Source organism: Hyaena hyaena, unplaced genomic scaffold, assembly GCF_003009895.1.
Source record: "Hyaena hyaena isolate Hyena2069 unplaced genomic scaffold, ASM300989v1 scaffold_100, whole genome shotgun sequence".
NCBI lineage: Eukaryota > Metazoa > Chordata > Mammalia > Carnivora > Hyaenidae > Hyaena > Hyaena hyaena.
This window is the reverse complement of record NW_024080732.1, coordinates 3,298,075-3,370,163: the sequence shown is the minus strand read 5'-3', so window position 1 is coordinate 3,370,163 and position 72,089 is coordinate 3,298,075. Positions and strand designations below refer to the sequence as shown.

The 72,089-nt window shown below is 38.3% G+C and overlaps 2 protein-coding genes across 4 annotated transcripts in view; one reads left to right on the top strand and one right to left on the bottom strand.

Annotated features, from left to right (window-relative positions):
* Positions 1–13,408: 13,408 nt before the first annotated feature.
* ATP6V1B2 (ATPase H+ transporting V1 subunit B2) lies at positions 13,409–39,287 on the bottom strand. The gene is made up of 14 exons (XM_039235609.1): positions 39,119–39,287; positions 32,171–32,226; positions 26,844–26,942; positions 26,001–26,094; positions 25,794–25,871; positions 25,202–25,341; positions 24,552–24,653; positions 24,103–24,200; positions 23,370–23,493; positions 21,650–21,800; positions 19,690–19,772; positions 18,323–18,427; positions 16,886–17,015; positions 13,409–14,425 (listed from the first exon to the last, which is right to left on the bottom strand). The coding sequence occupies exons 1-14, from the start codon at positions 39,252–39,254 to the stop codon at positions 14,286–14,288; spliced, it is 1,536 nt and encodes a 511-aa protein (XP_039091540.1). The 5' UTR covers positions 39,255–39,287; the 3' UTR covers positions 13,409–14,285.
* A 23,913-nt stretch (positions 39,288–63,200) lies between these two features.
* Positions 63,201–72,089, top strand: part of SLC18A1 (solute carrier family 18 member A1) — a 21,282-nt gene continuing 12,393 nt past the window's right edge. For all 3 annotated transcript variants that reach the window (XM_039235649.1, XM_039235650.1, XM_039235648.1), the window contains exons 1-7: positions 63,201–63,324; positions 63,981–64,344; positions 64,957–65,015; positions 67,626–67,709; positions 68,814–68,906; positions 70,728–70,817; positions 71,059–71,102. In XM_039235649.1, the coding sequence (XP_039091580.1) occupies positions 63,201–63,324; positions 63,981–64,344; positions 64,957–65,015; positions 67,626–67,709; positions 68,814–68,906; positions 70,728–70,817; positions 71,059–71,102 (858 nt within the window). The remainder of the gene's footprint in view (positions 63,325–63,980; positions 64,345–64,956; positions 65,016–67,625; positions 67,710–68,813; positions 68,907–70,727; positions 70,818–71,058; positions 71,103–72,089) is intronic.

Here is a 72,089-nt window from a genome sequence, read left to right as displayed (position 1 = left end):
TTAATACCGTGTTCCCTCCTTTCTCTTCTCCCCCTTCTCCCCGTACCCTTATTATTGCCCCTCACCCCACAACACTGCACCACCAACAAAAGCATTATAGATGGCGTGATATCCATCTTAGTTCTAGCTGTCCCAGCCTCCAAGTCCTCATGGATGGCATCAAGACCAAGCCAAGAGTCCGGGTAAAGCTGAAATAGGGGCTACATTCACAACTCCCTTCTTCGTGATTCCAAAATAAAATTGTATAGATGTTCAGTAATGCTTACTGCCAAGAACCAAACTTGTTTATGGACTTGGACAAATTACAAAGGAGAGAAGGAACATTTGTTAAATATCTCCAGTGTGCCTAGCTGACACACATTTTTAAGGATCCCTGGATGTCTCCAGCAATTCTCCAATGGTGGAACTTTAGGCGCATGCAGGGCAGCCGGTGCAGCCAGACCAGGGTTAGGGTTGGTAAGGGAAGGAGGTCTAAGGAGGGCTGTGCTGTGTTGTGTTGTCCTGTGCATTGCACAGAGCCAGCTTGCCAGTTCACCTGTAGTTAACCTCTGAGCAGTGGCCCCACAAGGTGGCCCAGCAGCACCTCTGCCACAGTGGGTATGGCCTGGATGGGGAGTCAGACTTCCCATGGGTCTCCATTGCCAGTTCCCCCAAATGACCTTGAGCAAATGCCTTAACTCCAAGGACCTGGCTTCCTGTACCCATATGGCCCTGGTGATCTGGAGAGTATGTGGAAAGTCTCTCACCCTTCGACTGCCTGGTAAAGCCATCCCAGGCAGTAAATGGCAGAGGAAGTAGACATTTCCAGACTATTGTGCTCTACACAGAGGAAAGGAAAAAGGCGTGGAGACCAATGGCTGTGACAGTGGGGAGGGTGGCCTGGGGAGAGCTGAGGGCTCTCCACTCAACAGCCTAATTAGGCAAGTAGAAATCATTAAGGCTGCGTCAGCATCCTAGAAAGAAGGCTGGGGCAGGCCTTGGCTGGGGATGGATCTCCTACTTTGTGTCACAAAAAGTGCAGGCACAATAACCGTCCCTCATTTCTCTCAGAGCCATAGAGATGAGGGAGCCCAGCAGCTCTGAACCCTGTGGGGAAAAGCACGTTGGCTTATGTGGCTTTGTGTCCATGTCTCACAGGAGCCATGGCAACTGTGATGTATGCTATCCCCATTTCACAGGCACACTGAATGATGGGGACACTGCAGAGGTCGCCCTCATCGCTAATGACCTTTGGAACAACACTTTCTCCTGGTTCCCCTTTGGTTGTCTCTCTCCCTTATTTGCTCTAATCTGTATCTCCTGAGCTTATCCAACCTGGCTTCCATTCCCTGGGATGCTGATGGCCAAAGTTTCTGAAAGGAAACTTTGATGAGGGCTGTTCCATGGTAACTAAGGGGGCCTGGGTTATGGGTGGGGATGTCATTTCCCCTATCCCTTGGATCCCAGCGTCCTTCACTCTGACATGTTAGGTCACTGACTGCCATGGGTGGGGTGGGGTTGAGGGGTCTTAGAGTAGATGTCATTTACAGACGGCAAAGCCCCTCACACCCCGGGTCAGCAGTGCTGTTACTGCCTCATTTTCTAGAGGCCATAAGGAGGCAGCCATTTTTCATCAGCAGGGACAGAAATGACCTCAGGGTCTGTGCTCTGGGCCAGGACAGGCCTTGGTATTGCTGCCTCCCCACTGTTCATGAGCCTGGAAGGAGTCTAAACACACCTTCCTTCATAGTTTCCTCTAGACTGTAAGCTCCTTGAGAGTGCTAATACCTTTCAAGTCCCAACCACACCCCCTCCCCCATAAGAGAGGGAGCCCATGAGCATTTACTGAGCAGAGAAGGAGCAGGGAAAGAGGGGGAGGCAGCTTCTGCACTCAGGGCCACTGTTGTTAGGCTGAGGCCCACACAGCAATAATCAGGAGGCTGACTTTACAGACAGCTGGGGTAGGGGGGATCCTGGGAAGGGGAAGATTGATCTGTCTCTTCTTTCCATTTCATCATGTGGTTTCAGGACCCTGGTCACACCTTAATTCCCATGGGGCTTAGTCATGGTGGTGGGGGGTGTGGAGGTGGCACCAGGGCTGGTCTCCTATAGCCGCAACAGACTGCTCTGAGCTTATAGGAAGGTCCTTGAGAAACTATGCCAGGAAGAGTGGTGTGTGAACAGCAGAGGCCCCACAACTTCAACTTCAGCCCCCAGGGAAGTCCAGAAAGTCCTGGTAGCTCTCCAGCTTGTTTCCTCCTCAGTTAAACAGTTATAATGCCACCCACCTTTTAGGGGTCTATTACTGTATTAGGGCTGCCTAACAAGCACCCCAAACTGCATGTCCTAAAAGAAAGGAAATGTATTTTCTCACAGTCCTGGAGGCCAGCAGGCCGAAATCAAGGTGTTAGCAAGGCTTTGCTCTGAAGCCTCCAGGGGAGGACTCTTCCTTTTTTCTTCCAGCCTCTGCTGGCCCCAGGTGTTCCTTAGCTTGAGGCAGCATCACACCAATCTCTGCTGGCATCTTCCCCCAGCCTCCTCCCCTGTGCTTTCCTGTCTGCACATGTCACTTTCCCTGTCTCTCTCCTCTTCTTTAAGAACGTCAGTCATATTGGATTAGGGGTTACCTCACCACAACTAATTACATCTGCAATGATCCTATTTCCAAATAAGGTCACATTCTAAGGTACTGGGGGTTAGGACATTAGGACGTCAATATATCTCTTTGGGGGACACAATCCGACCTATAACGAGGGGTGTTGGGGGGACTGATATCAAAAAGGCATTAATATGGGAGTGGGGGGGGAGGGGATAGCTAACCACCAGAGCCCCTCATGCCTAGCGCAGACTGAAACAGCCCCCCATCAAGGAGAGCTCCAAGACAGAGGAGGGGCCTGGGGAGTGTCTAGCTAGCGCGCTTTAACGCCGGGTGTTGTTTAAAACCGCCCTCCTGTTAGGAAGGGGGTGGGCCCCAATGGGTAACTCACTCAAAGCAACTTGATTTTCCCCAGAATAGACCCAGGTCCCAAGAGTGGGGAACTGGGGCCTGTCGCCCTTTGAAGTGCAAATGCCGCCCCCTCAGTGCAGCCCCCGCCCTGAATAATCAGTGCCTAGCATCTGCCACCGCCGGTTCTGCCCCCGCCGGAAGTGCGCCCCGCCAGCTGCTCCTGCGCTCCTCGGTGCCCCACTGGCTGAAGTCAGGTGGCTGGAAGGATCAGCCCCCAGGCAGTCCGGGTAATCACCACTTAGTGGGAGAGGGAATTAAGAAAACAGCATTTAATGTGCTGGGCGGCAGCTGCGGTCCTGTTTCACCATTTGCTTAGATACCTGCTGTTCTCGCAGGACTGTGGTGATGGGGGAGGGGAGGAAGGGCGCTAGGGGCTCTTTGTTTAACCGGCAGCTTACTTCCAGGCAACCTTGGGGACATCGGAGCTACTTTATAAGAAGGGGACAGGGTATTGGGTGGTTTTGATAAGAATCAGTGAGTGAACTTGGCGATAAGAAGGCCCGGAGGCCCCGCTGGCAGAAGGGGCACTCTAGGGACACCATGTGACTCCACCTCAAACCCTGGGGGCCAAAGTCAGCACCCAAGACAAGGCAGGGATCTGCTCCAAAAGCCAGGGACTAGGAATCCGTGCAAATATGGTGACCGTTGTTGGTACTCAGCTTCTTTGGAGCTTTGGTCAAGGTAGCTATTGTGAACCTCAGTTTTCTCATCTGTAAAAGAGGAATCAATGCCTACAGATCGATCATGGGAAAGCATATATGACACAGCGCCCATCAATAATAACCTTTAACAGGCTCTTTCCCCCTAGGATCCAGGGGGCCTCAGGAAAGGCTTAAGTCCCAGCACCACTGTTGCAGGATTCTTTACCTCAAACCCCGGGGTTCCTTGTCTTGCCATTTGGAAGAATAAAGAGGTGGACACAATGAGCAGCGGGCAAAAGTTATTAGAGTATAAAATCAGAAAGCAAGAAGAGTAGGAAAGCTCTCCTTACAGAGAGGGTACCTTTGAAAGTGAACACCCACGACTGCAGGTAAGGGTGCTTGTTTTATAAGGTTCTGCTCAGCACCCCTTCCGTTCCCCCTCGTTCTTTCTCAGCTCCTACTCTTACTGGCTGGATAACTCTAGGTGCTGGAATGTCCATTCCTGATTGGCTTGACTCCATCGTGTGAGGAGTCAGACTGGTCATATGTCCTTCTTATAAGTTTTATGGTTTACTTTTTTTAGCTAGGTATTTTGATTGTCAAATTCCTGAGCGGAACCTGAGCGGGAGTAGATGGTGTCTGTTACGTTCTGAAGAGGGACTTTATGCCTGAAGGTTTTGCTGTAGTCGAACGCTTCCAGCATTGTTCTAAAAATACGTGTTTTTCCCCCACCCGGGGGCCTCAGGTCCTAACCTTTCCTTCTCTGCCTATTTTGTCCTAACTTTCCCTATTATACCACCCCTGGAAGGTGGGCTAAACAAAGCGTGAGGAAAATGTGAGGCAGTATAGGTCTCGGGCTTGATGCTGAGACATGCAGGAGACATGATTATTCCCTTCCTTCTTTCTTCTACCGTCCCCTTCATCTGTTCCTTCTCCACCCTGGTCACTTTACTACTTGGCAGGGTCACTTGCCTCTTTCAGGGTCATGGTGCACATCTGTCTTGGCTGAGGTTAACAGGGCATGGTCCCCTAACAGCTCCCGACCGGGCACTATCTGAAATGCAGAGCCCACCCAATATTTGATGATCAAACCATGAGCAGTAGTGAGTGTCTGGGGCTTGTGGTCTAAGGACCCAGCCAGAGCTGGGAACAGGGCTCCCTCTCTTGGGCTTTCTAACTGCTGCCTAGGGCTGGGCCAAGGCTGCCTTCCGAGAACTTTTTCTTGGGGAAGGGCACCCTCTCTTGGAGGGGACAGGGCTGTGCCACTAAAACTCTCTGTAGCCTGTAAAGTCTTCCTGGAGCTGATTGATATGTGCTCTTGTGCCTTCCTGGGCCCCTCAGGAGCCACAGGATCCTGTCTTGCCTCGGGGCTATGAGGAGTCCATAGTCATTGCCACCTCTGTCCACTGAGACCTGGTCCTCAGTGAGTATCACTAGCAGAGATGAGAGGTCTTCTTGGTCAGTGGGGTAGTTGGACCTCCCTGGTCCCACTCAGATGCCCCCATGGCAGCTTTCTTGAGATTTCTCTGCTGTGGTGGTGGGTGGGGAGAGAAGGCAGATTCACTGTGCTTTGCTATTTTGTTTTCCTCTTTAGCAAAAGTTGCCACTCCTGACCGCCTTTTCCCTCAAACAGTTTTATTTAGGAATACAATCCTAAACAAGCCCGCTGAAAAACTGACATGACTCAATTTTACGGCTCTAGGTCTCATTTTTCTAACAAGACTTAAGTTCCTGTTCATGACGTTCTTATCAAAAAGAGAAAAAAAATTGTCTTTGGAGAACAAACTGTGAGTTAAACCCAGGTCAGTTGTGTGCTATCTATGTGACCTTGGGCAAGTTACTTAATATCTAGCTTCAGTACTGACATTAATAAAAATGGAAAGAATCTCACCAGCCATACAAGGATGCGTTAGCTTCCTCCCCTGAACACTTAAGGCTTAAGATCACAAATTCTTTTAAGAAACATGAAGTCTTAATAGTTCTACGCTGTTTTGAGATCATGCATTATAAAGTAGCTTTCATTTACTTTTGACTTCTATTACCACCCGATGACTATAGGGGTGGCCCCTACTCATACTGATTGATGTACAGCTGAGGAAGCTAAAAGGAACTAATTTAGTCATTGAGGTATGGGCTTTGAATTTCCCCATAGCTGCGAATCAGTTGGACATCAATAAAATGAGTTTTTCTTTCCTTTCCTTTCCGTTCCTTTCTTTTCCTTTCCTTTCCTTTCCCTTTCTTTTCGAGTTTATTTATTTTGAGAGAGAGCGATCACACATGCACATGAATACGTAGGGGAGGGACAGAGAGAGAGAGAAAATCCCAGGCAGGCTCTGTGCTGTTACCTGACTTGGGGCTCAATCCCATGAACTGTAAGATCATGACCCAAGCTGAAACCAAGAATCAGATGCTCAACCATTGAGCCACCTTGGTACCCCATTTCTTTTCTTTTTTAAATAAAAGGTGTATTATTATAGATATAGAAATGGAGGGACGGAGATTAAACAACATTTCACTCAGTAAGAAAAACACACAGCCAGGATTCAAACCTAGATATTCTGCTAGGTATTTGGTGGTGTTTTCACTTAATCCAACAGTTTAAAGTAGGTATCATTCCCATTTATATGATAAATAGGGTCCGAGATGGGAAATAACTTGCCTAAATTCTTGTAATTTGGTGGTAGAACATAGATTTCCTCTTGGGCCTGTTGTTCTCCAAAGCCCATGATTAGCCACACTCGGCTGCCAGAGTCTGAGGACCCCTAGCCACAGCAGAGGTACAGAATGACATAAAGTCACTCAACTAGATTTCAGGATCCCTGAGTTCCAATCCCTGTTCTACCAGCAAATGCAAGTAATTGTTTGACTTACGTGCTTCCTGGATAAAAGGGAATAATGTTATCCTTACCTATCTTGGGATGGTTGTAAAGACCAATGTGATATGGTGGGTTTAAGTGGGGTTGGGGATAGTGCTAAAAACAGCAATATACTTGGATCTTCCAAGAGTTTCTGAGGAAAATCCTATTCCTTATTTCTTCTCTTTAAATGGTGGCAGCAGAGAAATAAGTGCTCTAGTCTTCTGAATTTGTGGTGACATCATTTCTGGTATGTGAATTCTTGGGTTTCAGTGTAAGAGGAAGACCAGGAAACCCAACAGATAAGGCAGGGTTGGAGAAAAGTGCCTGATATTCTGAGAAAAGTATTCTGTGTTCCCAGACCTGGGAAAATAGGAGTTCACCCATTCCAGGCTTCTGCCCAGGTCTGTGGGGAAAGAGCAATGGCTTCTTAAGATACTTATTCTATCCTGTTTTAGAAAGGAGTTCACCACTTATAGAAAAGTTGAACCCTCCTACACTGTTGGTGGGAATGTAAACTGGTGCAGCCCCTCTGGAAAACAGTGTGGAGGTTCCTCAGGAAACTAGCAATAGAACTCCCCTAGGACCCAGCCATAGCACTGCTAGGAATTTACCCAAGGGATACAGGAGTGCTGATGCATAGGGGCACATGTACCCCAGTGTTCACAGCAGCACTCTCAACAATAGCCAAATCATGGAAAGAGCCTAAATGTCCATCAACTGATGAACGGATCAAGAAGATGTGGTTTGGGGCGCCTGGGTGGCTTAGTCGGTTGAGCGTCCAACTTTCACTTAGGTCATGATCTCGCGGTTCGTGGGTTCGAGCCCCGCGTCGGGCTCTGTGCTGACTGCCAGCTCAGAGCCTGGAGCCTGTTTCAGTCTGTGATTCCCTCTCTCTCTGACCCTCCCCTGCTCACGCTGTCTCTCTCTCTCTCTCTCCTAGAAATTAAAAAAAAAAAAAAAATTAAAAAAAAAAAAGATGTGGTTTATCTAGACATTGGAATACTACACGGCAATGAGAAAGAATGAAATCTGGCCATTGTAGCAACGTGGATGGAACTTGACGGTGTTATGCTGAGCAGAATAAGTCAGGCAGAGAAGGACAGATACCATATGTTTGCACGTATAGGTGGATTAGGAGGAACTTAATGGAGAACCTCCCATGGGGGAAGAGAAGGGGAAAATAGTTGGGAAGAGAGAGGGAGGCAAACCATGAGAGACTCTTGAATGCTGAGAACAAACTGAAGGCTGATGGAGGTGGGGGAGAGGGGAAGGGGGGTGATGGGCATAGAGGAGGGCATTTGTTGGGAGGAGCACTGGGTGTTATATAGAAACCAGCTTGACAATAAACTAAGAAAAAAAAAAGAAAGAAAAGTTGATCAGGAGTAGATCCATGAGTTTAGCTGTGGTCTTATCTTAGGTAAAATGTTTCATTCATTGTGTGAAAATTCTATTACTGCCTTAGAATCCTGGAGTGGTATCCTCTGAAGATTGGCTTCATGATATGTGAGGGGCAGGGAAAAAAATCATTACCTAAACAAGATGATAAGAAAGTCCCAGTGGGGGTGCCTGGGTGGCTAAGTCGGTTAAGCGTCTGACTTCGGCTCAGGTCATGATCTCACAGTTCGTGGGTTTGAGCCCCACGTTGGGTTCTGTGCTGACAGCTAGCTCAGAGCCTGAGGCCGGTTTCAGATTCTGTGTCTCCCTCTCTCTCTGACCCTCCCCTGCTCACTCTCTTTCTCTCTCAGAAATAAATAAAACATTTAAAAATAAATAAACATTTAAAAAAAAAAGAAATGAACACTCATATATGGATGGTGGGACTATAAGTTGTCATAAATATGTTTTAAAAGCAGTTTGCCAATATAAGTCAAGAGCTTTAGTAGTGTTGGTTCTCTTTTTCCTACACTTTTGGAAATCTCTTAAATAAATAGCTCACAATACAATTATTTATATGCCAACAAATGCATCACAACATAAGTGAGAGTTAAAATTATCCCAAGTGTTAAACAATAGAGAAAAGATGGTCTATTTATGATAAAGTATTATGTAGTCATTAAACTGAATGGTTGATAAGCGCAGCTTCACAGGCAATTAAGTTAAAAGGCAGGCTGCACCATTCATGTGTCTTTAATTTCTATTGTACTTAAGGAGTTGGTCTCAGAGTAAAGGCCTAATTTTTAAAATGGCATTAAGTACATCTTTAAAAGCACAGTAAATAAGAATTCTAGAAGTTACTTGCTTCTCAAGCAAACTAAATTCTTTGGTATTAAAACTCCCACCCTCACACACTGCTGGTGGAAACGTGAACTGACGCAATTGCTTTGGAAAAGAGTTGGGTAATTCCTCAAAAGATTAGACAGAATTACCACGTGACCCAGCAATGCTACTTCTAGGTTTATGCTCAAGAGAAATTAAATAGATGTCTACATAAAGACTTGTACATGAATGTTCATAGCAGTATTATTTAGAAGAGCCACAAAGTGGAAACAACCCAGATGTTCATCAACCAATGAATGGATAAATCAAATGCAGTATATCCATACAATGTAATATTATTCAGTAATAAAAAAAAGCACAATACATGCTTAGACATGGATGAATCTTAAAAACGTTAGGTTAAGTGAAAGAAGCAGTTACAAACGACCACATATTATATAATTCCATTTATGTAAAATGTCCAGAATAGGCAAACCCATACGGACTGATAGGGTCCGGGGAAAATAGGGAGTGCCTTTTCATTGGTACAGGATTTTTGGGGGGAAATATCAGAATGTTATAAAGTTGATTGTGGTGATGGCTGCACAACTCTGTGACTATACTTAAGAACATTGAACGGCTTATATTCTAAGTGGGTGAATTTTATGGTATGTAAATTCTCAGTACAGCTGCTATTAAAACACACACACACTCGAGTAACCGTTCTCTTGCATGACCTATAACCACATGACCTGCAACAGTCCAGGGCACATTCAGCACTTCATGTAATGATCTGTCAAAGCAGATTCTCCTGTAAACCATGGCATGCAGCCTGAAGCTGTGATTAAATTTCTCCACGCCAGCCCTTATTGGCTTAAAACATCTTTCATACTTGTGTTTTTTATCTTTCAGAATCCTTGGCAAAATACATAGGTAACTGCCTGACATTGTTGAAATATTCAGGGGTACATTTCTTGAGCCAAGTCACTCTCTGGATGGCCCATAAATGAGCGTACAATCTTTCAGGTTTTACCCTGCTACTACCCCTGACTTCAGGTAGAGTGGGGGCCTCTAGTTGTACTGGAACCTCAGCCTGCTTTCCTTCCCCACCCTCCCACATGGTTCAGCCTGACCACCCTGGTTCCTAAGATCTCATGATGGGAAAGGGAAAGAGAGCATAGAAAGCAACATAATGGGGGCCACTTGGGTAGCTCAGTTGGTTAAGTGTCCGACTTCAGCTCAGCTCATGATCTCATGGTTTGTGGGTTCAAGCTCCATGTCGGGCTGTGTGCTGACGGCTCAGAGCCTGGAGCCTGCTTCAGATTCTTTATCTCCCTCTCTCTCTGCCCCTACCCTGCTCATGCTCTGTCTCTCCCTCTCTCAAAAATAAACATTAAAAAAAATTAGAAAGCAGCATAACGGAAAATAGTTTCCTCAGACCTACCTGTGGCCTTGATCAAAGCAGTTGAAGGAGACAGTAGTGGACTAATGAGAAGGGCCTTTTAAGAAGTACTGTGTTCATGATAGTTGAAGAAATCCAAACAAACGAACTTTATTTTGAAATTATTTTTGTTTTATGCACTGTGCTATTTTAACCACTCAGATTAAATCACATAGCTATTTTGTAAGTGTATGCATTAAGAGTTTGTAGCTTAAACACATCTCTTGTTGACATTACTCCCATAATCTGATATAGTCTCTAGGAAAAGAAGTCATACCTGTTAAGAGATTCTATATGACAAACTGTTAAGTTTCTTCTGAGTGGTAGGATTATAGGATTCTTATTTCTCCGTACTCATCTCTACTTTTTGAGTCGTATCTGAACAATGAGTATCTATTAGGTAAACCATTAATGAAACTCCCTGGTGCTTGGGTTCCACCTGAGTGCTACTGAATAAGCAGATCCTGGGGGAAAGTACAATGGAACCAGAGAACAGAATGTCTTAGTTCAGAGCATATTGAGATTTCCAGTAACCTAAGCTTGAATCAGCATGCTAGCCTCAATGGGAATTGGTCCCAAAGATCATGTTCAGTGTTTCCATGATTTCAGTTCCAGAGATGACTTGATTCTTGGGCTAAGTTTCTATGTTTTGAAACTTCTCATTCTGGGGACAATATAAAGCTCAGAACAGAAGTACAAAGATTCCTGTTCTAGAGGGTCAGATGTGAATCTAATTCTATTAAGATACTGAAGAGGTGAAAAATCCCATCACCCATAAAGTGAGGGGTCAACTAGAAAAATTTGAAGACTTAATAGTGGCAGCTGTCTTCAGAGCAGTGTAGAGTTACCACATGGAAGAGCCCTTGGGGACGGGCCAAGGTTTAAAAAGAGAAAAGGTAAAGTTATCCAGGTGTTCTACCTTGATTTGGGTACATCCCAACCATCAGGGAGGTAAATCCTTAAAGTAGACTGCCTCCTAAGACAGTTCCATGTTCACCAGAACCGGGGTTTCCATATTTCCGATGCTTAAAAGGCCTTCAATTATTAGGAGAAAGTTGGACCATATAATCTGTGCAATCTTTCTAACTTAGAACTTAAGTCCAGTCAGAAGTTGCTCTTTGCACCAATTTTGCTTTGTTTTGGTTTATTTTTATCACAGCATGGTTCCTTGCAGTCCCCAGGCTAATGTGTAGCCCCAAAACACATTTGACTCAATGAGTCATTGATTATTCTGCTGCTGCAGGTAAAAAGTGTCCCCATTTTGGAGCTCGGTGTTTAGCCAGAGCACGGCTGTTGAAGAGCTGCTGCCCTCTTGTGCAAGCGAAGAATACAACTGCTCAAAAGCAATGAAGATGCACTTGAGGTTCTTGTGAGCTCCTCCTATACCCCTGTCTTACTTCCCCTCAAAAAGCTTAACTTTTCGATGTAAGCCCTGAAATTCCTAACTCTAGCCCTTCCGGGCCACTCCTTCTGAGGATACAAAGCTCAGTGAGTGATTAGTCACTGAAAGAAATTTCTTATTATTTCTAAACATAATCACCGGCTCACTGTAGCAGGGCTTCATATAGAGGAAGGGGCAGCTGAAGACACCACACAGTTCGCTTCAGCACTATGTAGGTGTTCAGCCCCAACTTGGTAAAAGGATTTGGAATAAAACTACAGCTGGTAGCTAAGCAAGGCACATAACTTTCATTTTTAAAATCCAACACACAATGCTTTGTTGACCTCAGACATCTGAAAATAAAACAGCTGAGTGATGTATTTATTACATTAGTCTGAAAACATTTTTTTACTTATATGAAATCTCACAAAGTGAAGTGACAGTCAACTGCAAGGAATAAATATTTAATGAATCACCTAGTTAGCCTGGCCTTTCCTGATACTTTTTCTCTTCCCAGATAGTTTAAGTTGACTGAAATATTTCCTTTTTAAAATTACATAATTACTGCAAGGGTCCATGTTAAAGCCTCATTTTAACTGGTCCTTTAATTAAGTCTTATCACTGGTACAAAAAGGTACATTAAGAGACACCTGACTAGCTCAGTCAGAAGAGCATATGACTCTGGATCTTGGGGTCCAGAGTCACTTAAATAAGTAACACTTAAAAAAAGGTACATTAAAATTTTCCACCAAAAAACACCAAGAAGGGTGCTAAGTCAATGTTTCCCAAGTATTATATAATAATAAGCAGTCAAATCTGCCTCAATAGGGTTTGTTAATAAAAGTAGCCTAGTATGAGTGCCTACCAGGAAACAGGCACTGGCTCTAGTCCTTATAACAACCCTAAAAGGAACACAGGCAGAATCAAATTTTTAAAAGACTAAACAAGGTCCTATGGATACTGGCAGAACAATAATTAAAATACAGTTCTACCTAGTTCTTGCCATGATTGAGCCTTTTCCTCTACGTCTCCTAAGAAATGCCTTGAATTGAAGAGGGGTAAAAAATAGAGGCCTCCACACCACACGGTCGTTAACTACCATGTTTTCTTTATATTCTGGATGTCTATTTAAGATATTATTTGAAGCAAGTGTTGGTTTGCTTCAGTATGTATTTCATTTTCTATTTATCATCGTCTTTCATTCATTGCAGATAGGTTCTAGAGGTCTTAAAAATGTTTGAAACAATGCTATAAAACACTTATAGTAACTCTCAAGCTTGAATCAAAATACAGTGTGTTGGAAGATATATTACTGTGGAAAGAGCTTGGAAGGGTAGAAAGGTCAGCCTGAAGACAGAAGGATATAAAACATGGGCCATGTCCCTGTGACACAGGAGGCTGGTTCACAACACTGGTTATGATGTTCAAAACTAAATCGAAGAGGTGATTGTATTTTATATATCCACTTGTTGTTATTGCTTTTCTGATTAGAAGATACAGAGTCACTTGAGGTAGCTTCCATTTAATTTAACATTTATTTTCATTTTATATCCAGATGTCACATTTTCTACATTAAAATATAATCATGCTGACTCCCCCCACCCCCTACACCCTCAGAGAAAAAAGTGAAGAATTTTACACAACTTGAAAGATGGAATGCACAGAGTTGCTATTGCACCCAAGTAACAAAGAACACAAAGAGACCAAATAGTAAACATGGCAAAAGTGCATAGAAGACAGCTCAGGGCTCACAGCAGGAAGGAGCGAGAATTAAAAGGCAAAAGCTTTTAAATACTATCACTTGTATCACAAGATTAACCTGAAAAGGCAGAGATGGGTCAGAAAACAGGACCAATTAGGGGATCTTCCAAAAGCTGCTCTCTAACAGAGTTTAAAATATCCATACACAGAGGAGCTTTCTCCTCCCCACCTTGCCCTCAGCATCTGGTAAACACTTTAGAAACTTAAACCACTGTCAGCATGTCAGAATGTAGAAAGATATGTGTTTTTCCTTCTTTTATTACACCCCAACTCTTTCCAAGCAACAGTTCTATTAGCTATTTTAATTATGACTCCTCTGCAGGGAAACCCAGTAAGGATCATTAAGACAAGGCATCTCACTACCATCTGACTGATGCCAGCTGTGCAAAAGCTGCAGGATTCTGTGTCACTCAGAAGGAGGGAGAACAGTAAGACACAGGAGTCCCAACTCATAATGGACTAAAGACAAAAAGCAAACTTCTTTTCTAATCCAGTCATTAAATAGGAAAAAGCAGGTGGACAGTAAAATCCATCTGCTTAGAGCAGCAGCACATACCTATGGGCATAGCAACAATCTAAAAACAAATGCTCAGGGGCTCTTGGCTCTTGAGAGAGGAGGCTTCTTTTAGACCTGATCCTGGCCCTAACGTACAGATCAAAGCGTTATAACTTCAGACAATGATACTCTTGAGGGGGCTGAGAGGTAAGGTCGAGGAGACCCAAATAATGAAGACATCATTAGGCAACTAACTACACCACTATGTACAAACACACACATCAGTAAGAAAAATTCACCTCCATCCCTGCGGCCACAGGTTTTCTCAACAGGGGATATTTTAAAGTCTGTTAGAAGTTTAAAACATTGCAACACTGGCACAGTATGTTACCTATTCTTTGTTTTTAATTACAGGGTAACAAGGTAAACTCCAACACAGAGATGGGGGCATGGGGGAGTGCAAAAGGGATAAAGAAAACAGAACCAGTATTTCACAAGTGTATCGAGCCAGCGATGAAGTAGCAGCTAATGCTTTGCAGAGTCTCGAGGATAAAATTCACTCAGGGTGCTCTGAGGGATTCTCTTCAGCATTTCTTTGGGGAAGATTCGGAGCAGTTGCCAGCCAATGTCCAAAGTCTCATAGACAGTGCGGTTTTCATAAGGACCTTAGAAAAAATTGAGATTGAATGAGTAAAGGTGAACTACTTCCCACTTACCAGTGTTACTCATTATTTAAGCCACAGTAGGGCTGTGAGCATCAAGTATAAACAAAAGAAACAGAGACAAAGCAGTTAAGTCTCCTAAGACTGGAAGCAACCGAATGCCTAAATGAGGGTACAAACAGTTAAATACCACCGGGAATCAGAGAAAAGGGAGAGAAGCCTGCAGGCAGAGAAGGCAGTCTAGTGTGTGGCAGACAACTTTTTGGATAGCCAGGTAGGATCTAAATACTTGGAGCAATGGAAACTAGACCCAGTGTTCTGTCTAGGGATGAGTGAGAAAGGCACTTTTCCAAGAACAGCGGATGAATTTGAAGGAGGTTAGTACACACTGAGAAAACCTTAAATGTCAACTAAATACCCTGAATAGGTAAGTTGTTTTCAAAGTTGTTACTAATGATTTTTAACACCAGAATCACTCTTATCCTCAAATAAATTTCGTATCTTGCTTAAAGAATCAGAGAGTAGCTAGAGTTCTGGGTTCTTTTCTCTACCAGAAAAACTTCATTTTTATCTTTTTAAGGTATTATGATTCTGCATTAAAAAAAATATATTTTGGGGGGTTTAATGTTGATAAAACATGCACCACAAATGAGTGCACAGGTCCTAACTGTATAACATGATGCATTATTCCAAAGTAAACACATCTGTTGTAAGTACCATGAGGTCAAATATACAGCATTAGCAGATGGCAAGGGAGAGACCAATCAAAACACTTGAAATCCTACATGTGATATGTAATGAAAACCATTATAGCCTTTTCACTAGAGGGACAATCAATAAAATTAGTAATAAATTTATTCTAGCAATGAGACGTAGGGAGTCAGGAAAAATGATGAAAAAGCTGGCACTGGTAACTAGGTTGATGAGAGAAGAGTTTGGACTAGGCCTTAAGATTCACAGTGTGGTCAGAGATCAGTAGCTTTGACATTACTCAAGAACTTGTCCAGATATAGAATCTCTAGCCCCATCCAGATCCACTGAATCAGAATGTGCCAACTTAACAAGGTCCCCAGTTGATTCAAAAGCATATTAAAATTTGAGAAACATTGGACTAAGGTACTGTACTGGAAATGAACCCAGAATAGGATATCTTATTTATTAAATGTTTATCCATTTTATTCTGAGAGAGTGTGCACAAGCAGGGGAGGGGCAGAGAGAAAGGGAGAAAGCCAACTCCAAGCAGGCTCTGCACTTAGGAAGATATTTTAAATAAGACCACAAATTAATAAATATTTGGTCACTGAAGAATAAATGAATAAAAGTTAAGAACAACACCCAATTACTGAGCTTGGACTAAGTAGGGCAATGCTCATGGCAAGAGACAGACAAACTAAAAAGAGAACTGCTAGGCAGGTGTTCAGCTTGAAAAAAACCCCTGGGTTCTGACCATGCTAAGCCTGAGGAGATGGCAGCATAAACAAAAGTATCCTCATTGGACATGTAGGATTAGAGCCTCAGAGAGAGGATGAGGATCCTATATAGCAATTTAGTCAATAGCATAGGGGAAAAGTTAAAGCTAGGGGAAAAAGAGCACAAAAAAACAGGGAGCTAAGCCTCTGAGAATACAATTAAGGAGCAGGAAGGTAAGAAATCAGAAAAGGAGATAAAAATAAGTGAATCAGAAGAGCTCCCAGCCCCCAAAGCAAGAGGAGATCATTGCAGAGGGGTTAAGAGGAAGGAGAACCAGCAGTGGAGGCAGCAGAGCAGAAAGCCAGGTGAAAGGGAGGGAAAAATTCAGCTGGGAGCTGAATGGTTAATGGAGTTGAAGGCAAAGGGAAAGGAGTCCAAGGGCTAAGTGCAAAAAGACATGACAGGCAGTTGGAAGAACCTCTTCTCTAATCAGAAGAAGAATCATGTGGGGCGCCTGGGTGGCTGAGTCGGTTAAGAGTCCAACTTCGGCTAAGGTCATGATCTCACAGTTTGTGGGTTTGAGCCCCGCGTAGGGCTCTGTGCGGACAGCTAGCTCGGAGCCTGGGGCCTGTTTCAGATTCTGTATCGCTCTCGCTCTCTCTCTCTCTCTCTCACAGAAATAAATAAAACAGGCATGCCTGGGTGGGTCAGTTGGTTAAGCATCCGACTTTGGCTCAGGTCATGATCTAATGGATCATGGGTTCGAGCCCTCCATCGGGCTCTGTGCTTACAGTTAGCTCAGAGCCTAGAGCCTGTCTTCAGATTCTGTGTCTCCCTCTCCCTCTGACCCTCCCCTGCTCACGCTGTCTCTCTCTCTCTCAGAAACAAATAAGTAAACATTAAAAAAAGTTTTTTAATGAAGAAAACATTTTAAAAAATGTAAAAAAAAGAAGAAAAATCATGTAGGGACCAATGTAAATTCTCTCAGATGGGAAAGAAGTCTTCAAAACTATATATAAGGTTTTCATATTTGTAAGAAAAAAGTTATCTTACCCTGAGCAATAAAGTTCCTCTCAAACTTCTGTAGAAATTCCAAGTAAAGAAGATCATCTGAGGTAAGGGCTTCTTCTCCAACTACGGCTTTCATGGCTTGTACATCCTTACCAATAGCATAACATGCATACTACAGAGAAAACATGTTTATATGAACGGAGATAAGATTTTATAAATGTTAACAGTAACCTGGGCTATATACTTAAGGGTATTTCTATTGGTATCTTCATGTAAGAGACCACAGAAGGAATTTCACATTATTTACAAACAGAATTCACATGAAGTTCATATGAAAGTATCAGGAAGATTTTATCATAAAGTAGTCTCATTGAGAAAGGAGTCTTCTGGCATGCAGTCCATACGCACTACTAATACTCTCTAAAACATACACTTCCTCAACATTCAATGAGCTTACATTTTATACAGCATGTGAACTCAGAACTCATACCATGAAGAAATCCATCTCAAAGTTCAGAAAAACTATTTGCGGTAGGAGTAGGTTTACATTTTTTTTCTTTTCTTTTTAAGTATTACTTACTTCTTGAGAGGGAGAGGATGAGGGGGAGGAGGGAGAGGGAGAATTCCAAGCAGGCTCCATGCTGTCAGCATAGAGCCCAGTGTGAGGCCCAAACCCACAAACTGTGAGATCGTGACCTGAGCCAAAATCAAGAGTCAGATGCTCAACTGACTGAGTCACCCAGGAGTCCCTAGGTTTACCATTTCTACTTTAAGGTCAAAAGTATTTGCTTTAGGGGCACCTCGGTGGCTTAGTCAGTAAGCATCCTACTTTGGCTTGGTTCAGATCTCATGGTTACTGAGTTTGAGCTCTGCGTCAGGTTCTGCGCAGACAGCTCAGAGCCTGGAGCCTGCTTCAGTTTCTGTGTCTCCCTCTCTCTCTGTCCTTCTGCCACTAGCGCTCTGTCTTTCAAAAATAAAAAAATGTTTAAAAAAATTTTTTTAAGTTTTTTTTTAATTTGTGCTTGGTGTACAATCTCATACAACTGTAAAAAATCAAGGACTTTCCAGAATATGTAAAGCTGTATCCCTTAGTGTGCTGGTGATTGCTTAAGATCTTAAGGAATTCGAGTATCTTTTCAGGAATACTCTGTAATTATTACTAAGGTTACTAATAGTAACTTAAAATGGCCTATGGCTGTTTTTTTTAAATTTAGGAACTATCTTGTACAGCATTAGACATGGGTTTCAAGCATATGATTTTTAACCCCCTGGCTATCAGCATCTGTCCTTATGGGGAGAAAAAAGGCTGCTTGGTTCTAATGAATGATTATATATTCCACATGCAACCTTTACTAAAATTCTACTTGGATTGGGAGAGAAGTACAGTGATATGGGAGCAAGACAAGAGGTGTAAGACAACAAATGGACTAAGAAAGGTAAACATTTCTTTAAACCCCATCCTTAAGAGGATATACATACCAGCTGATTAGATACATCGGCATGATCCTTTCTGGTCATACCTTCTCCAATGGCAGACTTCATTAACCGTGATAAAGAGGGCAGCACATTAATAGGTGGGTAAATCTTGCATAGAACATAAGGGAAAAAAATGTAAGTACAAAATTCAAGATTTACTAGTAGTAAAGAAGCATTCTGAAACTCATTTATAATCCCTTAAATTATATAAAACTGCATTATTTGTTTCCTAGTTAGGTTCAAGTACCTTTCCCTAGCAAGAAAAGGAAGTGAGACTTTATGGGACAGTATTTTTTTTCAGAATCAAACTCAAAGTAAAATCTACAAAAAATAGTACAAGAGTATATTGAAAAACTGCAATTTTCAACATCTGCCTACAGTATCAAATCTAAATAGCCTCTGAGCTGTTTCATATAACCACATACAAAATAAAAAGATTAACTACTAGTAAGTAATTCCACCTAAAAGCTAATATTTAGAAGCCACATCTATTACAGAATCATCTATCTTTTTTTGATTATTCAGTCATTAAAAAAAAGGAGAAATCTTGCCATTTACAACAACATGGATGGGCTTTGAAGGCATTCTGCTAAGTGAAATAAGTCAGACAGAAAAAGATAAATACTATTATTTATCTATTATTACTATTATTCTCACTTATATGTGGAGCCTAAAAAAACCCAAGCCCAAAAATCTGTGAACTTACAGGTATAGAAAGGAGACTGGTGGCTACCTGAGATGGGCACTGGGCCAAATGCGTAAAAGGGGTCAAAAGGTACAAATTTCCAGTTACAAAATGAGTAAGTCATAAAGATGTAATGCAGAGCACGGTACTACAGTGTGTACAATAATACTGTATTGCATATTTCAAAGTAACTAGGTGGCTGGATTTGAAGGTTCTCATCATAAAGAAAAAGTGTTTTATAACTATATGTATTGATGGATGGTAACTGGACTTACTGTGATCACCTTGCAATACATATAAATATCGAGTCATTACTTTGTATACCTAAAACTAATGTACTGTCAATTATACTTCAATAAGAAACAGAAAAAAACATATTTTTTGTATTAATAATAAGATTGGTAGATGGTACTATTATAGAATAGAATACCCAAAAAAGTTCTTGGAGACCACTAACTCCATTTTTAGGCACAATAAAGAAAAATGGAAACTTCATTCTTAGTATCGACATTCTTATCTACAATTGGATTTTGGTGTACAGAAGTGACAATTTTATAACTGTATTATAAATAATTCAAGATGATATTTTCTAACAAAATAATTCCTAAAAGCAAAGTCAAAGTCACTAAAGAGTAACTGAAGAGTAGATCTGTAAGCTTTATAGCAATGCTCAAATGTCAAATACCTGTCTATTGTGCAGCTGTCTGTCCACATAGATCTGCCCCTCTGTAATATATCCAGTCAAGTCAGGGATGGGGTGAGTGATATCTACCAGAGGAAGACATCTGACATTAGTTAAAGTGTCCGTATCATATGAAAAAATCCACAGGAAGTCAGTGTGCACTACCTATAGCATTACATAAAATAGTGCTCTTTACAATAATTTTCCATGATAGAAAAGTTCTGTATCTGTGCTGTCCAATATGGTAGTCACCAGCCAAATGTGGCTACTGAACACTTGAACTCTGGCTAATGTAAGAGAAAAAAGTTGACTTCAAATTCTATCTAATTTTAATTTACTTTAGAATTTAAACAGCCAAATGTAGCTAGAGATTATCATATTGAATGGCATTATTTACAGAATTGTAGCACAGTTAGACACGTATTGGGCATATAAGGTAAAATAGCTGCATTCAGAAAAGTATCATTTCTCCTAGTTATTTCTCTCCAAAATATAAATAAAATTCCATTTTAAACACAAAGTTCCCTGGCAGAGGTTTACCAATTTAATATATACTGAGAGAACATGCTTAGTTCATAAGCTATTTCAGGTGGGTACACACCATTTCAACACGGAAAGTATAGGAATGTTAGTTAGACAAGCAAACCACAACTATGCAGGCAGCACCAAAAAGTTCCACAAAGCAAGATATTTCTAAGGTAGTTAAACTGCATAAAGTAATTTTGTAGGTACTTTCTTGGAACAATTTTCATGTGAGAGGCAGTATAGTGTGAATTATACATTCAGACTGCCTGGGTTCTAAAGTTATCACTTCTTAACTTTTAATAGGTTACTTTATACCTCCCTGTGCCTCAGAGTAAAATATTTACCTCAAAGTTGCTATGAGGATCAGACGAGGTAATATTTATAAAACACTGGAAATAGTGCTCACAGTGAGTTATTGCTGATTCTGAAAATACCTTGTAAAAGTGCTTTTTAAGCACAGACGTAAGGACAAAGAGGGCAGTAACAGAAGAGAACGACTGAATGGTTTCACTCCCAAGCATACACTCAAAGAGGCAATGCAAACAGAGTCCTTTCTTTAAAATTTAAATTCCAGTTAGTTAAAATAGTGTAGTATTGGCTCCAGGAGTAGAATTCAGTGATTCATCACTTACATACAACACCCAGTGCTCGTCCCAACAAGTGCCCTCCTTAATGCCCATCATCCATCTAGTCCATCCCCTCACCCATCTCTCCTCCATCAACCTTCAGTTTTTTCTCTGTAGTTAAGAGTCTCTTATGGTTTGCCCCTCCCTCTAAAAGACTCATTTGTAAGCAGCCTTTGGTGATCATTCTGTCGCTAAAGTTTTGTGGCATTTCCTATTTATGTTCTTTATTTGGCATTTAAGCTACCTTAACTTACTAGTGCACATACATAAAAAATACCCAACTAGATTCAGTAAGTTACATTAGACACTGAATTTAAAAAACAGAAGGCGTTCCTTATATCTAGATCTGTGTCCCAAAAATAGCAGTCACCCAAGAGTAATTTAATAAATGAAAACTGAAAATTTTAATTACAAAGAAAATTGTTTTTCTTCTTCCACAAAAGGATGATTATTATAGGCAGTTATCAAATGAAAAATTTCATTTAGAAACAAATCACTAAACTCTTGAAGGACAGACTCTCAAAAGGATTTCAATTTCAAAACAAATGAACACAGGGGGAAAAGCGGGGCTAACCAAGAAACAGGTTTTGACTACAGAGAACAAACTGATGGTTATGGGAGAGGAGAGGGGGAAATGGGCAAATTCTACATCTGAAAGTAATACTGCACTGCAATGTTAACTAGCTGGAATTTAAATAAAACCTTTTGAGGGAAAAAAAGAATTTCAACTCAAAAAGGTAAATGTTCTTCTGTCTTGAAATCAAGTCCTTACAATGATCAGGTCTGCTATAATCCAAAGACCAAAAGCTTACCATCATTAGGCATGGTGAGAATAGGGATTTGAGTAATGGAGCCATTTCTACCTTCCACTCGACCAGCACGTTCATATATTGTGGCTAAATCTGTGTACATGTAACCTGGGAAACCTCTTCGACCAGGAACCTCTTCCCTGGCTGCTGAAACCTGACAGTTAAGTCAAGAAGGAGAATGTCACAACTAGAATATGAAAAGCAAGCTTAGAACACGTTTGTTTAAACATGCCCAAGGTGAAAGTATCCTTTTAATTTTAAATACGGTCTCTAGAAGATGATTTTAAAACCTAGCAACACAAGTTCAGATTATTCTGTAACAAAAATGTTGACAACTGAGGCCCAGGTTTTTTTGCTACAATCATATCACCATAATGTAAATCTTCAAATAGTTTGATAGAAAAAAATCTGCTTGCAGTTTTATAAATCAAAGGAAGTTATTTTAAAACTAAGAGAACATCCTTCATTCACAAGATTTATTTCATGCCATGGATCCTCCCATATTTACGTAAGCTAATGCTAAGAAGGTCAAAGGAAAGGAAAATCATACCAGGAATCACTTGATGCAGTTTATATATTTAATTTAATCCTCACAATAATTCTATGAGGAAGGTAATGTTGTTAACCCCAATTTACAGTTGGAATCAAGAGTTGGCTAAATAATTTCCCAAGATAACAGAGCCAGGGGTCCATCATTGCACAACATAAAACAGCTATAGTCTTTCTCTTAGAGACATGCACACTACAATATAGGAATATAAATTAACCTATAGCCACCAAGAATTCTAAACTATTAAGCCCAACTTTAAGGTGTTACTTTGGCACCTCCAAAAGAGTATGCTATAGCAGTGCTATTCAAACTGTGATCAGACCAGTTTTTATCAATGTGCAATGAAATAACACAGAAAGTAGGAGAAGTATTTAAAAAACTCTGATGGCAATCTGACAGAATAACCTTAGTCTGCTGAATCTAGTAAATAAAATTCCAGGTTTGTAAGTTGTATATATTCTTTAAAATATACACCTTGCTAATAACTCATCTTAACTGTACTTTAAAAAAGTACTGGTCTGTGATGGATGGAAAAAAAAATCCTTCACCGAAAAAGCACTACAGTAGAATGAGATGGTGATGGATCTCAGGGAGTTTTAATGAGCTGGATATTTATACAGCATGTCTCTTCAGAAGCCCCTTTTTACATGTTTAAAAAAAGTAACTTACTCAAAATTTCAGTAACTTGTATTAGAAAAAACACCCCAAACTTCTGGCTGATAACTGCAAGAATCTTAACAGTTTTCCCAAAAAACACTGAGTTTTCTGAAGGAAAATGTTCTAAACAGGGTGCTGTCAGAGCATGCTGTTTTATTTAAATACTAACATTATTAAGAATGAGATTCTGAAAATGGTTAAAAATTGACAATCTCGAAAAAGAACATCCTGGGAGAATAACTGAATAAACAACTTGCATCATTTGCTTTCTTTTAGAATCAAGTCTTAAATGCAGAGATGGTGACAGTATAATAACTAGGCTAATAATTTAAATCTAATCCTATAATCCTTTCAAATAAGCTGACCAAAAAAGTTATGTTTTCATTTCCAATTAAGATATTATTCCATTATTAAGATATGAGTGATGAAGCTTTAAAAAAATGATGAAAGAAAAATGAAAACTTGTAAAGAGACAAGATAACTCTGAAAAGTAATCCATCTTGAGAAAAAAGTTACCTCTCGAAGTGCTTCAGCATAAGAACTCATATCTGTTAGGATAACCAATACATGTTTTTCACATTGATAGGCCAGAAATTCAGCTGTGGTTAGAGCCAAGCGAGGAGTGATAATTCGCTCAATACTGAAATGGAACAGTAAGTCCTTTGTTACTCAAATAAAAAGGCCAAAGACAAAACAACATGATTCTGTAAATAATAGTACAGTTTCCCTTCAAAGTTTTAAATAGACTGCAGAGGGTAAAGCAATTATTACTTTAAAAGTTCTTAAGTAAGCAATTATTTTATGTATTTTTATAATAAGAATTACTTAATGCTACAAAATTACATTGATTATTTTAGAAATGGGCCCATAATTTCTCAGAACTCTATTGCTCTCAAAACAGAGAGAAAGGGAAGAAACAGGGGAAGAGCTAGGTTTCTCAGGTAAGAGGAAAAGATCATTTACTGAGTATGGATTAGATACTAGGTAACATATGTATCTCACTTAAAATGCACACCAGTATGAAAAAAGTATTATTTGTCATATTTTATGAAAGAGAAAACTGACGTCCAGAGCCTAGGTGATTTACCCAAAGCCAAGTTACCAGCAGGAAGAACTGAATTTAATTAAACACAGTTCTCCCATTCCTATCCCCATGTTGTTTTCACTGTAACATTTTACTTCCCTTGGCTTAGTAACATTTTTGACCTGAAGCCTGAATGAACAGAAAGAAATAACTCTATTTACTTACGTTGGGTCATTAGCCAAGTTCAAAAAGAGGCAGACATTGTCCATTGAGCCATTTTCTTCAAAGTCAGATTTGAAGAACCGGGCAGTTTCCATGTTTACCTAAATAACAATGACTTCATCAGTGCAGGGAGAAAAAAAATTCTCAGTATTTATTTCTGATGAAGGGTGGCTATGGATCTACACTGTTCCTTCTTTTAAAGTTTCAAGTACTCCCAAAAGAGTACTTCACAAAAGCCAACAGAGTAAAAAGCCTGCTTTGGGCATAAAGAAAAATTATTCTTAAATTTTGCAGTCAAGTGCTAAATTTTATCCTGAGTTTACCAAAATGCAAAACTGCAACTTTTTTACCTAGAGATAAATCCAATGACGTATGTATTGTTTTCTACACTGTTCTAATAACATAAACAATTAATTTTATACATCATATTAAAACAAAAAAATTATACTTACACCCATAGCAGCAAATACAATTGCAAAATTTTCCTCACTGTAGTCCACTACATCTTTGGATTTCTTTACCAAACCAGCCTGGCGACAGATCTGAGCTGCAATCTGATGACAAGTACAAAAGAACTGAGCTGAAATCTAAAATAAAATTTCTACAACAAAATCAACTTTTATCCTAAACTTTTTGGGATTGGAATTATAAATGAAACCATGTTCTAAAGGACTTTACCCAAAATAGTTTTTGTACTTTTTGCAAAGATTTGTTAAGAATAAGCAATATAGATCTTGCGCATGGAAAAACATGGAGTACTGTGGAAATGGGTATTGGGTACAAGTGAGTATTGCTGAAAACCCTTTATTTGGTTTCCTACTAACAGTGAAGCATTTGGAAATTCTCCCTTGTGATGGGGTGCCCTGGTGGCTTGTCAGTTGAGCGTTCCAACTCCTGATTTTGGCTCAGATCACGTTCTCAGTCTGTGGGATCGAGCCCCACGGTGGGCTCTGCACTGACGGTATGGATACAACCTACTTGGGATTCTTTCTCTCCCTCTCTGCCACTCTCCCCACTTGCAAGCACAAGCTCTCAAAATAAATAAACATTTAAAAAAAAACTCCCTTGCCAAATTTCACGCAAAACAGATCCTAGTTCTCACCTCATTGTGTGGTAAGCCAGCGGCAGAGAAGATTGGAATTTTCTGCCCCCTAGCAATACTGTTCATGCCATCTATGGCTGAAATGCCAGTCTGAATCATCTCCTCTGGGTAGATTCGACACTGAGGATTGATAGGCTGGCCTAAAGTATTTCCAAAAGATAAAATTTTAATACATTAAGACTACAACTATGTAAATCATTTCTTTCTACTATTAAAGAATCAGTTATTTTTGAAAATTTGAGATTGTTTAAGTAACCTTTCCATTAAGTAACATCCAGTCTTTGGTACACACAAAATATATGGTGGCAGAAGTCAAGTTCCTAAAATAAAAGTATAGCAAGTAAGAGAGAAATCCTAATTTCAAAGTCCTTTACATTTCAAAGCTATTTATATTTCAGATATACCCTAGTGATATTTTGTAATATCTTAACATATTTTATACAAAATTTTAAGATTTCTATTAAAAAATATAAAACAATATGTACCACACTGTCTACTTAAAATATATTTTAAAAAATCACTCTCTATATGACAAAGGTATAAAATAGAGGCTATTTTCTTTAAAACACAGAAATCCATTTACTGCCCCTACCCATGATGTCAAGGAAGTCTTCAGCCAGCACAACAGGACCTCTATCGATAGGTTTTCCTGATCCATTGAATACCCTGCCTGTAAAACAGTAACAAGACAGTAAAGAGTAGACTATGACTCAAATAGTCACAATTTTTAAGAAAGACTCCATGGAAATATGTTTAAAAGAAAACAGATTGCTGGTCAGAATGCATAACATCCATTTACCAAGCATATCCTCGGACACTGGTGTTCGGAGAATATCCCCAGTAAACTCACAGGACGTTTTCTTGGCATCTATACCTGAAGTCCCTTCAAATACCTATTGAGAAAGAAAAGTAGTCAGAAGAGTAAAAGGAATTTAGATCATAAGTACTTAAATACTATTTTTGTCTGTTAAACAGCCAAAATAAGGTAAAATATATCAATTCATACTATTTCCATAACGAACAGAGAAATGACCCTGGTGATGAACCAAACAGCCAACCTCTAGACAAAGGATCATGCCCCTAGGCTAACACCATCAAGCTAAGAATGTTGTTTACATATTTACATTGTTTAAAAAAAAAAAAAGGAGGAAAAGAAAGGAAGAATAAGAATATGCATTACAGACCTTAGGCGGCCTCAAAAAGCCTAAAAACTTTACTACGTAGCCCTTTACAGAAATTTTGCTGACCCTTGCTCTATATTACTTTTTAGAGGAACATGTTATTTGAGAAAACTTGCATTTCCACATTAAAAACTAGGTATTAAGAGACAATGTAAATAAACAGACTCAGATCTTGTTTTGGTTTCATCCCATAATCTATAAATTCTGTCTTTTCATCTCTCTCCTTCCATGTGATTATCTGCTTTGATTTAAAAAAAAAAAAAAAAAGCCATTTTACCACTGGAGCTTCTTGGCTAGAATGGATATAGGTGGCTGACATTTGGGAAAACAACAAGAAAAATTTTTTTTCTCCCAAAAGCGAGTAGTCAATCTCTAAAGATATACTTACTCAATAACTGCCAGAAAAGAAGTGTCCCTTAATGTTTTTGTTCAATTGGACAGGTTTTGAAAATGAGGCTTACCTGAACCACTGCTTTGGAACCACTAACTTCTAGAACTTGCCCACTTCTCTTCGTGCCATCTGGTAATGTCAAGTGGACAATCTCAGCATATCTGGGAAACTATATAGGAAAAAACAAAAGATCAATAACCAACTCAACAAGCTCTCCAAATCCCTCTATATACTTTATCCCCATCATAGCATGTATGCATGTAAAATCTCCCCCACAGGTATTTACTGAGAGTTTATAACATCCTCAGGTAGTTTACATCCTTTAAACACTTAGTACTTGGCACATAAACTGGTAAGCACAGCATAAGGTACAGAGAAAGGTCTTAAATCCATAAAACACAGCAATTAAATTTTTCTCTTCTGTGTATACGTTTTAAACTCTGAAACTAAAGAAAGACACAAAACTTACAAATAACCACATTCCCAGTACTCAGAACTGATGTGTGCTTCTGGCCTGTGTGTACTCACCCTTATGCTTTGTGGGGAGGGGATAAAAATGCCAACTGAAAATAATCACTCTCAGTTAAGTTCCTCCTAGTCCTCCTATACGTGCAGGAACTTAACTGAGGAACGAGGGGGAGAAGAAGAGGAGAAATGATGGGGGAAAGGGAGAGAGGCAAACCATGAGAGACTCTTGAATGCTGACAAAAACTGAGGATTGATGGATGTTGGGGGGAAGGGAGGAGATGGGCATGGAGGAGGGCACTTGTGGGGATGAGCACTGGGTGTTATGTGGAAACTAATTTGACAATAAACTATTTGTAAAAAAAAAAAAAGAAAAGAATCACTCTCATAAGAAGATAAATGTTCCCTCAAATTCTCCTAATCAAGTATATATGCCTCTTCCACTGTTAACATTTTATTTTTTTACGTTAAATTTTTTTTGAGAGAGAGAGAAAGAGAGTGCATGCATGAGTGGGGGGGATACAGAGAGGGAGAGAGACAATCCCAAGCAGGCTCCGCATTGTCAGCACAGAGCCTGCTGCAGGGCTCCAACTCAAGAACTGAGCTCAAAACCTGAGTCAAAATGAAGTCAGACGCTTAACTAAGTCACCTAAGCATCCACCACTTTTAATATTTTAGAATGCAGATTTCCCAAAAATACATTTTAGTGTCTTATTTACATAAATGGCAACCTACTAAATATATCATCCTGCAGCTTGTCTTTCTTCATTTGACCTTATGTTTTAGATCTGTCATGGTAATACTTACCTCTTTTATCAGCACAATCTATTGAAAAGTGCGTTGCTCCCTGTGTGATGCTGAAGGAAAACATTTGTCCACTAAACTATGGTGCACCACCGATTTTCAAACACTCTTTTAAAATCTTATTTATTTTAATGTCTTTATTTATTTTTGAGAGGGAGAGAAGAGAGAGAGCATGCGAGAGGGGGAAGGACAGAGAGACAGGGAGGCAGAGGATCTGAAGCGAGCTCTGCACTGAGAACAGAGAGCCTGATGTGGGGCTTAAACTCATGAAGTATGAAATTATATGACCAACCTGAGCCCAAGTTAGATGCTTAACTGACCAAGCCACACAGGTGCCTAGAAGACACTTTTGATTATGGAAATACTAATGTGAATCAGTGGACATCTCAGAATTAATGTTAAAACAAAACTAACGTAGTTAAAATCAAATGACACCACATTTTATTCAAGGTTATTCCAAATTTACACTAATACAAATATGCTAAGAGCATTCTTGCATGTGGCTCCTCATGCAAATGGGTTTTCCATAAGGTATTTGGTTACCAAGTGGTGGGCTAGAGGCTGTGCCCATTTTCTCCGAATTTTCATATTACTCTACAAAGAAACTGCACTTATTTAAAATCTGCCTAGCAGTATACAAAATTATCATTTCCCTACATTTATGCCAATTTCTTATTATTGAACTTATATTTTCCCATTTTGATGAAGTAAAAAATAGCATCTTTTCAATATGTATTTTCCTGATTCTTCTAATATGGAACAGCTTTTTACTTCCACTGACAATTAAGACTTTATTACTTACAATTGGCCTATATCTCTCCTACACTTTTCAAATGGATAAGCACTGGATATTAATCTTAAGTATGTGTTTCCACTGTTTCTTGTCTTTTAATTTTGTTTATGGTATCATATCAAAACTTATTATGTAATAAAATGAACTGTCTTCCTTTATGTTGGTGCCTTTTGTGTCTGGTTTAAGAAAACCTTCTAAAGTCGTACAAATAGTCTTCAATTTTGTCTTCTAATAGGTTCTTCAAGTTTAGGCCTTTAATCCAATTGGCTTTGTTTGTGGTATCCAATTTTTTTTTCTCATTTTCATTCTTTTTCACAAAGCCAATTACCCCAATAATATTTACTAAGCAGCACAAAATGCCCCCCCCACCCATTGATTTGCAATGCTGCTTTTATCATTTACCAAGTCACACTCTCCAGTGTGACAAGAGTTGGTTTGGGGGAGCTTAATTTTGCTCCACTGATAATAACTGCTTATGCCTGCACCAAATCTTTACTCATCTCTGATTCTACTGCCTGGGTAGAATCAGTATCTTTACCATTCTGAGTCTTTCCATTTGTGATCATGAAATCTCCACTTATTTTAAGTCTTCCTTTTTGTTTTCCAACAAAGTTTTATGGTTTTTTGTAAACAGTGAGTTCTGGCACATACAGCACTCTTGATTTCTACAGACGGCTTCCTGTATCCAGCAACTCTGTGTTATATCACTGTTTCTAGTAGTTTGCCCACTGAATGACTTGGGTTTTAGTTAATTGTATTACCAAGAAATAATGACAGCTGTGCCTTTTCCCTCCTAATACCTTTATACTCTTATTTCTTTTAGCCACAACACTGGTTAGATTCCAAGTACAAAGATGGATAGTGGTGGTAACAACCAGGCACCCTCAGCTTGTTCCTGATTTAAATGGGAATGTTATTAGAGTCTCTCCTTAAGTACGTTGTTTGCTGTAGGTTATGGTGAATATCCTTTAAGAGGTTAAAAGTTGTTCTACTCTTTATTTCCAAAAGACCTTTTGGGTTTTTTTTGGTTTTGTTTTTTTAAAGATATGAGTAACTTTATCACTTTTTCTTTATTTAGAGGAGCATAAGCTCTTTCTAGTTTAATCCATAAATGAGCTAAATTAAATTAAATGACTGATATATTTCCTAACATCCAATTATCTTTGTATTACTGGGACAAACTCTACTTTGTCACAATTCTATTGATTTTTTACATAGTTATTTTTGCTAATTTCCAATACACGAGTATATTTTAATAAAAATACACTCATGTAAATTAAAATATATTTAATATTTAATAAATTTATTAAAAATATACTCATGTATTTTGGAATCCGTGTTTATAAGTGAGGATAGTTGTCTTTTTCTTTTCCAGTACTACCCTTTGTCTGGTATGGAAACCAAAGATGTGACAATTTCATAAAATGAATTGAGCAGTCTCCATCTTCTATTCTGACACAATCTGTATATTTGTTTCCTGACCTTTAAATTCTAAACAAAAGCTACTCTAAATGTGGTGTTATAAAGCCATTCCTACAACTACATATATTTACAGTTTTTCCTTAGTTGGAGCAAACACTCAATAAAACTTTTTGATCACTCTTACAATTATTTCCTAAAAGATGTTTTCTAAAGTCCTTCTTGGGGCGACTGGGTGGCTCAGTCAGTTAAGCGTCAGACTCTTGATTTTGGCTCAGGTCATGATCTCAACAGTTCGTGAGACTGAACTATAAGTCAGGCTCTATGCTGACAGCGGAGCCTGTTTGCGATCTTCTCGCTCCAGCTCTCTCTGTCTCACCTCAGTATGGGTACATGCATGTGCTCTCTCTCAAAATAAATAAACTTACAAATAAAAGTCCTTTTTGTTACTGACTCTCATAGCATCCCACACTTAGCCTTCATAGCACTTACTAATTAGATATTTATATATATGTATTATATTTGCTTCTCCACTACATGATGCTCCACAGGGGAGGACCCATTGTTCACCATCATATCTTCTGTTCTGGGCTCAGCACTTAACATAATTGAAATGTGAATATTTTTAATTGTTTTCAATAACATATTTACTAACAAAAAAGTTTCATATTTTTAAAATGAGCCAAAATTGTTCTCTAACAAAGATAGGGGGAAAAAAGGAAATAAAGAGTTAAAAAAAAAAAAAAAAAGAAAGCCTCCTATCTTTCCTCAAAAATAAAAGCGTAGGCTCTGCTCTTTCACAAAATACTAATGGGCACCTGCCCACACCCTGCACAAACTGAGTGCAATAAATTAAGGCTTTAAATCAAATTGCAGACTAGCATGAGACTGGCCAGGAGATAAGTCTCTTATGCTTAATCTTAAGGTTAAAACTTGTATAGGTACCTTGCCATACATAAAAAAATGTAATCACAGTGATAAAGCTGAAGAGACAATGCACTTTACCCTTTCTTGGAAGAAATGTTTTTCAATTTATTTTCTGCTTTCAGAGGGGTCACATGTCAAACATATTTCCACTATTACTTCTCTCAACAAACTAGTAATTGTGTGCCTCTTCCCTAAGCCACCCCAAAACCAACCAATACAGAATTACTGTTATAAAGAGCATACTATATAAATTATTTTCTTTGAAAATATTTTGATCATAGAGCTCAGGTAGGAGGCTTTCCTTAGGACATTCAATTACAGTCTATATTCTATGCCTCTTTCTCTATGATAACAGTAACAGTGTTTTTAATTCTTAAGTATAGGTGTAGCTAAATAACCAATATATAACTAAAGATCCTTAAAACAAACTGAGTAAGTAAAAACTGTTCTTCAGGGTTTCAGTCACTGTTGAGATAATCTGTTCTTATTTATTGTTTCTTGAAAACCAGTGTTAGGCCCTCAAAGATAAAAGTAACTTTTATTCAAAGATCTTAAAATTTAGTAAAGAAAACAAATACTATTAATAAGTATAACACATGGCAGTTTATGACAAGAGCCAAAAGATATCACATAGCTAATAATAATCTACAAGTTATAAAGCACACTCATAGATTACTGTTGTTTCTCTTCAATAAGCCTGTGAGGTAAGATTGACACTGCCCCCCCCCCCAGTTTTTGTTTGTTTGTTTGTTTGTTTTTAAATTTTGCAGACGAGGAATTCTAGGCCACAAACAGAATCCACAGTAGATCCAGCATTGGGATCCAATCTTCTACCTTTTTATTTTAAAACTAGTCTCCTAGATAGCACTGACATTCAGACCAAAGAACGGCTTAAAAATCATAACATAAAATTTAAAGTGTGCTGAACAGGACTTAATGCCATGTTTTTAACTACGTAAATGGTTAAATGATAATCATAGTGGTATTACCTTAACGTGATCTAAGATCACTAGTGGACCATTGACTCCTGATACTGTCTTGTACGCTGGAAAGAAACACATCAGAGTCAGCTTTAAGCAAACAGGACAACAACCTACAATTGTCTCTGTAATATTACCAAAAAGCTCCTGTCTCTACTGCACCTACTATAATATGGAGAACTGTAACAGTTAAAAAAATTTTTTATTGATTTTATGAAATATGCCTGTGCCTACACAAGTTTTCATAATCCATCCTCATCCAACCAAAACCTTTTTGCATTCTCACTGTAAGTCACTTTATTTTATGGACCCAGGACACAAAAACAAAGATGGCATAGAGGGGCAGAGCTCTTTTAAGAGTTCCCAGTTTTATATGAAGAAGGGGGGAGAGTTAAGGGCCATAACAGAGGTAGACAGAGGGTGTGAGCAGACGAAAAGCCTAGCAGTAGTTCTTACCTCAAAGAGAAAAAAGATAATGCTTTAAATAAAAGGTGGCACTTAGCAAAGTAGATAAAGAAGGGAAAGGAAGGCCTCAACAACTTTAAGCACAAGTGACAAAACTTAAAAGGAAATGTGAGAAAATGTAACTGTGATGTAAAAAGCCATAGTTAAATGATGTCATAAAAATTACAGGGAAAAGAACTTTAGGAAGAGGTGAAGTAGGCAATGGAAGAAGTCAAATAAGATCTTTAAAAAAAAGTAAAACGTTACTCTCAGTTTAGAGGCTTGTATTTTTCTACTGCAAATTATTCTCTAGGAATAAACTACCAGCCTATAAGATGCTACCCAAATCTTCCATGTTAGAAAGGAGCCAGCTATCCTAAATCAACAAACATGTAAAATGTAAGGATATTTAGGTATGAAACAGAACACACAGGAGACTAATTCTAATATCAAAATTAACTAAATTTTGTAATCAGAACAGCTGAGAAAAATGAAATAAATGTTTGAAGAAAACTTAATACAAGGCTTTAAATACATTTTAAGAAACAGTCATCTAATTGAGAATTTTTCATTTGCTTAATTTCTTGTGAGGTCTTGGGATAGAGATTTTTGGCACAAATGTAGATTTCTAAGAATGAGGAAATTCATTTAATATAACTAGTCTGTCCACTCAAGGGGCTTAAGAATTTGAAAACAATTTCTTCAATCAGGAAGCAAGTGCCCTGGGACAAATGCTGGGAACAGGAAAGCACTATCAGGAGCACTTGTCTTTCATGCATTCATGGGACATTTAAACCTGATACCTCATATTTGCTTGAATTTCTGTAATTGTAATTATCTCAACAGAGGGCCCCAAATGACGTTTTTAACGTTGGATAATAAAAGCCAAGTCACAAATTTAAAAAGTTAAGTTACTTGAATGGATGGTAATGTAAACGAATTAATCATTCATTCCCTCTAAATTACAGAAACAGAAAAACGGGATTTTTATGAAAATCCTCCCATCTATATGAAAATAATCTGATACTCTTAAAAATAATTCCTACTCCTAAAAAATTTGTTTTTCTCATTTTGAGTGAGTCTGAGCATTCAGTTTTTCAATGACTTTCTAAAACTCCTATGTGGAAATGCAAAGGGAGCTACATCTGAAACAGGTTTTCTAGAATATATCTCTCTCAGAATATATAAAACATTAAAACAATTAAAAAAAAATAAAAACAGCTTTTAAAGATACAGGAACAGCTTTAAAAAAATAGGAATAAACCAACTTGACAATAAACTACTTGTAAAAAAAATAGGAATAACATATTTTCAAAACCTTCACTTAAGTCAGGGATAAGAAAAGGGTGTCAGCTGGTGGGGGTGAGGTAAGGAATCTAGTTTTGAGATTCAGAGGCAACTGGTCTTTTTGGATTTTTGTTTCTTTGTTGTGTTTTTGTTTTTGTTTTTATTTTTTATTGTATATTTTGAGAGAGAGCGCATGCAAAAGCGGGGCAGGAGTATACAGAGTTGGAGCCACAGAATCCGATGCAGGCTCCAGGCTCCACGTTGTCAGCACAGAACCCTAACACAGGGCTTGAACCCACGAACTGTGAGATCGTGACTTGAGCCAAAGTCGTGACTTGAGCCAAAGTCTGAAGCTTAACCAACTGAGCCACCCAGATGCCCTAGAGGCAACTGTTTTGAATAAAATGTAACCAACAAAATTCTTCAGATTCTGAAAATTCTCTCTACTTTTTCACCAAGATTTTTATCACCTGAACTTTTAGCCTCAGATGCTTCAGAATCTGTTCAAATTCAAGATCATTTTGAATTATGAAGTTTTGCCAGTCACAAGCAAAAGCATGACCAAGAAAAAGAAACATTAGTCATTGTTTTTGCTGGAAACAGTGAATCAAGTTAACTTCTTTCACAGAAAATTCTACTTCATCAAAAGCAGTCTCTAAATCTGCAACAATGTATGTACTTTAAAAAGCCTATAAATAACCATTCAAATTAATTATTTAACTGACTGAGCCACCTAGGTGCCCCACTCAAATTAACTGTTTAATAACAACACCACCAATATACATTTAATAAGGACTTGTCAGGAATTCTCTCTTAATCTCCATAACAGATCTATGAGTTAACTAATATTATTGCAAGTTTTAGAAGAGAAAAACACCTCTAAGATATCAAGTAACCTGCCAAGGATCTGAACTTTTAAGTTTATTTAGTTTGAGAGAGAGTGAGTGAGCATGAGGGACAGAGAGAGAGAGAGAGAGTGAGAGCGAGCGAGCATATCCCAAGAAGGCTCCGTGCTGACAGTTCAGAGCTGGAACCCAGCAACCCTGAGATCATGACCTGAGCCGAAATCAAGAGTTGGTTGCTTAACCGACTGAGCCACTCAGACGCCCCAAGGATCTGAACTTATATAGCCTGGCCCCAGAGTCACTTGTTCTTTTAACTCTGTACTGCAGCTCAAATTCCAAAACTGAACTGGCTGTTTTTCTGTGGTCTGGTACTCTTGTAATTATTAGCAAGACTTACGTAGCTATACCACTCAAAATAATCTCAGCAGTCTGCAACTTTAGCTATGAAAAAGTAAGTTCTTTTTGCTATTTAATGCACTGGACAATACTTCTCTTGTGTCATTACTGCTAAACAATCTTTCTACAATGGCATATAGTCACTGGAAGAGTTTTTAAGCAGAGAAGGGAGAATCTAATGGAGATGCTTAGTTCAGCAATTTCCCCTCACTGGAAAGCTTGAAAAATGCAAGGAGACTACTTCAGATACAAATCAGAGCTTAAGCAACATCTTGAATTAAATTAAACTGACATATACAAACTGAATAAAAGCTATAAGCCCTAACTAAATAAAAATATTACCAAACTTTATATTTAGAGAGCGTTTCACACTTATACAGAATGTCTTCAAAGAGGTTACCTCATTTCAGATTCACAAAAAGCTGCGAGATCAGCAAGGCTGATTGATACAGCCACTCTACACTTAAAGTAAGGCTCTGACAAATTTATCACTAAATGGGAGAACAGGACTTAGAATTGAATTTTTGGTTTGTTTGGCTTTTCTCCCTCCTAATTCTAAGGTTGGTATTCTATGTCTCTATTTTTCTGAACTTAGTCTCCTACATAATTTAACAAATATAGAGGTGACACAGTTCCTAAGCATTTTGACTACAAATAGGTACTATAAGACAGTTTATATATACCAACTGTAGCTCTTTTCCATAGTAAAATGACTTTTAAAAAATACAAGCAGAGAAAATGATACCAAACACTACTTTTTAACTCTCAACAGTATTTATCCAGTCTTCTTCGCCATTACTCAGCCCAGAGCAGAGAGAACAGTCGAGAGTAAGGCTGCCAAAGACATTAAGCTGCTCTACAAAAAGTCAAAACCTATTCACAAATCGTATAAACTTTTCTATTTACGAAAATAATGACCACTCTTATGAAAATTCCCAGATGAGAACATTGGGTCTGCAGGGGATATTCAGAACTTCTGACAAGAGACATACATGTTTACATTACATGGTGAACACATTACATCATTGATCTTGAAATATCAAGCAGGTAATAAATATTTATGGAGTAATATTTTAAAACCAAAATCTACAAAGGTTTTAAGAAGCACATATTTTGTCAGATGACATCCTCTTCCTCCAGCAGGATATGAGATTGTTCAACACTAGTAACGCCACTTAATGATTGTGAAATTTTCAAAGAGAAAATTAGACAGCCATTGCACAATATGAGATCCAGTGCCCTAGACTCCACCTTATTAGCAAAACAAAAACCCCAAGGAATTATCTTCTATTGTGCAAGAATAGTAGAGATCCACACCCTGACAGGTGGGTACTGAGAGAGAGGTTCTAGAAAAAGGCCAAGCTGTTAACTCCTTTACTTGACTTTTCATTAAGGCTAACTCTGCTTTACGAAATAAGAAACTTATGGTTAGCTCTGATCTAAAGTCTTAAGAACAAATGAGATTATCTAATTCAAAGTGTTCAGTGTCTAAAAGCTCTATATGTATTACTGAATTTTGCTCACAATTTAAGAAAATTAAGTTTTCTTTCCTTGTGACTTTAGAAATTCAACTAAAATGCTCAAGATTACTTCAAGGCTGCATATCTCACTTTCCATTTCTTGTTAATAGATCCATAATTGTGAAGTTGTTTTAAAACAGGATCAAATTTTTACAGTGGAACTGCCAAATGAGTTTCATTCCTTTATTCAAAAAGCACACATTAAATTACTATAATAGAATTATCACCTAAGATGGAATAATCGATCTTTATAAAAACTAATAATTAATCAATACTTATTCAGAAGCAATTAAAACTGTGGGACTAGAATCAAGAATATGGCAATAAGAAAATAATGATATTCAAAGCTGTTAGCCTAAATTGGGTATCACTTATACTTTTTATAATAACCCAGACACAGAAGAGCGACTCAAACAACTGTCCCAACTCCCTACTCTGATTCCATCCACATTAAGATTCTACTAAACTATTAGAGCAAGGGGCTTAAATGTAGGTTATCAAACAATTACAAGACATCTTCTATGTGTCAAGCACCTTGCAGGCACTGAGGATAAAAAAAGGATTCCTGAGGTTCAGTATTAAGCATTATTTAGTAACAATTTTGTCAGGAGGCATCTCCTCTGGAGTTCTTTAGCCACTAGCTAAGCACACAAAGAATAGTGAAAAACCATACTCATCTCTCTTAAGGATTAACAATCATGTTTAAAACAATTTTATTATTTCAGTCGATACTCTTTGAATTGACACTGAATGACTATATGGAAACTGACTATTGCACCCTTATCATCTTTTCCTAGAAGTCACTAATGTTTACTGCTCCACCCAGAAAAGCAGAGCATGCAAATACAATTCATAAAAGATAATGTGTAATTGTTAGGTACAAATTTATTGTCAAAATCTCTTTAAGAATGTAGTATCTGTTGGGGCGCCTGGGTGGCTCCATCGGTTAAGCGTCCGACTTCAACTCAGGTCATGATCTCCAGGGTTCGTGGGTCTGAGCCTCGCATTGTGGGCTCTGTGCTGACAGCTAGCTCAGAGCTTGGAGCCTGCTTCAGATTCTGTCTCCCTCCCTCTCTCTGACCCTCCCCTGCTCACGCTGTCTCTGTCTCTCAGAAATAAAACATTTTAAAAAATGTAGTATCTGTCAATTTCTTGAAGCATTCACTTATATAAACCTCCAACAGGCATTCTCTAATTCAGATAATTCTCAGTGTAAAAGGTCCATTTTAGCAAACCATGGAATCAACTATGTTTTCCTTCCTCTCACTGCAGTGCTGTCATATGACCTAGTGACAGATCAGGATGGGATTAGTCAGACTGGAGAGCGCCTAGACTGAAACCCTTCATCTGAAATTTTTTTTAAACAGTGAGCCGCCCACAAACAGACATTCTGGCAATTAACCAGTGCAAATACAGTCTCACCACCTGGGGAAACATCATGTGCTTTCCCAAGTTTTAAAGAGTCTATTTCCAGGGCTGATCCCCAATTCCTAAGGAAGCTGTGAAGATATCTGATGCTACACGACTGTATTGTTTAGTTTAAAAAATCCTTTTGGTAGTCCACTTAAAACCTGATTTATTAAGGCAGGTTTTTTACAATCACAACAACACTTAAACATGCATACGATATGCTTTGCACATATACTATATAATATGGGCAAAGCTGCTTGGCTTTTCCAAGATATCCTTGCACTCCATCGTGTTAGGTTTAACTCGTCAGTAAATGAAAAGACAATGGTTGAAAAGGGCCCAGATAAAATTAAGAAATGGAATCTGAATTCCTACTCTGCCAATCATTAAGTGTTTAAAGTCTGAAGTCGTGTACCTCCCAGACCGTAAGCTTCACACTGTAAAACGAGAGCGTTAGACTAGATGACCTGCAGGGTACGTCTCAGCTGTAGCGTTCTCTGATACCAGTGTCCTCCTGTGCAGTAGGCCTTCCACAAAACATCTCCCTCTGGCTGTGGGCCTGACCTCCATCATCCAGCAAAGGCCAGACCTCGTCAGCGATGGCACTAGAGTCTCCCTGGGCAGGAACTCCAGACCAGCCCTGAAGGTCTACACCAGAGGGAGGAGAGGGGAAGGGGCGCTCTCTACATCCTTACTTATCCAAATGAGGTCAGGGCATATTAAGATTGAAGTCACAAGAAACGGCCTTCCCTTAGAGGCAGGAAGCAAGTGCCTTGATTATGCTCCTATCTAGGGAAGTTGAAGAGGGCGGGGCAATTAGCCTGGAGCCCACCAACCCCAGGAAAAAGTTCTGGTCAGTTCTCTTGCCCTCAGCCTACCTATGTTACGAAAACGTTAGGTAGACTCAAATCTCCTTCTAATGACATACTTTTGGGTCAGGGTAGGAACGATGAGAGAGGGAAAATAAATGCCCCCTCCCCCGCTAAGCAAGTGAATGGGAGCAAAGGACTGGGTAAGAAGCAAAAACAGGATTCATCTTGTTCTCTGATACTCACTGAGCCGGGGCTGGGAAAGGTAGTTCCGACTAACTGCCAGCGCTTGCTCCCGAGATCCCACCACCGGCCCACTGGTGGGCATGGGTAGCTCGGGTGCGGCTCCGTTCACGATTCCCCGCATCGCCCGCAGCGCCATCTTGTCTCCTCCGTCCCGACTGGCCCTGCAGCCGTCCCGCGCAGGCGCAGATATAGCAAGGGCGGACTGTGCGTCTGGCTCCGCCCACGCGCGCTGCGGAGCCCTGGCCTCGCCCCGCCCGCTTGGCCGCCTGCCTCGTCGCTCACCGCCCGCAGCCTTGTGACTCGGGCTCCGTGTGGGCGGGGCTGAGCCCTCACACTGGCCGGAGGAGCTGACCAGCGTGCTGCGAGGGAAGGCGACGGGCCCGGGAAAGGGAACGAGAAGCCGAAGTGGGTCCCAGAAAGAAGGGCAGGATTGAAGAGCGAAAGAGAAGAAATGAGGGAAAAAGGGATCCACATGAAGGGAAGGAGGCTGAAGAAAGGCGAGAATGTACAAGAAAAGGTTAACTGATCTCATTTTCATGACACTGAATGAGGAAACTCAAATTCTGAAAAAGCACTTTGAAAAACGGAAAAAATATTAAATCTATTCCAGTGATTAACATACGCCACTATGTGCTATTATTTCTTGCACTTTACTATCTTCCTGTCCAATTTATTCGCTCATGTATCTATTCAAAAAACATTTAGTGGACCGTTCAGGACGGTGATAGTGTGAAACACGTGTAACATATTCTAGTACTATTTAAGAGATAGAGGCTCACCTGGGTGGCTCAGTTGGTTAACATTAGACTTCGGCTGGGGTCATGATCTCACAGCTCCTGAGTTCCAGCCCTGTCTAGCTCTGTGCTGACAGCTCAGAGCCTGGAGCCTGCTTTGAATTCCGTGTCTCCATCTCTCTTTCCCCTCCCCGTCTCTCTCTCAAAAATCAATAAACTTGTTTTTAAAAAAAATTAAGAGATAAAACTAATACAAGAATGACTAGCTGGCTGTGGAAGGTGACAGCCCAGACTGGGGCCTGCGCAATTGAATTAATTGTGGTGCTGTTTGTAGGGTAGAGAATAGAGAAGAAAATGTGGAACTTTGCGGGGGGGTGGTGGAGGAGAAGAGAAAAGCTAATTGGGGATCTGTTTACTTGTTTCCAGTGGAATATTCTGAATAAGATTTCTATTGGATTATATAGGTAAATAGTTCACAATAAGACATATAGGCTGAATTGAGATAAAAATTTGTGACATCACCATGTAGGTAATATGGAAATAAAAGAAGTAAGTCAGAGAGTGTGTGTACTGTGAGGAGATGCTAAAGACCGACTTTCAGGGATCACTAAAATTAGGGGATAAACAAACGAAGAGTATCTTGCAATCAGATTTGGAACTAGAGTTGGAGAAAACATAAAGTACATGTCCTAGAAGCAAAAGGAAGAGAAGATTTTTAAGAAAGATTATTGTATAATACCAAAAACTGAAGAGAAACTAAACGATAGAAGTACTACAAATATACATTGTATTTAGCCTCTAGAAAACCATCTGATATAACGGGAGATAGATACTTAATGGAGAACAATAAACTTTTTCACATATATGAAAAATGTCATGATCGTATACTACAAATGAAGTGAAGACTACTTGGTTATTTAAAGTCTATTTTAGGTGAATCTCATTTCCATGCCTTTGGTATAAATACCCACCGCTCTTTTGAGCCATAACACTGAGGCAACCATTCCTTAATTTTGAGTGACATTGAGTATTATTTAGTATGTCTTAATAATTAAAGAGAGAGAAAACAATACGAGATACCATTTTGTTTTAATTTGTGAGAATGACAACATTTTTAAACTAACGTCCAAAGCTGGTAAGAACATAAGGAAACAAGAATTTTCATATTTTATTGCTAAAAGCATAATTGGTATGATAGCTACAAAAGCAACTTGGTGGTGTCAGACTCATCTATCTTTCTATCTATCTACCTATCTATCTCAGTATATGTGATAAATATTTTAAATTACATATATAAATCACATATATTATTATATGATGTGTAATCTATATTGATCTAAATGCATTTACATGAATATATACAGACATATTCATTGTAACATTTTGACATAGCAAAAATCTAGAAATAATAATCTAGATGCCTATTATGGCAATTTGTAATTTAAAAGCAATTACAAAGTGGTAGGTAGAATGGATTAATTTGTATACATTTAAGTATACAAATATATAATATTTTAAGTATATATGTATATATTTATATAAGTATAGGTGGAGATATGTATAGAGACATAGCTATATATGTATATAAGTGTATGCACATAGATGTGAGAAAATTCTACTTTTAATTCAATAATCTTTCTGTGTGGTTTCAATCCTTTAGTAAGTATTTGCAATGATTTTTTTTCAAAATATAACGTATGACAGCTTCTTTTTTTTAAATAAAAATTAGAGTTGTGTCTTCTCATGCCCATTTTTCACAATAGTAGGTATGTTTCAAATATGAATATCAGGCTATTAGCTATTGTCATACCTGTTTTTCTTGTTTTCTAAAATTTAGTTTTTGATCAAACAAGTAATACAGCAATTTATTCTAGTTTTGTTTTGTTTTTTTAATGTGCCCAATACAAATAAGTCCAAAGTTCCTCTTGATCCCTACCCAATTCCACCCAGGGTGAGCCACTTTTGTCAGTTTGATAGGTATCTATCTGGATTAGGGGCACATGTGTGTATAGTTAATATAAATAAGATCATGTTGTGCATACCATTCTGTGTTCTGTAACTTGCTCTTTTCATTTAATAATAAATCCTGGGCATCATTCTATATCAATACATAAAAATTTACTTCATTGTTTTGAAAATTTATGCATATTACCATAGTAGAACCTACTGTAGTTGATTTAGCATCTTCTATTAATGGACATTTAGGCTGACTCTACATTTTGAATAACAAGAAAATACATGTGAATTAATATAATTACACTTTTTTTTCTTTTTATCTTAGGACTAGTTCAAAATTTTTGCCTTTTTAAAATTTTTCATTTATTTTGAGAGAGAGACAGTGCAAGTGAAGTAGGGGCAGGAAGAGAAGGGGGAGACAATCCCAAGCAGGCTCTATGCTATCAGCATAGAACCTGACACAGAGCTCGAACTCACAAACTGTGAGATCATGACCTGAACTGATATCAAGAGTTGGATTCTTAACTGACTGAACCACCCAGGCACCCCTAAAAATTTTTACTTTTTAAAAAGTTTTCTTTTAGCCTAAGTGTCCATCAACAGATGAATGGATCAAGAAGATGTGGTTTATCTATACCATGGAATACTACATGGCAATGAGAAACAATGAANTAAGTAAATAAGGGGCAGAGAGAGAGAGAGAGAGAGAGGGAGACACAGAATCCAAAATAGGCTCCAGACTCTGAGCAGTCAGCAAAGAGCCTGAAACGGGACTCGAACCCACAAACTGTGAGATCACAACCTGGGTCGAAGTTGGACGCTTATCCGACTGAGCCACCCAGGCGCCTCGGACATTTACTTATTTCAGTTTGAATTTGCTTATTTCAAATTGGATCCTTTTCTAATATTAAAAAAGTAGTTTTAGGGGGGATGGGCATGGAGGAGGGCACTTTGGGGATGAGCACTGAGTGTTATGTAGAAACTAATTTGACAATAAACTATTTGTAAAAAAAAAAAGTTTTCTTTTATTGTTTATGTGCAAGACTCAGTTATGGTCTACAGTGCATGAGCAAAGTATTAACCTCAACATTTATTTAACAAATATTTAAACAACTTATGTGTACTGGATACTGTTCTAAGTCCTAGAGACACATCAGTAAATAAGCAAAGTCTCTGTCCTCATGGCATTTATAAGAGTGGGAAAATTGGAAAACAAACAACACATTAATGAAAGTGCTTAGTGACAAGTGTGATAAAAAAAATAAAACAGGGTGAAGGATCAATTTTAAGTAGTGTGGTCAGGGTCTCAGCCATCTGAGACCTAAATAAAGAGAGAAAGATAGCCACAGTCAGAAGATGTGTGGTTCCGGTAGACACAAAAGTAAGTGGAAAGTCCCGAGGCAGAATTAGAGTGGAGCTAGAATGAACTAACCCAAGCGGAGAACAGTAGGAGAAAGGGCTAGGCCAGGTCAGGTAGAGTCTTGGAAGATATGAATAAGTGGCTTGAATTTTATTAGTGTGAGTAGAAAGTTTTTTTTGAAGGATTAATGTGATCTGGTTATGCTTTAAAAAGACCTCTGTTCTACCAGACAAAAAAATGAACTGAGACATAAGGCAAGGGCAAAAAATGAACTAAAACAGAAGCCAAGAGAAAAATTGAGAGATCAGTTAGGGTGCTGTTGTAATTGGGTGAGCAATGACAGCTCAAACTAGATCTGTGGCTCTCCAACACCTCCACAATTCTTTGGCCTTGTCTCTGTCCCAGAACTCAGTGCTGTAATGACAGCACTGATAAGTGTCCATTTATATTTTTCTCCTCTACTGTTCCTCTCTGTAACCTCATATAGAACAAGGCGATTGGCAAGAGATGTAGACAAGAGTGTAGTTAGGAGAAATATTTTGAAGGGAAGAATGATACGGATAAGTCTAAGACTGCTATAAAGCAGGTGTCATTACCTGGGAACCCATGGAAACCTGTGAATCCTTATGCAAAATGGATATTATGCATATGGCCATTTTCCAGGGAGATGACCCATAGATTTTTACCTGATTCTTAAAGGAATCTAAAACTCTTATTTTTAATTATTTGTTTATTTACTTTGAGAAACAGAGAGGATGAGCAGAGGAAGAGGCAGAGAGAGAGGAGAGAGAATTCTAAGCATGATCAATGCTGTCAGTGCAGAGCCTGATCAGGGGCTTAATCCTACGAACTGTGACCTGAACCACAATCAGGAGTCGGACACTCAATGGGCTAAGCTACCTGGACACTCCAGAACCTAAAACTCTTAAAGAAAAGAAATAAGTAAGCATAACTGAGTAATTGGGTAAGTGACATATCCATTTATAGAATCATAGATATAGTCAAATTTCCATATAGTACTGTCAGATAGTATTACTTGCATCATCTCCAACATCTTGGACAATTATAATTATTTTTATTTTATAATTTCTTAGTGACAGCTCAAAAATATTAGCCAATTGAAATTAAACATGAGAGTTTCTCAGTTGTTTAGAGCATTAGTATTTAAATACTTTAAACATGTTTTTAAAATATTTTAAAATATTTTCTTTTTAAAAATTTATTTCTTTAAATTCAAGTAGTTAACACACAATGTAGTATTGGTTTCAGGAGCAGAATATTTTCTTAATATATAAAAAGACAAAGATTAAAACAAATATTTTACACATAGAAAAATGCAGGTAGGAAATTATGGACAAATTTTAGTTGCCCTAATAATGAAAAAATTCAAACTGAAAAAACCATGAAGTTCTATTGCATTTGTTAAAATTAAGAAAACTAACCAAATGATTTTTTTTAAGTACTGGCAGGATTAGGGACTAAGAAGTGCACCAACACATCTCTTGTAGTTTTATAAATTGACCAGGCCTCTACAGAGCAACCTGGTATGGGTTAGGGATCACAAAACTGTTCATAGTGTTTGATCCAAAATCTGAGATCTTGGTAATCTCAAGAATAGGATTATTGGGGTGCCTGGGTGGTTCAGTCAGTTAAGCATCTGACTTCAGCTCAGGTCATGATCTCACGGTTCGTGGGTTCGAGCCCTGTGTCGGGCTCTGTGCTGACAGCTCAGAGCCTGGAGCCCACTTCGGATTCTGTATCTCCCTCTTTTTCTGACCCTCCCCTGCTTACGCTGTCTCTCTCTCTCTCTCAAAAATAAATAAAACATTTAAAAGTTTAAAAAAAATAAAAAGAATAGGATTATCAACCAAAGGACTATGTTTATAGCTTGTTATAGCTATACTATTATTCATAATAGCAAAAATGAAGTAATAACCTAAATAACAGTAGTAAACTGGACACGGAATTTGTATCTGTATCTATATATGGCTTTTAACAATTTTATTTTTAACTTAATTTTAAAAAACTGAAGTATAGTTGACACACAGTGTTAACATTAGTTTCATGTGTATAACATCGAGATTCAACAATTTTATACATTATGCTCTGTTTACTACAAGCATAGCTACCATCTGTTACCATACAATGCTATTATAGTACCATTGACTATATTCCCTATACTGTACCTTTCATCACCATCATTTATTCTTCTCATAACTGGAAGTCTGTACCTCTCACTCCCTTTCACCCATTTTGATCATCCCTGCACCCCTTTTCCCTCTGGCAACCACCAGAGAGGTTTCTGCTTTTTTGTTTGTCTGTTTTGTCTTGTTTTGTTTTAGACCCCATATAAATGAAATGATATGATATTTGTTTTCTCAGTCTGACATAGTTCACTTAGCATAATACCCTCTAGGTCTATCCATGTTGCAAATGGATCTCATTCTTTTTTATGGTTGAGTAATATTCCATCACACACACACATACACACACACACACACACACACACACACCACATCACATCACATCACATTACATCACATCACATCACATCACATCTCTATATCCATTCATTTAATGATGGATCCTTAGCCTGCTTCCATATCTTGGCTATTGTACACAATGGTGTAATAAACATAGAGGTGCATGTATCTTTTTGAATTAGTGGTTTTGTTTTCTTTGGGTAAATATCAAGTAATAGAATTACCAGATTGTATGGTATTTCTAGTTTTAATTTTTTGAAGATCTTCCATATTGTTTTCCATAGTAGCTGTACCAATTTACATTCTACCAAGAATGCATAAGGGTTAGTTTACTATATATCCTCACCAACACTTTGTTATTCCTTGTCTTTTTGATATTATCTATTCTGACTGGTATGAGGTGATACCTCATTATGGCTTTGATTTGCATTTCCCTGATGATTAGTGATGTTGAGTATCTTTTCATGTATCTGTTGGCCATCTGCATGTATTCTTTGGGAAAATATCTATTCAGGTCCTCTACCTATTTTTAAGTGGATTATTTGTTCTTTTGGTGTTGAGTTGTATAATTTCTTTGTATATTTTGGATATTAACCCTTTTTTGGATATGCCATTTGCAAATATTTTATCCAGAGTTAGTAGGTTGTCTTTTGTTTTGTTGATGGCTTCCTTTGTTCTATGAAAGCTTTTTGTTTTCCTGTAGTTCTAATATGTTTATTTTTTATTTTGTTTCCATTTCCTCAAGAGACAGATCCACAAATATGCTATTAAAACTGCTGTCGAAGAGATGACTGCCTATGTTCTCTTCTATGAATGTAATGGTTTCAAGTCTCACATTTAGGTCTTTAATCCTTTCAAGTTTATTTTTCTGCATGGTATAAAAAAGTGATCCAGTTTCATTCTTTTGCATATAGCTGTTCAGATTTCCCAGCACCTTTTATTGAAGACGCTGCCTTTTCCCCATTGGATATTCTTGTTTCCTGTGTTGCAGATTAATTGATCTTATAAATGTGCATTTATTTTTGCACTCTTTATTCTATTCTATTGATCTATGTGTCTATTTTTGTGCCAGCACTATACTATTTTGATTACTATAGTTTTGTAGTGTATCTTGAAATCTGGGATTATGATATTGCCATCTTTGTTCTCCTTTCTCAAGACTGCTTTGGCTTTTGGGGTCTTGGTATCTCCCTATAAATTTTAGTACTATTTGTTTTAGTTCTTTGAAAAATGTCATTGATATTTTGATAGGATTGCATTGAATCTGTAGATTGCTTTGGGTAGTATGGACATTTTAACAATATTAATTCTTCCAATCTATAAGCATGGGATATTTTTTCATTTGTTTATGTTATTTTTGATTTCTTTAATCAGTGTCTTATAGTTTTTAAAAGTACAGTTCTTTGACCTCTGTGGTTAAGTTTATTCCTGAGTACAACTGCAAATGGAATTCTTTTCTTAATTTCTCTTTCTGCTACTTCATTATTAGTGTATAGAAATACAACAGATTTCTGTGTACTAATTTTATGCTCTGTAACTTTAGTGAATTCATTTATTACTTCTAATAGATTTTTCATAGAAGGATTCTATATTTAATGGATATTTGTATGCAAATAATATATAGCTAGTATATTTTTAAGGCTTATTTACTTATTTTGAGAGAGAGAGAAAGAGAGAGAGGTAGAGACTGAGAGAGATGGAGAGAATCCCACGCAAGTCTCCATGCTGTCAGTGTGGAGCCTAATGCAGGGCTCCATCTCACAAACCATGAGATCAGGACCCGAACCAAAATCAAGAGTCTGATGCTTAAACAACTGAGTTATCCAAGGGCCCCTAGCTAGTGTATTTTACGTAGATGGAACTATTTGTACAAAATAATAGTGAGTAAAAAGAGCTAACACAGATATAGACCAATTGCAATAACATAAAACACCTTTGTACATTGACAAAAATCAGGAGACATTGTGCAGTGATATAAATAATTGATATTGCCATTTTTTTAGGAGGTATCATTATGTTCTTTTTAAATGACATTAACTATCCAAACTCTTATACATTCACATAGACAACTTAACCCAAGGAAAGGGGTGGAATACAGTATTAGGGTAAGAGGCTCTGGAGCTAGACAGATTTAATTTAAGTCCTGATTTCATTAGTTCTATGACCTTGAACAAAAATTTGTTTGTTTATTTATTCTTTCTAGGTCTCATTTGCAAACTAAGAATCATAATACCATCTTCCTAAGGAATACTCACCTGTATGCTGGTTATTATCCTCATGATTTGTTGAAATCCTGTCCTGACTTTACCCACAAGGAATGCAAGACCAGCTGGCCCTAGCAGTAGGGAATGTGGTCAGAACATGAGACTCAGACTCACCAGCTCCAGTCTGAGTGTGGACTATCTCCTAACACACAGTGTAACTGTGGGCAGATCCCCAATTCCCTTTGTCTCTGAGCCTCTATATGTCAGTTGGGAAGATTCTATGTGATAGTTCTCAAGGATTTAAAAGAAAGGCTTTATAAATCAACATTTCAGGAAAAAAGGCAAAAGCTTATTCTTTTATTACAAAAGATTATTGGGGAAGAAAAAGAGAAGGGAAGTGAAAAAAAAAAAAAAAAGCTAATGCTAGTGACCTAATTTTCCCCATAGAAGGTGTGTCTCTTTTCATTTGCTGGAAAATTTTGATCAAGGAAGTCATTAGTAAGACAAACCACAACAGATTAAAAAATCAGAGCTGTACATTTCCATGTAACAAGGAAAAAACTACTATGAGATCGTCAATATAGAATTTGGGGCATCAGATGGGAAATTAATTCCTGCATATGTGTGTGTATGTGTGTGTATTTTCTGTTTCTTGTTGTTAATGTTGGTTATTTTGTAATTCTGACCATCAGATGCAAAGTGAGCTTTATAGGCTAAAAACTGTATTGACCTCCTGAAAACAGACCTCTGGTTCTATTCTATATTATTTTTATTGTCACTAGGATCACTGATGTGTTGTGGAAAGAGAAGGAACAACAGAGCGCCACCTATATCAGAATAATGACTAATGAGCAAATGGTGCACATCTTTAAACTTATGAATCCAAGACAAAGACAATGGTTGGAAGTTCCTTTACAAGGTACTGCTTGTATCATTGCCTAGTAGTGTAAAGTGGAAGAAGTTTGAAACTCCAAGTACCCTTTATCAAAGCCTTTCTTTTGTTGCCAAATCAAAATGGCCTTTTCTCATCCCAAATGTAGCCAAACAAACAGCAGTTAGATAAATGCTGATGTGTCTATTTGATGGGATATTATTCAGACACCAAGACAGATAGAAAAATGTTTTAAGCATGGGAAAATTTTCACAAAACAGTATTAAGTCAAAATTCTATATGAAATGGCATACACAGTATAATCTCTATTATCTGTATGAGTATACATACCCTCAGAGAAAATATTGGAAAGGAATGTATGCACATATTAACAGTGACAGTCTCTGAGTTATGGAAGGTTTTGTATTCTGTCAATATACTATATATATTATATATACAGTATATACATATGTATTTTTTTCATGAGCCTCCATTACATTTTTTAATCTGAAATAAAATTAAGAATGTTAAGATGCGTCTGTTTAAAATGGCACAGTTTTCATTTTAAGACGCAGATTTGACTAGTGGTAAAATAAGCATACAATCAGGCAAATGTAAAGTTCTATATTATAGAGATTTGAAAGGAAGCTGGGTCAAAGAAAGTAGTGACAGATAACACAGGGTCAACATTTGATGAGAACTCATTGTTTTACCTCAAAGATTAGAGGTCTTGGAATAGACTTTACGAATCAACTAGACTTAACTCTTCAATTTACGGTGAAGAAACTAAAGCTCAGGGAAGTTAAAGTGATTTTTCCAGGTTCCAGAAGCAAGATAGTAGAAGGGCTAAGACCTTTTATTTTCCTAGACCTTAGACCATCCTTGTTGGGGTTTTGTTTGTTTGTTTGTTTGGTTGGTTGGTTGGTTTCTTGCTCCATAGCTTCCATAGCTGCCCAGTTCTGGCTCTATCACCTGTATATACATTTCTTTTAAGTCTGGCAGATTCCTTTTGATGCAGGAAAGTTACAGATGGTCTATTCTATCCCTGTTTAGGGGACCTTTGGAAGACCAAATTAATTCTAAGAGAGGTGGGGGATTCTGATTCTCTGAAATAAGAATCTAAGACTCAGGGACTGATCTGGTGTCCGTCTGAAACCCCTACTCTTGTTGCAAAGATGACCTGGGGACAAGCTAGAATTAGAACATCTGGGATTCTCAGGAAAAAATCTAGGGACTTATTCCCTAGATCCTGCTCTGGATCAATTCTAATTTACCAGTAGTTGTCATGGCAGTGTGCCTGTACTATCTCAATGTCTGAATCTGACCATCACCAGGAAGGCCTTATGTCCTGGCTTACTTACAACATACTCATTAGAGAAGTACAGTTAAAGCTTGAATGATATTTTTTATCAACAAGTGCATGTTAAATGAATACTGATAATAAACTCAGCATGATTATAGGCACTGGAAAACCTTGGAAGAACTAGATATGTTTCTAGTGGTAATTCAATGCTCCCAAGTGGTAAGTGCATTGGACTGAGCTTTGTGCTTTTAGGCCAACAGTTTCTTGGTCCTGTATCAAATCTTTAAAGCAAAGGTGACATATTTGTAAAATCTTATTTATAAGAATCTAAAGGTTAAATTGTGGAGACAAGATTAACACACTTGATTCAACAAAAAGAACATGCAAAACAGCATGAATGTCATGCTAATTGTCTAACTAGTAAGAGAAAAGTCAGCTAAGATATGCTTAGGTTATATTGGTCTCCACAGAAAGGCAGATCTTGAGAGGATTTGGATTATAAGAATGTTAATCAGGTGTCTGATGTGAGTCTTGAACAAGGCACATAAATTCTCATGGTAAGCAAGAAATAATAGCTCTGAAGCAGCGCATGGTAGATATTCAATTTAGAACAGAAATTTATTTTAGGGAACTTAGTGTTTATAAATTCCACCCCCAAACAGAGTTTAGTGTGAGCAGAGTCAATATTTAACTGTTTCTTTACATAAATAAGTTCATAGAATCTAATATTATGTGCCAGACACTCTTACAGGTATTTATTGCTAATCTACTCATTGAACCTCCACACAAACTCTATAAGTTGGCAAACCAAGGCACAAAGAAATCAGGTAGTTTGTTCAAGTCACATAGCTAGGGAAGAGCAGCAGCAGGACCCAAACCCTGCTAAGTCAGGTGCTTCTTTTCGACTTCCTGGTGTTTATAGAAAGATATTTACAGAAAATATGGCCCTTGTTTTTAAGAGATAATACCACTGGCCTTCATACCCTACTGAAGTCATGAATATTTCTACAGACTTTCTGATCCAGTGCAGTGGTGCATAAGACAATAGATTTTCCATCTCTGGTCTATGAATTAAAGTTAATAAGGGGCTAATACTAAGGTCAAGATCCCAAGGGTCAGTGGTGGATTTCAAAATTCCCCTCTGCTTGTGGAATTCTGTTCATACAGTCAAGATGGGTGGGATTGGGAGCTGAATTCCATGTAGAAGATGGAATTTTCTTATTATGTTTACATAATTTTTTTGAGAGAGAGAGAGCTGGGGAGGGAGAGGAAGAGAGAAATCCCAAGCAGGCTCTGTGCTGTCAGCTCAGAGTCACACATGGGGATTGAAATCATGAACCTTGAGATCATGATCAGAGCAGAAACCAACAGTCAGATGCTTAACAGCTTAACCAACAGAGACACCTAGGCGCCCCTCTTTATTTCTATTCTTAAGCAATGAGGCTCTGGAAAGTGCAAGTCTCCTTCAGGGTATCTAATACCTTGCCAGTCTTATATGAGGCTCAGGGAGGCAAAAAAGTTCATCAGCATGTCATCATTGTTATCATCAACAGCAACGACAAATAGTTATATCAAGTACTTCAACTGGGGAAGATGCCAGATGCTATGTAGAATGCGAAGACAAGGAAGATAAACCTCTGCCCTTAAGTTACATATAAATTCTAGAAGCAGATAATTGCAATGCAAAGAAAAATGCCACAAGTGTAACAAAGTATTATATTTCTGCTTCTGGCTTTTGGCAGTCTTGTTCTTAAGCAACTCCTGCAAGGTTGTGGGCACTAAAAAAAAGGAGATAGAAGCACTCATTGGTAACTGTACTGGGGTTTCATTTCCTAAGCATGGTGAGCTTGAGTCACACTGGGCAGAGATGATACACGCTGATAATTTGGGGAAAACAGCCAGGCTGAAACTTGATAAACAAGGGAAGATTCTTGAAATGACTTATTGAGAGGCAATAAAAAAAACTAGAAAGAAGGGAGGGACTTCACCAGGTTAAGTTAAAAGTATGTAGAAAGTGTAAGATAGGCAGGCATGTAGATAAGAGGCTTAGGTCTCTACTGAGGAAACAAAGGACAGAGGTAGCAGGTGAGAAGCAAAAGCCAGAAAAGCCCCTTAAGGGCAAATTCTACAAAGACAATCTACCACCAAATTTTGCATTGTAATGGGACAGATGCACGCTTCTCCCCGTAGCCCCGGCTAAAGAAAATCCAGACTGAGCTTGAAGGCATCTGGCTCTAGGGATAAGGAAACTGGTTTCACAGGGGCAGATTTTCTACCTTCTTTGGTTATAAACATTTCTGAGTTTGCTATCTCCATAGACAAGGCTATGTCCTCAAGAGCACTAGGGATCAAGAGATGTTGTTTGGGAGTGGGGGAATGCTGAATTTCCCTATCTCCAATGTACTTACTTATTTAGTATCCACTTTGCCACCAGGGTCCCTACAATACAATTATTCAATGAAGTCCCAGCTTATTTTAAGTTTGGTTTTAAACCACCTCATGTCCCTTGATCTGAAACAAGCTCTTTCCTCACTTTACCAGGCATAGCAATTTCCTGCAGTTTTGGACACAAATCCACCCCTACAGGGTCTACAATGCCATATAGATCATAGCCATAAGTAACATCTTCCTGGCCTTCTTTTCAGAAGCCTGTGACAGAAACCAAAACCCTCTAGTCTGAGCCTGGAATGATGACATATACTTGATGTAAGAGGAAGTCTGAATGGATTTTTAAGTATTTCAACAGCAAGAAAAACAGGAAGCAATGAGAAACAAAAGTACCCTCTAGGTCTGAGCTAGAGAACCATCTGCTCTGGCAGTCCATGTCAGTCACAATCAAAGGTAACTATAATTAGGTTTTGCATATTATTTGTCTAGAGAGCTGTCTGTCTGATGATGTTGTATGCTAGCCACTTTAACTGGAGCGATAACAGAACCACTCTCAAAGAGCCTCAAACATCCATTTCCATCCCAAATTGCTCTCAATAGCCTGCTCTGACTAGAAATCATTAGTCTGTATCAAGGACTCAGAGTTCACCAGCCCAAATGCATGTAGACTCGTGACTTTTTATCTTTACATTTTCTACTCTAATTTAGATAATAAATAAAGAATCTCCCATAATTTGCCATTTAGTATAACCACTAATATAATTTCAGTATATTTATCCTATGTATATGGAGTTTTATACGTATATAATTACAATATACATAAAGTTTTGAACAGTTTTTGGTCATGGTAAAATATACATTAAGTTAATTATCTTAACATTTCTTAGACAGGCAGTTCAGTAGTATTAAGTATATTCACATTGTTGTGCAACCAACCAATCTCATTCTTCATCTTGCAAAACTGAAACTCTATATAAGTTAAACACCAATTCCTCATTTCCTCCTCTTCCCCAGACCCTGGAAACCACCATTTTACTTTCTGTTTCTGTGAATTTTGCCACTCTAGATACCTCCTCTAAGTGGAATCATATAGTATTTGTCTTTTTTGTGACTGACTTATTTTATTTATTAGCATAAGTTCCTCAAGATTCATCAGTAAGATTAGCATGTGTCTGAATTGCCTTCCTTTTAGAGGCTGAATAATAGCCCATTGTATGGATATACCACATTCTGTTTATCTCTTCCCGTATCAATGAACTTTGGGGTTACACCTACCTTTCGGCAATTGTGCATAATTCTGCTATGAATTTGCATAAAGGGTTATGTCCTACCTTTCACTTCCCATTGTATCTAGGTATATACATAGATAAATTTTTCTAGGTTGATATAGTTTTCATAATAATCTTCTCTTCTCTATTTTAACAGCAACATGATAGTTTTTCAATCCCATGTACTTAAACATTAAAAAAAATAATGCTTATTTATTTTTGAGAGACAGAGACAGAGTGCTAGTGGGATAGGGGCAGAGAGAGAGGGAGGGAGACACAGACTCTGAAGCCAGCTCTAAACAGCCCAGAGCCCAACACGGGGCTTAAACCCACCAGTCGTGAGATCATGACCTGAGCTGAGGTTGGACACTTAACCAATTGAACTTGATGTTTGACATTTCCAATTTCCCCCTAAATGCTATGGCAAAAATTTTGTAGTTATCATGTTCTCTCCATTTTTTAGCTTATTTTTTTTAGAATAGGTTTCTTAGAAGTGAAATTATTGGGTATAATACATGAGTATTTTATGAATTAAAGACAAAAGTTAGAAACCCAAATTGCTTTCTAAATAATTGTATCTGTTTGCATAGCTGCTAATAATATATATGAATTTCTATTTTATTATACACACCTCAGCTTTATTTTTTTACATAAAGAAATTAAAAAGGACAATGAATAACTACTAGAACTGATAAATGAATTCAGTAAAGTCACAGGATATAAAATCCATACATAGAAATCCATTTCATTTCTATACACTAATAATGAAGCAACAGAAGCAGAAATTAAGTGAATAATTCCACTTACAACTGCACCAAAAATAATAATATACCTAGGAATAAACTTAACCAAAGAGGTGAAAGACCTGTACTTTGAAAACTATAAAACACTGTTGAAAGAAATTGAAGGTGACACAAAGAAATGGAAAGACATTCCATGGTCATGAATCATAAAAAAAAAAAAATTGTGAAAATGTCTATACTACCCAATGTAATCTACACATTTAATGCAATTCTTATCAAATTACCAATAGCATTTTACACAGAATTAGAACAAACAATCCTAAAATTTATATGGAATCCCAAAAGACTCTGAATAGTCAAGGCAACCTTGAAAAAGAAAAATAAAACTGGAGGTATCATAGTTCCAAATATATAATATATATTATATACATATAATATAACTTCAAGTTATATTACAAAGCTATAGTAATCCAAACAGTATGGTACCATCACAAAAACAGAGACATACATAAATAGAACAGAATAGAAAACCCAAAAATAAAACTACAGTTATAAGGTCAATTAATCTTTGACAAAGGAGACAAGAATATGCAGTAGGAAAAAAGACAATCTGTTCAACAAATGGTGTTGGGAAACTAGAGAGCTACACGTAAGAGAATGAACCTGGACCACTTTTTATACCATACACAAAAATTAACTCAAAATGGTTGAGGACCTAAAATGTCAGACCTGAAACCATAAAAATTCTAGAAGACAGCATAGGCAGTAAATTCTCTGACGTTGGTTGTAGCAACATCCTTCTAGATATGTCTCTTGAGGCAAGGGAAACAAAAGCAAAAACACTGTTTGGACTACATCAAAATAAAAAGGTTCTGCACAGTGAAGAAAACAACCAATAGAACTAAAAGGCAACATACAGAATGGGAGAAAATATTTGCAAATGCCATATCTGAAAAAAGTTTAGTATTAAAAATATGCAAAGAACATATACAATTCAACATCCCCAAAACAGGTAATCCAGTTAAAAAATGGACAGAAGACATGAACAGACATTTTTCCAAAGAAGACATCCAGATTGCCAACAGACACATGAAAAAGATGCTCAACACCACTGAGTATCAGGGTTATGTAAATCAGAAGTACAAGGAGATGCCAGCTCATACCTGTCAGAATGGCTAAAATTAAAAACTCAAGAAACAACAAGTGTTGGTGAGGATGTAGAGAAAAATGGACCCTCATGCACTGCTGGTGGGAATGCAAACTGGTGCAGCCACTATGAACAACAATCTGAAGTTTCCTCAAAAAGTTAAAAGTAAAACTACCCAACTATTAAGTAATTGCACTACTGGGTATTTACCCATAGAATATGAAAACACTGGGGCTCCTGGGTGGCTCAGTCGACTTCAGCTCAGGTCATGATCTCACGGTTCATGGGTTCGAGCCCCACGTCAGGCTCTGTGCTGACAGCTAGCTCAGAGCCTGGAGCCTGTTTCAAGTTCTGTGTCTCCCTCTCTCTCTGACCCTCCCCAGCTCACGCTGTCTCTCTCAGAAATAAATAAAACGTTAAAAAAATTTAAAAAATCCACTAATCTAAAGGGATATAAGCATCCCTATGTTTATTGCAGCGTTGGAATAAGCCATGGAAGCAGCCCAAGTGTCCATTGACAGATGAATGGATAAAGAGGGTGTGTTTTTTATAGTGGAATACTATTCAGCCATAAAAATGAAATGCTGCCATTTGCAACAATATGGATAGATCTAGAGAATATAACGCTAAGAATGTGAGACCTGAAACCATAAAAGTCCTAGAAGAGAGCATAGGCAGTAAATTCTCTGACACTGGCTGTAGCAACATCATTCCAGATATGTCTCTTGAGGCAGTCTCTTGCAAAAGCAAAAACACACTACATTAAAATAAAAAGCTTCTGCACAGCAAAGAAAATAACCAATAAAACTAAAAGGGAACCTATTGAATGGGGGAAAATATTTGCAAGTCAGAGAAAGACAAATACGAAATAATTTCAGTCAAATGGGGAATTTAAGAAACAAAATAAATGAACAAAGAAAAAAAAGATACAAACCAAAAAAAAAAAAAAAGACTCTTAATTATAGAGAACAAACGGATGGTTACTAAAGGGCAGATGGGTGGGGAATGAGTGAAGTAAGTAAAGGGGATTAAGAGTATATTGTCTTGATAAGCACTGAGTAATATATGGAATTTTTGAATCACTATATTTTATACATGAAACTAATATAACACTGTATGTTATCTACATTGGAATTAAAATGAATAAAATTAAACAAGAGGAAGATAAAAGATCATTCCTGTTTACTAGACAACACTCTATTAACAGTGATGAGCATTTGTGAGGATACCCCAAGTTTGGTTAGTCTGTAAATGCTAATATGGTCACAATCTGTATAAATATAAACAGATATATGTATTAGAAACATGCTTTACATAGTGGGTGCTTGATAAATGATAGCTATTATTATTGTTGCTGTTGTTTCTATTAATGCCCAAAGTAAGATGATTTTTAGTCTGTACCTGGTCTCTCAGACCCTCAGCTCCTGCAAACCATGGTTTTCTAATTATGTGAGGCATCCTCAGTTTGAAGGTATTTCAGAACAGCTTTTTCTTCCTGCAAAGTTGCTCCATCAAAGCCCTCTGCTGTTGGTGCTCACAACTAGCCAGAGCTTTGCTTTGCTGGTGGCTTTCCTAAGCCCTCAGGGTTCCAGAACCACACTTAAAGTGGACATCATGGTAACAGAAGTGTCACCAGGGCTTCAAATAGGATATCACCTTATGCCTAGAGTCTTGTGAATGTCTCTATTAATATGGCTCCTCCATCTTTTGGCCCCAACCCCCTCTCTGCATAAAGGCTCAAGCCACAGGGTATGTAAGGGGGGACATATGCCATGCTCCCTGTAGTAGGCAGAATCATGCCCCCAGACATGTACGCATTCTAATTCTGGAATTTGTGAATATGTTACCTTACATGGTAAAGAGCTTTTGTGGATGTGATTAAATTCAGGATCTGGAGATGGAGGAAATTATTTTGTATTATCTGAATGCGCTTAGTGAAATTACATGAGTTCTTACAAGTGACGAGAGTAGAAAAGGACCTAAGGAGAGAGAGAGAGAGAGACAGAGAGAGAGAGAGAGAGTTAAATGAGTTAGTGCCTTGCTGCTGACTTTGAAGGTGGAAGGAAGGTGCAAGCCAAGAAACCCAGGTCACCTCTAGAAGCTAAAAAAGTCAAGGGAACAGAGTCTCTCCTAGAGCTTCCAGAAGAACTGCGTTTCTGCCAGCATCTTGATATTTAGCCCAATAAAGCCGGCTCTGGAGTTCTGACCTCTATATTTCTAAGATAACAAATATGTGTTGTTTAAAGCCATAAATTTGTGGTTATTTTTTATAGCAGCAACAGGAAACTTATATGCTCCCTTAATATCTTTGCCCCCTACCCCTTATTTCTCTTTCCAGGTTTCCTTTAAAGCTCTTTCCTTATTTTTTGGCCCTTAATTGGAAGTCTCCAAGTTATTTAAAACAATTAGGAGGAGCCATAAAGTGGAAACCCTGCTGCTGCTCTTGCTCTTTTGTAAACTGTTAATGTCCTTTGCCCCACTGATGACTCTTAATGTCAGAAAAATATTGATCTGTAGTGCTACTCCAAGACCCCACAGTGAGCCACATTCTCTCACGTAGCCATTCATTCAGTCACCCATCCAAGAGATATTTACTGGAGGCTACTATGTGCCTGGAAATCAGCTAGCATGTATATGCAAAGATGGCAGCATGAGCTATTTCTTTACAGAGGCCATAGAGGTTGGATTTTTATGATTTGAGAACAACTTGCATGGTTTTGGGGTTTTTGTTTTGTTTTGGTCCTGTGGATCTTCCAGAATTTGTTTCTTTCCAAAAAGCAATTGGGGTATATGGAGTCTCTTTGACTAAGTAGCAAGGGACAGAAGCTGTACTGTGGCTTCATTCTATCTCCAATTTGCATTCAGACCCAGGCAAGAGTTAATTAGTTCAATGATAGATAAGCACAGATGAAAAACAGCACAGCGCAGCCCATCTTTGCCTAAGATAATTTCTCCTCTTTATCCTCTCTAGTACTGCTTTCCTGCTTCTGACGCACGGAACAAAGGGTCTGAATGAAACCTGCTGGAGTTTCCAATTAAATCTTTGTGGACAAAGGGCTCACATGACATCCTCAGATAACAGGTGGCAATAAATCCTTCAGCAGATCTACTCAACAGAATCCCTGCTGAACAGCAAACAGCTGCCAATAACTCATTGAATACTTCACACAAGATGGACTTTAAGGTAAAATATTTCTCTTCCTTAACACATTTAATCCTTCCTTTTAATTTGTGTCTCTCGACAGAGAATTTTGACTAAAATTCTCTAGTAAACTAAGTTTACTGCTGATTTGTTGGCAAATTCTTGATTTCTCTAGTAATTCTCTAGTAAACTAAGTCTAGCAGACTAAGTTTACTACTTTGTCGACAAATTCTTGATTTAGTTTTTGTTTGGTTTTGTTTGATCTGGTTATATTTTTTTGATCTGTCTTTATAGTACTTATTCCATTTTACATGTAGTTTTCTATTGATTTTTTTTAAGTCTCTTCTTTTCTTCCTTATCTATCCTAGGTTAAATTTGTATTTAGAAATATGTTATTTATATAGAGAAATGAAGGATCTTAAATGATTACATGCATTTTCTGGTTAAAACTTATCTGGGAATTTGGTTCAGTGGGGACCTCTTGGTCACTTAGAACTCTCATATGGATGATGTTTTTCTCTTAGCTCCAGTCTTAGAACAGAACAGAGTAGCTCAGTACTTGGGATACTCTCAACATTTAAGGCCCACTGTTGAACTCCAGTGGTAACCATTTAAAATTATTTATTTCTTATATTATGAAAGTAGTTTAAAAAATTAGAAATTACTGGGGCACTTGGGTGGGTCAGTTGGTTAAGCGTCCGACTTTGGCTCAGGTCATGATCTTGCAGTTTCTGAGTTTGAGCCCCATGTCTGACTCTGTGCTGACAGCTCAGAGCCTGGAGCCTGCTTCAGATTCTGTGTCTCCCTCTCTTTCTGTCCCTTCCCTGCTCACACTCTGTCTCTCTCTCTCAAAAATAAACATTAAAAATTTTTAAAAATATTTAGAAATTACAGAAAAGCAAAAAGAAAATAATTTAAGTCAATGATTATAATAGCTGACACTCAGGTGTGTATCTTTCTAATCTTTCAAAATATGCACATATTTTATTTTGTATACAATTAAGGTCAAGCTGCAAATACAGTTTAATTTTGTTTTTTAACTGTATTTTTAAGTCATTAAAATCATTTGAAACAATGATTTTAAGAGCTGTTTATGTTCCACCATTAAAATGTTTTATTTTTTATTGATATCAATAATCAGCAATTAATAATTTTAAACATAAATCTTTGGCTGCACTTCTGATCTTTTTCTTAAGATAGGTTTTAGAAGTGGGGTTACCAAATTAAAGGTTACATAATTTAAGAGCCTGATACATTTCATGACAGTAATATATTTTAAAATTTATATGATTGGCATTGTTGATACCACAACAGAAGCCACAAAAAAATAAAAGAATTCCCAGAAACTTATTTTCTGAAGTTAAAAAAAATACTATGACTTAATGTTAATTAATGCTATAGAATCCTAAGGAGAGAACTAATCGTGACAGTATTTTATTTACAAACAGTAAGACACCTTTCTAAGCAGAGATTTATAGCTCAGACAAAATAGAAATGCTTCAAGTACCACAGAGCAAGGGAAGATGGTGTAATATAATCCTGCAAGTTGAAAAACTTGGAGTTTTATCACAGTTTAATACTAAGTGTGTGACCTGAGACAGAGCTCTTAACCTCCTGAGACTCAGATTTCTCATCTGTGAAATGACAGTGTTGGTCTAGGTTAGGGTTTCTCTGTGGGCAGCACAAGTAACGCTTGTGGCACATGAGATATTCTGGGGTGGGACAGACCATAGGCTATAATTTTGGATTGGTACATAGGCATAAACCATACGTTTTTCAAATATTTGTTTACTTTTGAGAGAGAGAGAGAGAGAGAGAGAGGGAGAGGGAGAGAAGGACAGAAGATCCAAAGTGAGCTCTGTCCTGACAGCAGAGAGCCTGATGTGGAGCTCAAACCCACAAACAGTAAGATCATGCATGACCTGAGTTAAAGTTGGATGTTTAACTGACTGAGCCACCCAGGCACCCACCATACTTTTTTTTGGTATGGCATATTTATTTTTAAAACAACAACGGTATTTTGGTTTTTAAAAAGAGTGGACTTAAAGGAAAAGACTAAACAAGTGATAATACAAGTAGTCCTCATATATTGACATAAACCATTGAAGTGATAGGCAAATGTCTAATATTTGGGAAAGAGAGCAGGGTGAATAGAGCTAGAATCTGCTTAATGTCCTAGGTAGAATTTTAAAAAAAAGCAACAAAAAACCCGAAATCAAGTAATTGTCCCATTTACAATTGCACCCCAAACCATAAAATACATAGGAATAAACCTAACCAAAAACATCTCTACTCTGAAAACTATAGAACAGTTATGAAAGAAGTTGAAGTGGACACAAAGAAATGGAACAAACTCTGTACTCATGGGTTGGAAGAATAAACATTGTTAAAATGTATATACTACCCCAAATAATCTACACACTTAATGCAATCCCTATCCTAATATTTATGTAGAACCACAAAAGACTCTGAATAGCCAAAGCAACCCTGAAAAAGCAAAGCAAAGCTGGAGGCATCATGATTCTGGATTTCTAGCTCTTACAAAGCTGTAGTCATCAAGACAACATGGTACTGGCACAAAAACAGACATGTAGATCAATGCAACATAAGAGAACCCAGTAATGGATCCACAACTACATGGTCAACTAATCTCCAACAAAGTAGGAAAGAATATCCAATGGAAAAAAGACAGTCTCTCAACAAACGGTGTTGGGAAAACTGGACAGCAAAATCCAGAAGAATGACACTGGACCACTTTCTTACAGCATACACAAAAATAAATTCAAAATGGATGAAAGACTTAATGTGAGACAGGAAACCATCAAAATCCTAGAGAAGCACACAGGCAACAACCTCTCTGACCTTGGCCATAGCAACTTCTTACTAGACACGTATCCAGAAGCAAGGGAAACAAAGGTAAAAATGAACTGCAGGGACTTCATCAAGATATAAAGCTTCTGTGCAGCAAAAGAAACAATCAACAAAACTAAAAGGCACCCTATGGAATGAGAGAAGATATTTGCAAATGACACATGTGATAAAGGGTTAGTATCCAAAATCTATAAAGAAGTTATCAAACTCAATACCCAAAAAAACAAAAATTCAGTTAAAAATTGGGCAGAAGACATGAATAGACATTTTCCCAAAGAAGATAACCAGATAGCTAACAGATACATGAAAAGATGCTCAGTGTCACTCATCATCAGGGAAATGCAAATCAAAACCATGATGAGAAGGGCGCCTGGGTGGCTTAGTCAGTTAAACATCCAACTTTCGCTTAGGTCATGATCTCGCGGTTCGTGGGTTCGAGCCCCATGTCGGGCTCTGTGCTGACTGCCAGTTCAGAGCCTAAAGCCTATTTCAGAGTCTGTGTCTCCCTCTCTCTCTGACCCTCCCCTGCTCACGCTGTCTCTCTCTCTCTCTCTCCTAGAAATAAATAAAAATATTAAAAAAAAAATAAAAACCATGATGAGATACCACCCCACACCTGTCAGAATGCCTAAAATTAACAACACAAGAAACAAAGGGTGTTGGTGAGGCTGTTAAGAAAGAGGAACCCTCTTGCATTGTTGGTGGGAATGCAAACTGGTGCAGCCACTCTGGAAAAGAGCATGGAAATTCTTCAAAAAGTTAAAAGTAGAACTACCTTATGACCCAGCAATTGCAGTACTAGGTACTTATCCAAAGGATGTAAAAATACAGATTAGAAGAGGTACATGCACCTTGATGTTTATAGCAGCATTATTAACAGTAGTCAAACTATGGAAAGAGCCCAAATGTCCATAAACTGATGAGGGGATAAAGAAGATGTGGTATATATATACGTATATATATCTAGAGAGTATTATGCTAAGTGAAATAAGTCAGTCAGAGAAAGATAAATACCATATGATTTCACTCATTTGTGGAATTTAAGAAGCAAAACAGATGAACATATGGAAAAGGGAAAAGGAGGGGAGGAATGAACCATAATAGACTCTTTATGATAGAGAACAAACTGAGAGTTGATGGAAGGAGGTGGGTGGGGGATGAACTAGATGGATGATGGGTATTAAGGAGGGCACTTGTTATGATGAGCACTGGGTGTTGTATGTGTGTGAGGAACCACTGAATTCTACTCCTGAAGCCAACATTGCACTGTATGTTAACTAAGTAGAATTTAAATAAAAATTTGAAAAAAAGAGAAAAAAATGTGCTTAGAATTCCAGATATAAAAACCTGGTAAGCAGTACTTTCCTATAAGGCATTCTGAGAACCAAGTAGTGTTGTTGAGATGTATAAGAAGTGAACAGAGACACAGGAATTAAAATGGTTCAAATACCATCCTAGTATCTGCAACTACTTGTACTTTTCATTTTAATACTGAGTTCCACTTGTCTGAGCAGAATTTCTTCCCTCTTCTATAAAGGCTGCAGAAGACCTATAGCTGTAACAGGACCTTCCATAAGAAACTGGAGAAGACACCTCCAGCCCAGCTCTTACCATGCTCAGGGTGGTTTTGGATGCTCCTTGGAAGTTGCTCAAGGAGGGGAGAGAGTCTCGGAAACTAGTACTGGTGGTGGTGTTTGTTGCTCTGCTCCTGGACAACATGTTGCTTACTGTAGTGGGTATGTTTGGATGTCTCTGCACTGGGGGTTAATTTGCTCTGGTTCCCAGTAGGGAGCACAGACCCTGCTAAAATTTAGCGGTGAGTGGACATGAGGATTTTTCTTTTTATGCTTGAAAAATACAAAAGATAAACGAAGTTTAGAGCTGTTCTGTGACTTGCCTGAGGCTTCCCTACTAACAGGTGCTAAGCTGGGGTTCAAGTTCTGTCCAACTGATCCCAGAGCTAGAGCTTCATGCACTATACTTCCCTGACCCTACCATTTCCATGCTTTGCCATCTCTGTATGAAAGATGAAACAGTAAAACAAAGTTTGCCTTGTTGAACTTCAGCTGTGAAAGTGAGCATCTGGTAACTTGAAAATTTCCCCACTTTGTATGTATGTCTGACAAAACTCTATAAATATTGATTTTGTGATTAGAAATAAATGTTAGCAAGTAGGTGATTGGCCAATACAGAATCCAAGAGTAATAAGGACCAATTTTGTGTTAGTTGGAATTTACTTAATCTAATAGGATAATTTGGACAGCACAGTCTTTTAGTAGGCTTCAAATCATGTCACTCAGAGCATGAATATAAAGCTCATAGTAATGGCCCTAAACCAATTAGCATTAAAAAGTATTCTCAGCCCTCATCACTTGTCCTTCTTGACTTTCAGTGCCCATTGTACCCAACTTCCTATATGCCACAGAGTTCAAAGAAATCAACGCTCCTCTGTATGTTGGCACCACCACAGTTTCCCAGCATGCCCTTACTTCTCGTGCCTTTTCCACGGTCTTCTCCTTCTTTGATAATGACACCATGGCTGTTAAAGAAAGTGCACCCAGTGGCGCAGAATGGACAGGTCGCACTTCTGGTACCATCCCTCCTCTAGTCACTGGAGCCATCTCAGCACAACAAAACAATTGCTTGCAAGGCACAGAGTTTTTGGAGGAAGAAAACATACGGGTTGGGGTTCTGTTTGCTTCAAAGGCTCTGATGCAACTTCTGATCAACCCATTTGTGGGACCTCTCACCAACAGGTATCTCAATAAGTACAGTGCTCTACATGGTACTCTCTGGCTCAGAAGTAAGAGGATGGGCTGTGGTATCATAAAAGTAGTTAGAAGAAAAAAAGAAGGAAAACATACTTGTCTATCTCAGGGGAGTCAGCTATTTGGAAAGCTGGTTACCCAAAGGATTACATGGTATTCATGAAATGCCATGGAGTTCAAATTTTCTTAATGATGTAATGACCATTGAGTACCAAGAAAAGAACAAATGGTCAGAAGTATACTGCTGATGTTATTTCAGTGCTCTGGAACATGTCTCGAAGGCAGAACTACTACAGTCTAGAACACTGGTTTGCTGGCTGTGTTTGGGATTACCCTGATGTTTCAAAGGAATATATACTCTGACTAGGCCATCCTTCCTGGAAAAAAAAAGATTTTGGCCCTGGTCTCTGGGTAAATTTGGATATTTATTTATTCGCTTATACACATTCATATGTCATATCCATCTCTCAGTTTGCCTTCAGAGATATGTTTTTCCATGTACTCAACAGCAGTTCTATTCTCAATTATAAGAAAAAAATATAGTCCAAGTATATTGTTGCCTATTGAGACTGTATCTTTTTCTTTTTAATTCTCTTTTAGAATTGGCTATCACATCCCCATGTTTGCTGGCTTTGTTATCCTATTTCTCTCCACAGTTAGTAAGTAATTTGGTTCCTCTTTTATTTCACTCACTGATAACCTTTGATTTTATCACAAGCACTACAGTAAAGAGAGTAGGGTCAAGCTAGCTAATTAGGCATCTGACTAAATGGCCTATGACACTGATTTAAATGCTTTGCTGCTTTTGATATGGGGACTAGAACAGTAGTGGCAAATCATTTTACTTGGCATTTGTATATTCTGCTACAGAAGAACAGACACCTCACTTCCAACAGCTGTGAAAAATTGTAAAGACTTTTTAAATAAGTGTGCTATAGTGTGTGTGTGTGTGTGTGTGTGTGTGTGTGTGTGTGTGTCTATCAGTAGTCCCTTGAATGAGTTTAGTACAAACCTCTCATCTTTGGGAAAAGGTTGTATTGTTTTGATACACAAAGGTAAAGGGCCACCAGCAAAGAATCTAAATTGGACAATAGCCACTGGATAATACGAAAAAGTCTACTGCCTTCAAGTAAGGACATTAAAGATTATAGCTTAAGAAATAATTTTGCTTTGAAAACAACAAGAAAAAGAAAGACAAATAGTCTATCCAGTATAAGATAAATGTTCTAATAAAATAGAGATGGAATAAGAACAGTAAACGAACAAACTATGTCTGGAAATTGACCCTGAAAATTAAAATAAGAAGGAACGAAGGGGCGTGGGAGGTTACTGCAAGATAAGGTAGCCTGCCTCTGCTGACTCTGCTTCCAGTAACATTATTTCCTTCTCTCTCCTGTTTTTCTTATAACCTTTTTGTTACTTTTCTGCTTTTTCTATTGCCCTACCTCAAGTTTTCTTCCCTTTCAGCATAGGTCTTAACTCTTATCATCCAATAATTAGCATAAATTTGTTGCATTCAGGGTTGGAAAGCTGCAAAGAGCAGAAGCTTGATGTGTGAAGTTCTGAGAATTGCAGCTTACTTGTGAAAAATTCTAGCTAAATCAAAGAAAATGAGGAAATTCAAGTTAGAAATGTTTATTGAACTTCTAGAATAGCCCATGCCAAACGGTAAATTAAAAATGAATAGGATTCTCTCTTTTATCAAATGAGACTAATAATTCTCTCCAAAAAACTTAATGGAGCACACATATTATGTCTTGATGGCAAAAGCCATTGGGGAAAGTTAAAAAATGAAGTGATATGGTTCCAGTCCAAGAGTTTGTGATGCATGCCTGGGGAGATAAAACAAATACCCAGCAGATTAAGATAATGCTACAGTATTCCAAACTCTTTACTATAAGGTCCTTGCTTGATTTTCTGCAATTAAATAATGGTTATTATTTCCATGCTATAACCAGTGTTGCTATACTGAATTTGCCTAATTCTAGCAAATGTTTGGTCTTTAGGGAATCTTATGTGGCATTTCTTTAGGGTTTTTAAATACTAAAAAGAGGTTGCTGATGCCCATTATTACTCTTAAGGGCCTCCACCTGGGACCTATGCTTAATGTAATTAGGAGTGAAATGGCAGCCCATGTTTAGGGGCAAAGTGAGAAAGAACTTTTTTTGGTTTTCCTACATAGGGTTACCAACCATTCTACTTTGCCTGAGATTCACGGGCCTCCCAGAATACAAAGTCCTTGGCAAACAGACAAGTTGGTCACTCAGTTATCAAAGGACATAGGAACAGCCAACCTTGAACAGACTGAAAATCAGAAGGCTTAGAAGACATTAGAAACCCAGCAAAGAGAGACCAAGTCCATACATGTTTGGGAGACAGTGTGATCACATCAGGAAGTAATGGGAGAAAATTATAAGATATCAAACAACCAAATATATCTGTAATGAAAGGGCAAATGGATTACAATTCTGCTGATTCAGATACTTTGGGAGGGAGTCATCTTTCTTTCAGGGGCATTGTGCTGAAATGGAGGTGAGACATGTCTGGATTTACCAAGCTTACTATCAATACCCTATAATTTAGTTTTTGATAATGTATTTCTGTTTGGTACTCAGTTTTGTGTATGCTAGTCTTGAGTAGACTTAAAGGGCATGAACTGGATGCCCTTCCTTTATTTCACATCTGTTGCAGAGTCTATCTAGTATAGTTGTGTGTTTGGTATTACTTAATACATACTCACTTATTTGATTTGGTTAAAAGATCTTCCAGTAGGAAGAGGAAATACCTAATTGGATCACAAGATATTATTTTCTACCCAATGCCTATGGTCCTTCCTTTACATATAGCTTTTGTCCCCTCGCTTTAGATGATCCAATGGAGACCAACAATGGCAAAGGTCAAATGTGGGTGTTGAAAATGAAGGATTGAGAAGTAGGATCTAAAGGCATTAAACTTTATGGACAGCCATGATTCCAGTGGACAGGATGTTGATCTTTGGACAGGAAATGTGAAAATCCAGCCTTCCATCCACTGTGTGGTGAACTGGTTTATACTTCTGTGGTTTCTCAGTTTTCATGTCAATGAAAATGCAATCCTGATTAAGGTGTGGGAGATTAGAAAGACATCTCCAAAAACAGGGAGCAGTGATCATGCTTTATTAAAACATATATTTAATGACTTATATCTATAATATCATGAGCACATTTTCTGGTGGCCAGGGATAAAGACAATTTGCTAACTGGAGCATGCTTGTTATTCTCTTTATTCAGTGTTTGCTTTTTCTGGTACCTATACCCTACTCTTTGTGGCTCGAACCCTTCAAGGCATTGGATCTTCATTTTCATCTGTTGCAGGTAATACTGACATCTTACACACACACACACACACACACACACACACACACACATCTCTTACTATCTTCAGACCCTATAAGTTTTATATGAATAGATAGGAAAGTATCCCAGTAGGCAGAAATTATGATTCAAAAACAAGATAATTGGGGGCACCTGGGTGACTCAGTCAGTTAAGTGTCCAACTGTTGATTTCAGCTCAGGTCATGATCTCATGGTTGTGGTATTGAGCCCCACATTGGGTGACAGCATGGAGCCTACTTGAGATTCTCTATCTCCCCCCATATCTGCCCTATCCACTCTCAAAAATAAAATAAATAAACATTAAAAGACTAAACAAAAGCAAGATAATTATAGTTATTGGCAGTGTTATAAATCCTGAAGCCTGACATAATTTTCTCTGACAATATTTAGATATACCATCTTAGGTCAAATAAGCTCAGTAAAACCATGGAGTAGGCCAGGCTTGTATTTAAGGCTACTCTATGATCTTTTCTCTGTCCCTCTCTTAACATTTTATAGGAAAAGTAATGTGAATACTACCAATAACCCTATCATACTTTGCTAAGTATTATCAAATATAACATTTAATGTAATCCCACAAAGTAGATATTTTATGCCATTTTGCACATGAATAAATGACATGAGAGCCCAGCCTATGCTTTCTTCCAGATACTCTGTGCTTTTGTCTTCCTTGGGCACCTCCATGAATCTAATAGTGTTCTGTGTTTATAGATTTTCCTTTCTTTGACCTACTCCATATTCATTAATTCAGGGAAATATGGTAGGGAATGATGAAATGCAATGAAATGCAGAATCAGTGGACAGTGATATTCTATATTATCCTTCCCAGAGACTTCTAAACTTCCAACAATATTGTGAGCAGGAGCAGAGAGCAATGTGGGAGTTTGGGGAACCAGTGAGGACAGTATTTATAAAATACTATAGTTTAAGTTTTATAAAACTCCTCAAACTGGAACTCTAAGTAATATGACTCCTGACGATATAATAGTGATAGAAGACTAAGAACTAGTAGACCAAGGGTTCAGTGAGAGAGGCAGACAGAAGGCTCCTGTATGTTAACTCCATATGTAACTCTCCTTTTAGGTCTTGGGATGCTGGCAAGTGTCTACACTGATGACTATGAGAGAGGGCATGCCATGGGCATTGCCTTGGGGGGCCTGGCTTTGGGACTGCTGGGTAAGTGGAACCTGGACCCAAATCTAGGTTCAGAGGGTAGGGTAGTGCATACTCTTTGAAGATGGCCCCCAGGAGGCAGGTGTTTCCAAGGTCATGAAAGACAGTATTTTCTTTCCTTTTCTGTCCAATTATATTTTGAGTCCTTCTGAAATGTTTCCCCCAAAAAAGGCAAAGTCTCTTTCCCCTTAAGAAGCTTAATAGACCTGGGAATGGTCTAGAAACCTAGTCTATTCAAGTGATCAATTATCCCCATGTTAGCAGCCACTATCTTACCTCCACTTTCAAACATGGCCAGTGCTTTCAAAATGAGAGGAGCTCCTTGCCGGAGTTTGTGCTAAATACATTGCAAACATAATCTCTCCTAATCTTCACACCACTATGAAGGAGGAATGATTGTCCTCATTAAATAGATGAGGACTAAAATGTTTAAATTACCGTCCAAGATTACATAGCCAGAAAATGCCATAGCAAGGATACAGACTCACATTTTCTGGACTAAAAACCCAAGCTGTAAACCATAGCCTATGTTCCTTTGAGGTTCATCCCCCATATGATTTAATTGACTAGTCCGAGAAGTCATATATTTTATGGACACTTACTACATGCCAAGCACAATGTTAAGACAAAGGGATATAGGTAAGAAGCCTCACACATGGTTCCTTCCCTCCTTGCAGTCTAGTTGAGGAGAAAACACCAAAGGTCTCTTCCCTGGTCCATACCTCACCTCCCACCACAACCATGGGAGAGGGGGGAACAAAAACCCTGTTCTTTGCTAAAATCCATTTTAACAAAATGGATTAAAATCCACCCAAGCTAAACTTTTGGTACATCTTGGTCTCCTTTATCACTTCTCACTTTCTTTTTTTTTTTTTTTAATGTTTTATTTATTTCTAGGAGAGAGAGAGACAGCGTGAGCAGGGGAGGGTCAGAGAGAGAGGGAGTCACAGACTCTGAAACAGGCTCCAGACTCTGAGCTGGCAGTCAGCACAGAGCCTGACGCGGGGCTCGAACCCACGAATCGCGAGATCATGACCTAAGCGAAAGTCGGATGCTTAACCGACTAAGCCACCTAGGCGCCCCCACTTCTCACTTTCAAATGGAAGAGCCCATTATATTCTCTATAGCCACTTCCTCAAGGTTGGTTCCTCATCACATCTCAGTTGGAACCAGCCTACTGCCTGATCTCTTTTGCCTTCCCTTCTTCCCCCAAGTGCCACCAGAAAAAACTTCCTATGCTCAGAGGTAGTGGCATTTCTCCCCTGCTAAAAAGCATGTTTCTCCATAGCCCACAAGGCCAAATACATGCTTTATCTGGATATATGGGGCCCTTGACTATTTGGCCTCAACATCCCCCACCTCTACTTTTTCTCTCCCAAATACTCATATTCTAGTGACTGAACACTGAACTGACTTCATTCTATTTCTTCTACAACCACAGTCTCTTTTATTACACCTCAATGCTCTTCATTTATGCTTCTTCCCAACCTGCATTACCCACTTGACAAAGCCCTTGTAGCCACCTGAACTCACTGCACTGTGTTTACACAGCACTTTGTAGATTGAACTTTACTGTTGAACTTTACTTTTCACCATGTTCTAATTATTTGGATCACTCCACACCACCCCCATCACACGCATTTTCTCTGTTTGAACATAAGCCCCTGGGAATTAGGTCTTCTTCATCTCTGAATTTCCAGAACCTCATGTGGAGCTCAGTGCCTAGTAGCGCTTTGGTAAATCTTATTGGGTGTATGTGGGCAAATCACACCAACTAGGAATTGACCCTTACCTCTGAAACCCATGCCTGTTTTGCCTTTCCAGTGGGAGCTCCTTTTGGAAGTGTGATGGATGTGTTTGTTGGGCACTCTTCACCCTTCCTTATATTGGCCTTTCTGGCACTACTGAATGGAGGTAAGTCATCATAAGAGACCACCAGACAGATGATAGCTTAAGTCGGGTTGGCAATGTACTCTGCTATGGTGTCAGTCTTGATATACTCAAAAGATCAAGGACTGCACTATTCTAGGAAAAAATGAAGAAATTCAGGGAGTTAGATCTCTACATTATAGGATGATAACCGTGTGGCTGTTACTGAAGTTTCCAACTAATCAGTGGACAAACTGAACTGTCTCTTTCTCTGCCTCTTTCTTAGCACTACAGCTGTGTATCCTACAGCCTTCCAAAGTCTCTCCTGAGGTAAGAAGGCACCAAGCTCTATTCCCAAGGGATATATAGAATGGTTAAGTGCTAAGACCCAGGCTCCCCTAGGTCATCCCTGTCAAGCCATAAGAAGAAAGGTAAGAGGAGTGGAGTGAGGGAAAGTGAGAACTATACCTGGATTCCAAGATAGTGCCATATTTATAGTACTATTGGGGATGGTGAGGAAGAGTCTGGTTTGATGTTGGACAAAGATGGAGGAAAGGCCTTATGAAAAATTAAAGAAACATTACAGAATTTGTATACATAAACTCAGAACAGGAGACAATGACATTGGGACCTGTGAATTCATGCTTATAACACCTCAGAGCTAGAGAAGACCTTAGATGCTGTTAAATCTCTCCCCTAAGAGCACCTTGCACACTATCATCCTATCATGATTAAATATCAGAGCTGGTATTTGTCTGACTCCAAGCCAAAGATGGCTGTGAGAAATTTGTATCAAACCACATAGAATGAAAGACAAGGAAGTACAGAAAATGTGGGAAAGCTTGGACTAAAAACTTGGATTTTATAGCCACATCAGACAGAAGTGTGGGTAACATGGGAACACATTGCTTACAATTGGGGTATGAAGTGGAGGCAGTCTTGTGGGTCCAAGCCCTTAATCTGTGTGGTCTGTGCTAATTCCAAGTAGTTAGTGTCAGAATTGAATTAAATTCTATGACAACCAGTTGGTGCCCACAGAGAACCGAAGAATTGCTTGGTGGAAAAGCCCACACATTTGGTATCAAAAGTGTTGTGAGAGGAGAAATTGTTTTCATTTAATATCTTTTTGAATAGTTTTGACTTGGATGGTAATGTTCTACATATGCAAAAAAATTCAATTATTTTTCTGGCTGTATGAAATGTCATTGTGCATGTACCATATTTTATTCAATCTCATACATTTGAACATTTAGGTAGTTTCTAGTACTTTGCAATTATAAACAATGCTACAATTAATAACCTTATATATATATATAT

Excerpts from the sequence above, each read along its gene's own strand:
- ATP6V1B2 (XM_039235609.1), bottom strand. The coding sequence starts at position 39,254 with ATGGCGCTGCGGGCGATGCGGGGAATCGTGAACGGAGCCGCACCCGAG. Across the intron at positions 24,201-24,551 it reads TTGTATTTGCTGCTATGGGT|GTAAACATGGAAACTGCCCG; the intron begins GTAAGTATAATT and ends ATTGTTATTTAG. Across the intron at positions 21,801-23,369 it reads ATGCTGAAGCACTTCGAGAG|GTTTCAGCAGCCAGGGAAGA; the intron begins GTAACTTTTTTC and ends CTTAACTGTCAG.